This window comes from Enoplosus armatus, chromosome 14 (assembly GCF_043641665.1).
Source record: "Enoplosus armatus isolate fEnoArm2 chromosome 14, fEnoArm2.hap1, whole genome shotgun sequence".
Classification (NCBI taxonomy): domain Eukaryota; kingdom Metazoa; phylum Chordata; class Actinopteri; order Centrarchiformes; family Enoplosidae; genus Enoplosus; species Enoplosus armatus.
The window spans coordinates 22,319,800-22,391,888 of NC_092193.1; the positions used below are offsets into that span (position 1 = coordinate 22,319,800).

General features: G+C 45.6%; 2 protein-coding genes across 3 annotated transcripts in view; both read left to right on the forward strand.

The window, feature by feature from the left end:
* Positions 1-2,055: 2,055 nt before the first annotated feature.
* On the forward strand, positions 2,056-40,151 carry LOC139296873 (cadherin-6-like). 2 transcript variants are annotated; one of them, XM_070919433.1, is made up of 11 exons: positions 2,056-2,265; positions 12,327-12,621; positions 12,736-12,855; positions 15,564-15,737; positions 23,388-23,575; positions 25,265-25,515; positions 30,419-30,559; positions 31,569-31,713; positions 34,456-34,573; positions 35,643-35,894; positions 39,598-40,151. In XM_070919433.1, exons 1-11 carry the CDS (start codon positions 2,056-2,058, stop codon positions 40,149-40,151), a joined length of 2,448 nt encoding a protein of 815 aa, XP_070775534.1. The 2 variants fall into 2 exon arrangements, with proteins under 2 accessions (XP_070775534.1, XP_070775535.1); XM_070919434.1 differs by having other exon boundaries at positions 30,419-30,555; positions 31,592-31,713.
* Positions 40,152-65,603: 25,452 nt separating this feature from the next.
* Positions 65,604-72,089, forward strand: part of c14h5orf22 (chromosome 14 C5orf22 homolog) — an 8,596-nt gene continuing 2,110 nt past the window's right edge. The window contains exons 1-7 of the mRNA XM_070919181.1: positions 65,604-65,672; positions 66,496-66,641; positions 67,885-68,034; positions 68,178-68,311; positions 69,111-69,403; positions 70,578-70,640; positions 70,987-71,108. Of these exons, the coding sequence (XP_070775282.1) occupies positions 65,604-65,672; positions 66,496-66,641; positions 67,885-68,034; positions 68,178-68,311; positions 69,111-69,403; positions 70,578-70,640; positions 70,987-71,108 (977 nt within the window). The remainder of the gene's footprint in view (positions 65,673-66,495; positions 66,642-67,884; positions 68,035-68,177; positions 68,312-69,110; positions 69,404-70,577; positions 70,641-70,986; positions 71,109-72,089) is intronic.

Sequence of the window (72,089 nt, forward strand, 5' to 3'; positions counted from 1 at the left end):
TCATGAAGCACCGGAGTTACTTTGTAGACTGCCAGCAGAACTTATTACATGTTAGAATGATCAGTAACACGGGTAATTCAGTCATAAGGAGTCGCAGTAATCACAAATACCTTTTGGAGGGACTTATTAACTCCCAAAAAGATGCTCAAGATGCTCAATGAAAGAAAAACCGAACCCGTACGCCCAAATATTCGTGAAGCCTGATATCTACGGGTGGAAAACAGAAGACAGAACTGGCCCCCCGCCACTTACTGTCTGGTCTTTGGTGGTAAGAGGCACAGTCCTAGGGGCTCCTGACATAAGGGGTCAATGGGGGTCCCGCCACAGATACCTATGCAGTAGGTTTAGATTTAGACCAAATTATACATATATTTCACCCACTAACTGCGTTTCTTTCATTTACTTGGTGGTATAAAGTGTCAGTGGGTTAGGCGCACACTTAAAGCACTGGCAACTAATATTTCTCCATCTCATTAGCGACCGGGAATCATTTGGGATATCTGATGCCATAAAAACGGGGTGAAACGTCATGGCCGACAGTTGGGATTGACCGCGGTGTGCTCGCAATTGGGTCGAGAGTCGGTGATAATCCTGCCGTGGGTTCGTCCCAACAAGCGTGACCCCGTTACACGAAGTCCTTTGATCGTCAGTCGTCAATAAGGAAAATATCAATTAGCGCAGCTTTGAAGAAAAAGGCCTTAAAACTCTGAAGCTGATGAGGAGAGGTGGATGTGAAGGACAGCTTAAAGAAAGAGGTTTTTAGATTTCATAGAGACTGTGCAGAAAGGAGGTATTCAGTGTTACCTCCGTAGGCCTCAGCCTTCAGTAGTTGGTGATTGTACAGATTACATGCCACTTACCTTTTAATATTTCTAAACCTTGTCAGTATCTCCTTTCTGGTCTGTGCGATGCTCTGGCCCTGCCGCTGCTGCAGCCTCTCTGTCACAGCCTTTTTTTCGACGGATTTCCGCCTTTGTCGCGTTAATGTGAAGTGATCGTCGGCCTCTGTTGCTTTTGTTGAACATCTTTCTCCGTGCCTTACCCTTAGCCGGGGCGGGGGGGGGGGAGCGCTCGAGTGCATTTACGCGCCGTCCTCTTTATGCCGGGGCAGAAATACGTCTCTGTTTATGGGGAGGCGGGCGTTGAATGAATGGGAATATTCCGAGGCGAAAGATTCAGCTTTGGCTGCGAAACGTGTGCAGAAATTGTAATTGAGTTTATGAGATTTTGAGCACTCTCTGTGGAATCGTGTGAGAGTCTTTATAGGGCGGGTTCATCCACGGGCCGTTTGATTTACATCCACATCCAATATCTGCAGGACCTGTTGACATTCATTGACGGTGACCGGCAGGCGGGAAGCGACTGAAATTAATTAGTGGGTGAAAATAGTGTTTTTAACATCCGCCGGTTATATTATGCCTCAGGAACACTCACTAAACGAGCGTAGAGAGACGTTGAATTTGTTAATGTGCACTAAAACTACATGTGTACAGTGTCGCTGTCTGCCAACGGCGCATGCCAAGAATTTCAACACACGGTCAATGTTGACTAAGAAATGCAATACAGATCAAGTTTTTGGGAGAAGTCCTGTGAATCTTCATAAATCGGCAGAATGCGCATCGTCCGTCTCACGTCTCCACCTGTTATTAGTGCACTCCTCCTTTAAATTCACATGCATGAAGAAAACAAAGGGGTGCGTTTCACTGCTCAGAAAGGGTTAGTAAATCCACTGACCTGCCATTAGGACCACTGCGCTGCAACTGTAAATGGCGATAAAGGAGCCACAACTTGGTTCGATCAACAGTTTGAGAGCTCTGCACTCCTGCCCTCACAGTCCAGTCTTATAAAAACCGGACCTCAGTGTTGTACTCATGTCTGTTTCTCTGCTTCTTTTACAGCCCCTCCCCACCCCCCCACCCCCACCCCCAGTCAGTTGAAAACCCGAAGGACTATGACTGATAGACCCATCTCCCACTTCAAGGTGATTCAGCTGGGAAGATAAAAAAAAACATTTCGTGGCCTGTACGATCCCACACCACCTCTCAGGGAAAAAAAATGAGGACTATCTTTCCGGGCGTTGTCTGGCTCTGTCTCGGCCTGTCCTCCCTGGATGCTTTGTCTTTGAGCGGACAGAGGATAGGGACGGCAGACGAAGCGGCGGCCAGAGGTGAGAGGCTGCTCAGAAGAGTGAGACGAGGCTGGATGTGGAACCAGTTTTTCCTGCAGGAGGAGTACACGGGCAGCGACTACCAGTACATTGGCAAGGTAAGAGCCGGGCCACTGCTTCCCTGTTTCTGGTTACGCTGAACGCCCCACAATTAGCTGGAAAGACACTCCATCTAAAGCTAAAGATCGTCCCGGTTTCAACATTCAACACTGATTGGCCTGTACATGTGTCAATCGATGGAAGTGTCAAGGCTGTTGCTAGTCTTTCCATACATATGGTTCGGTGTAAATGAATTGGATTGTGTAGACGTAGCCTACATTCTGTATTGTGACCCGACCGCAATGGGATAAAAACACGTCCTTAATTAATGTGAAGACAAAGATAATATTGTGGAGGAATGTCAGAGCATGAACGTGACTTCTTTATGGCCTACATGTCACCGAAGTGGACGAAGTGTCCGGTGTGTCTTTAAGGGATGAAAAAAATAACATTTTGTCTGTTAGGGCATGATGTCTACCTTAGTTTGAGCAGTTTACGCTGCAGGGAACTCATATGTTAGGTCAGCAGGGCATGCAACAGGTCAAGCTGATAGTGAACTGTCAGAGCGCCCTCTGCTGGATCACTGCGACTCCAAGCGGCCTGCTGCGCTTACAGGCTGTAAATATTGAATTGGAGCAGGTCATTGCAGTTTTGATATGAACGTTTCCCCCCGATGTTTCTGAATAAAAAGTGGCCGCCCTAGCCGCAGGCTGTTTGTCGGCGTATTACTGCCCTCGTAATAAGGCGTTTCATGTTCATTTACTTTGTGCGGGCATATTGAGGTTACGCAGGGATTTTCCGTCTAACCGGCTGCACTGGCAACATCAAGAGGAGTTTCTCACTCGTAGGCCTATTAGTGGAGTTAGCACACAGTGCAGCGTGATGATAGTCGGAGCTGTGCTGTTTGATCAGTAGCCAGATGCCGGGAGGTGTATTGTGCCACTCTGTGTGAGGCCGGCTGTCTTGACAGCTACAAAACAAAGTTAACTTTGAAACAAACAAGAGTTTCGCCGTGATTGAGGTAAACACGGAGGGAAGGAAGAGGAGTCAGCAGACTTTTCCTCCCCTGCTGGGGCGCTGCTTCCACCGCGGGGGGTCTGCTGGGTGCTTCAGATATGCTTTAGCGACAACAATATGGTTGAGAGACAGATTAGTAGGGATGTGGGATGTGTATAGCAGAGGCAACAATATGGTTAGGCAAACATTAATACCGTGTCCTGATACCATGGAGTGCAGACATTTAAGAATCGTCTAATACAGAATATTTATCCAGCCCTGATCCAATTTATTAATATTCAGTTATACAGCTGCACAGCATGCATTGCCTTTCCAGGCAGTAAACAACAAATAACAAACAACCGTGGGCCTAAGCTGAGCTTGTCGTCTGGGAGCCAAACCCCAAAAGTACTCGGAATAGGAAGACAAACAAAAAAATAACGTAACATAAGGAGCTTTGAGGTGTGTGTGTGTGTGTGTGTGTGTGTGTGTGTGTGTGTGTGGCGCGTTCACGCCGCAACTAGAAGGGGTCAAAAACATGAGCAGCTAGCCCATCATAGAGTGGTCCACGCCATCGGGATAAATAACAATCCGTCCGATCCGTCTTGTGTCTCCTGACCCGTCACACTTCGGTTCCCAGGTCTCAGCGGTTTAAATAGGTAGAGTACGGTGTGATCATAGCCAACAGAAAAGACGAAGATGAAGTAGACTGGAATCATCCTTTAATTGCTGGCTGTCCTTAAGATTTTACCAGTGTATGTACACTAACGGCCCCCACCCACATTCAATGACAAAAAAAGGGGAAAATGTAGCCTACTTCTTTTGAAATATCTTTTATGTATATTTCATTACATTCATTGTATAAAAAACTGTACAATGAACCTAAACAGTGAACTTAACACCTGCAGGAAGTCTGTGTAAAACTAGCAACTTGTACAAAATTCCAAACAGACGTCAGCATTAGACGATCTTTCCTGATATTTTCAGGAACACAGTTCTATGTCCGTATTATGATTCCCTTTTAATTTCACTGTCATACATACGCTTTAATAGTCCAAGCTGCCTGGCTTTATAATAGATACAGATATAAACTTCTAAAATAACCCTTACATGTAGTCATCTTTTCATTTGATGGCCATCGAATGCATTTATGTGTATTGATGGATATTTTTGCTGTGTCCACTCCACATGTTTGTGGAAACCAACGGCGATAATAGCGGTAAAGAACGTTATCCTAAGCTGTCTTTCCTGCATTGTTTTACCGTACCATATATAAACAGCACATCCCAGTATTACATCCCTATATGCACATATGGTATAGTTGGTCATCGCCCAATCCCTAAGAAGATTACCCACCATGGCAAGCACTTTTTCCAAATCACTTACACAAAGATTACACAAAAACAACAACAGAAAAATCCATGTGAGTGTAACCCCACATCTCTGAATCTCACCGCCAGAGTTAGGCCCACTGCTGCAGGGCTTTTCAATAAAAGTTAGAAATAGCAACGAGAAGAAAAGGCCTTTCTGTGGTACCTAATAAATGTGCTACCACTGTCAGCATGAAGGTTGATTGTGAAAAACTGCAAGAGACAGCGGTGCAGTGGAGATATGGTAGCGGAGACGGCGATCTGGGGACACATAAGGACTCCGGAAAGCGTACTCTGCTCTGGAAAGGCACTGTGGTGAAATGTCTGCAAGTTTTCGCCAGCTCGCGTTAGGTGAAAGCACGGAGGTGTGTTGCAGCCCTGCCGACTGACAGATCGAATCAGACTGAACACTGCTGGAGAGAAAAGGCAGCGAGGATCAAAAGGAGACAGAGAGAGGGAGACGGGGAGAGAGAGGGGGAGAGAGGGAGGGAGGGGAAGCAAAGGAAATAGTAGGTTTTGTAATGTGACGAATATGCACGGAAGAAGGTGTTGTTGAAAGAAAACTTGAGAAGGGGAGGACAGGTAGAACAAAAGAACAACAGGAAAGCAAGGAGAGAACGAGAAGTCGACTGTGAGAAGACAAAGATGGGAGGGTCGGCGTAAAGAGAAAGTCTGCTGACAAGCCGAGTGAAAAGGTGAAACACTGCAGGTCGACTTGAGGAAGAAAAGCAAAGACATTTCCGTTGACAGCTAAGTAGAAACGGTAATATTCAGCGCCGCTTCCTCACCGCTGGACACTTGCTTGGAGCGGAATATATTATACAGAGATGATACAGTAAAGATGGACGTTATTTGATGTTTTTTCGGGTTGTTATGTCAGTGTTAAATAATGAATGGAAGAGGCTCGGTGCGATGTGCGGAGTGAATTGTTCACTTTGTGCAACGGCTGAAGAGCGGTTATGTGGAATGTCTGTAAAATGTCAGCATAACTTTAGATAGAGAGCAAGCTGTGGAGCGGGCAATATAGATGGAATACTCCATATACTACATATCGCTACATATATATGTAAATGTACATATCACGATACATCAATACATGGTGTTGTGATATTTATATATATATACATACTCTATGTATTTTTATACCACAATACGATGTGTCGTGATATTCATGTATGTATGTCTATATATATTCATTCATTCTGCACAATTACTTTAAATATCTGACAAAAAGGGGCGCTTCATCACATCGATGCAAAACATCCATTTAAAAATCCAATGTTGCCAAGAACCCGCCCTGCCAACGATCTCCCCCAGTGGACTAATGCACCCAAAGATGTTCTAGTAAAGGGACAGATATCTCCGTGTAAACAGCATGGCAAGAACTCTTGTTGGTGCTGCAGTTGTACAGTTACAGTATATCGACACCCTCTTAAAATAATGGCCTACCTCATTTTTTCAGGTTTTTCAGACAAAACACAAAAAACTGAACCAAATATTGAATATATGATATTTATTCATAATTTCACTCAGAAAAGGTTATGACAATAGATGACTATTGACACACTAATAACAATGTCTGTCAGTTATGTAACACAAGAGGAATAAAGGACTTAGTGAGATTTTCATTAAATAAAAACACAAAAGTGAAGAGGATCCTTTGTAATTTTTTAGTCATACACATCAGTTCTAGCTGTTAGATTACAATACGGTATTCAAGTCTTTCTTAATTAGATCATGTAATGTGGGAAAAATGAAACTGTAGATGGAAAGAGTTGACAGAAAGCCGATCACTTGTAACAGCCACAGATTCTGGAGCCTTTCCACTCTTTGCTAAATGCTAGCTTCATGGACTTATATTTACAGCCTAGCCTATATTACAGTAAACCTCATCACTTACCAACAGGGGACGAGCCCTGAATCATGGAAATCACTTCAGCGGCTCGGTAGATTTTCCTTCTTCTTGAAGCGGCCGCCATCTTGAAAAGCTTGTAAAAAGTCACATCGTCTTCTGATTTAGGCAAAATAAAACGGCCTAAGTCACACTCTTGACACTCAGGTCATTATACTACAGGGGTAGACTGGCATGATCTGTTCAACTGAGGATACCAGAGGTGGCCAGCATCACGAGGAGGTGACTTAGGCAAAAAATGACATAGGCCATTGTTTTAGGAAGGTGACGATATCTGGTATGTTGGATCGAGCAGGCCATTCTGATTAAAGCTGCCTGACCATGTTTGGTTCATGAAGGTATCACAGGCGTTTGACAAAATAATCCCAGCTCCCCTTTTTCTGAGGTCTTCAGCCATGTCACACGGCACAATGGAGGTGAGTGGAATTTCGGATGGTGCTTTAAAAAGCATTAAAAATTACATTTAAAAAAACTCTCAAGCAACGGCTCTTTCCAAAAACCTCGTCCCTGTTGCTCTGGAGAATAAATCAGGACATTTTTCAAAGGGACTATTTTCTACCAACATCGTAATCCATATGAAAACAGTTGACAGAGGGAGAGAGAGAGAGAGAATAAACCTGACATAGTTTCAGGAATGAGAACGTTTTTGGAGTATCCAAGTTACTTGTTACCCGGGTAAATAAAACCTGGTTTCATAAACCTGGAGAAGCCCTTATCCTGGCTTTGAGAAAACTGAATAGGCTACCTGCAGCATTCCAACATAAACTGGGACACGGAGCGTACTGGGGGCCCCACTTCCTGTCAACTCGATACTATCAAGTAAAAATAAAAAACCACAAACACTGTTATTGCCACACTTGTCTTCCATCCGCCGGTGATCAGATGGAGAGCTTAAAACCCAGGCGAGTCCGCGCAGCCAGGAACCAAGCGACTTGAGCTCCTCCTCAGGTGACGTTGATTTGAAATGACCTGAGATCTGCTGGATGCGGAGGAGACAAAGACACACCTGCACCACCACAGACAATCCGAAACATATTATTAGAATCATGTTTACGGAGATATTAATAACCCAGTTTTTGTTTTTTTTGTGCATCACCTGAACACCACGTCCTGAATCATGATCACCGGGAAACCAGGACAATACTGTGGATTTAAGCAACTGACTTTTTAAAATGGAATGCTTTTAGCGGAAGTAATTAAAATGCCACTCACCTCCACTGTATTGGGGGTGGTCATGTGGGTGAATTGACCCTTTAACTTTATAACAGTACAATACTTTGTGTGCTACCTTCGGTCCTTACTGGTCTTGAAAACGATAGCGCTGAATGCTCACGCAGTTTTCATGTGACGCTCGCTCTGCACGCGTGCTACATTATCGCTGCATCTGCTCAACAGTCTGTTCAATAATTCCTCCAGCTGACAGGCTCGGGGGGGGGGGGTGACAAAATAACATGAGTCTTCCTAACTAATCCCTCTCAAAGGTGGCTGGAAGGAAATGTGAAGGACTACAGACGCTGACGATTCTCTGCATGTTTGACTCCGCGACACGGGAAGCAGCAGCAGCGTCTGCTTGCGTCGCTGTTTGGCCCCGGTGACACAAATCATCCTGTTCACGCGCCAGAACCAGGCAGATGAAGTGCAACCCATCCCTGCAGACTGCTGATTTGCAATGTTGTCGTGTGTGTGTGTGTGTGTGTGTGTGCGGTTAAGTGGGGGGGTTATCAGCAGTGAACCAGGAAGACCCTGAGGAAAAAAAATAGCTTTTTGCAGCCTTTGAAAAGTGGTGCAAGTGTGGAAGAGTCTAATTATCCCCTCAGTCTCATCAGAGCTGTGCACAAAAAAAAAAAAAAAAAGTATTTAGAGTGGTTTAGTTGTTCCCAGAATCATCCGTCATCTACAGCAAGTCCAGCCTAACCAGAGACTAAAGGTTTATTAAAGGCATTATTCTCCACTGCAGGGATCATTTTAATTCAGTTTAGTGCGGCATTCCAGTATTTGTTCCACACGTGCAATTACTGTACTCCATTCACATGGTCACGGTTTGCTTTGAGGTCCCTTCCTGCAGCCGCACCCTCTCTGTCAGCCCCCCAGCTCTCTTCTCCACCAGATGCCCTCGGACTTTTTCCCCCGCCACACTTCCCCACTCACCTGCTCACCTGTTTTCACTTCCCTCATCAGCCCCGCAGTCGCCTGCACCTTCCCGCTCGTTCACCTGCCCACCTGTTCCCACTCCTTTGATCCCTGACGACTGATTGACTCTTTTTTTTTTGGTATGAGTGAAGCGATTCCACACACAACCTGCAACTATTGACGGATGATCCACAGCTACAGTATTTGCCAAGTCCCTGCGCACCTCCAGACCTGCAGAGCTGCAGTGTTTCGCTGGCTAGAATGTTGCAGAGCCTCTCGCTGAGGTGTGGTACAACCGAATGAGCTCGTTTTTCATCAAACCCACAGAAAATCATTGTAATTTTTAACCTCGGTGTAGCCAGCCCTAACCCCAGAAGCAGGTAGGAGGGTTATTTATTTATTGCTCTAGTGCTAAAAAGTGATGAAACCATTCTTATTTACAGTGCCTGGTTTTATCTTTAGATTTTGTTCTTTGTGAATCTGCAAATCTGAATCCTACACTTACATTCATTTTAGGTCACTCTGTTGGCTGATATACACCCCAAGTAGTGTTGGTGTGCATGCCAAAAGGTCATGTGTAGAAATAGTCTAGAAAATCTGCTCATGTTTGAAAGTCTTTTCCCGATTTTGAATCGGGTTATTTATGTTTTTGTTTGGTACAGACATCCACGGTCGCCTACCGCCTTAAGCAACCCCCTAATGTTAAATCTATCATCATCATCAGGTCAGATTTTTTTTATTTACCTGTGAAATGACAGTCGTACCATCACTTGCGTGATACCTTTACAACAGAAATACTTTACAGCCGGTATTCTGTCATTTCTATCAATAATAATCAACAATTAGATTGATTATTATGAGACAGCAACAGCAGCTACAGGTGCTGTTGGTTGCCTGATAGGAGGTACAGTTAGGTGCAGATGGACGACATGACAGCTCCCCGACAGTGAAGCCAAAAAACGTCTCAATCTCCCCCTCCCCTCGGTGGCTGGCTGCAGTATAGGTCTTAAGCCCGCGTTCAGATTGCTGGCTACAAACGGCAGGCACAGTGGCATTGTTTCCGAGCACGTCTTTTTGGGGCTCTGCTTTATAACTTTTGCTGCATTTTCCCCAAGTTTTCCTCTCTGTCTATGAGATGATGTATACCAAAGAACATCAGCACACAGGCCGGAGCAGCGGGGAGTCAGGGGAGTCTGACTGTTTTTAGGGTAAGGGTTACATATACAGTGAGAGACACTCTGCACTACAATGGGATGAAGTGCATGGCAACACCCTGTGCGCAGTTTCACACTACACCGTTGGCCAGGCAGGCTTGTACATCAGCCTGCATCTGTGCCATAATTCACAATAATCAACATGAGATTCAGAATCAGTTCAGGTTATCCGGCCATCATATAACATAAGGTAGATGGAAAACACTGTATGACATATCAGGTTTGGATGAGATGTTTGCAAGTACACTTTCCACAGGTAGTGGGAAGAGTAGCAGCTACAATGGCTCGCTCACACACACACACACACACGTATAATCAAAGGCTTCGCCCCAACACCTGGCCTGAAGGTGTAAAGCAGGGATGAAGGGATGAAAGGTGAACAGCGAGCCACTTGCGGTCAAGAGATACAGACAAAGACAAGAGGGGAAGAGGGAGCGAGTCGGGTTATTGCTGCAGGTATCAGTTAAAACAGCAGATCTCACTGCAGATCCGATAGATGTTTACTCCTTCAGGCGCAACACAAGCTCTGGCTTTCTGCGGCTCTCTCTCTCTCTCTCTCTCTCTCTCTCTCTCTCTCTCTCCATTTTCAGCCACAGCTTTTGCCTTCAGAAGATTCTTGCTTTGTTTCTCCGTCTTGAGCCCACCCCCGGCCCCTCTTTTGTGTTTCCGCCTTTGCTCTTCCTTGCCGCTGACTTACATAAGCCCGTCGCCATCGTCCGCTGGCCTGTCCGTCCTCTCTTATGCGCTGCCGTCCTCGTTCCATCAATAAGCCCTTTCCATACATAGATGTGAAGGAGGGAAGCTGTATCGGGAGAGTTTAAATTTAAACAAACTGAAATGAACCTGAGAGAAGGGCTCAAACACCATGTCTGTTTGGGCCTCGTGCTGCCTCGCTGGCACAGGAAAGTAAAGTGCACTGGCTCATTGCATCGATTCATTTCAGTCTGACACTTCTACAACACCCTGGATCACAATAGATATCGCCACTTCACCTCCATTAGTTCTGATGATTTGCAAAGGACTCGCAGTATCCCTTCAAAACACGCATTCAGACACCTGCAAAATTGGGAGGTACATTTGAACAGTCCCATTGTAGACCTCCTCTGTCTAGCCTTGACAGGGCCATGCTAGATTGTCTTCAAGGTCGTGTCCAGCTTTCCCTTTTTGTTTAAGACGATTAAATCTAAAGACTCCTTGAACAACGATAGATAGCAACTCAGATGTAGAAATGGCCCGAAGATGACTGGAAGACGGTTTGCCATTAAATGTGGCCTTGAGGGTGATTTGTGATGTTGGGCTGCAGAAATAAAATTGACCTGACGTTATTCCACTGCTTTTGGAGCTGCCCAACTGTATCGGATATTATCTCTATTGGGTTGCCTGTCTACCCTCGGGTATTTATCCTTGACTACTTCCGCCTGAGTCAAGGCTGCCAGGTGCAAATAAAGAGATCCACTTCCACTCACTTCCAGGCTAAACACTGTATTGCAACGGCCTGGGAAACCACTGAGGCACCTGCAGTTTAGACGGGGGTTTAAAAGTCTTTCCAGCTGCTTAGCCAGGATGAAATAGTGCATCTGTTCTTTTTCGAGGGCCGGATTAATCCACGTTTGGTCCTCTAGTGAGTATTCACTAGCAGCAACGGGACGGTGTGTGTGTGGGGGGGGGGGGGGGGGTTGAGTCAAAATGAACTGCAGTGTGTGTGTGTGTGTGTGTGTGTGAGTGGTAATGAAGGAGCATGTACACGAACTATACACGACGAAACGAAACAGAGCCGCGTGGAGATGCACATCCCTCAAACATTTTTGTTTTAATTTGTTAATTTGTTTGATTTGTTTTAATTTTTTGCACCTTTTATTAATGAAGCATGTATTACCTATGATGAAAATACACTCGTCTTTTTGTAGTGAGTCTCCCTGCATGTTGGGGGCCCATACAGACTATGGGGGGAGGGTGGGGGGATCCCTCAAGAATAAAGTCATAAATCATAAGATTTTGAGAATAAAGTCATTCTTTTAAGGGAGAAGAAGTCACAATTTAATAAAATAATACAACTACTATATATATATATATATATATATATATATATATATATAAAACAATCTACTTTATATGTACTTTATCTCTACTTTCTGGCTACTGATACATAAGGGACAGTTAATTAATAATGAATACAGTAAAGTCTAAGTAAATAAAGAACATTGTACTGCATCTCCCCAGCATTCACAATGAACATTTGGTGTTGAAAATGAAAACAAATTGGACAGCAAAACCTCTTTTCTCCGTCCATTACTGGGTGTGTTTGAATTGAATTTGAATTCTTTAGCTCTGTAAACAGAGGGACGACCGAGAGTGGCTTTATATATATAATAAAAGGCATGATCGGGTGTGTTACCCGACCTAAACAGTACGCCATAGTGAAAAAGTGGGCTGTATTTAAATGGAGTTGAACTATGGTATGTTGAAACTCTCTTATGTGCTCCCGCGTCCACCTGCAGCTCCAGTCGGACCAGGACTACGGCAATGGCTTGGTCAAGTACGTTCTGTCCGGCGAGGGGGCCGGCACCATCTTCGTCATTGACGAGAACAACGGCGACCTGCACGCCACGCGCCGCCTGGACCGCGAGGAGAAGGCCTTTTACATCCTCAGAGCCACGGTGGTCAACAAACGGACGGGCCAGAAGCTGGAGCCCGAGACCGAGTTCACCGTCAAACTCCACGACATCAACGACAACGAGCCTCAGTTCAGCAAAGAAGTGTACACCGGCAGCGTACCCGAGAGGTCCGATATCGGTAAGGGCAACTCTTGCTGGGCTTTCCGTGTAGCTTCAATCACGTTTCTTAATTTTTTCAGCCCAGATCTTTGGACATTTGTCAGCGATAGTCATGCCAACGTGTATCCCTCAGGCACGTCAGTCATCCAGCTGACAGCCACAGACGCTGACGACAGTATGTATGGGAACAGCGCCAAGCTGGTCTACAGCATCAGCCAGGGACACCCGTACTTCTCCGTGGACCCAAACACAGGTATGTTTGACAGAATCATCCTTTAAATCCCAGTCCCCTTGTCTTGGGCAGTGGTTATCACTCCCAGTTGGAACAGTGAGACGACTCGGTACCACATGCTGATGCAGAGGGACATAAACGTCAGTAGGTGTAGGTGTAAAGAAACAAAACTTACGGACGCGATTTATGAGTCTTTACGAGCCCTGAACAAATGAAATGTACTGCTGAGACTGGATTTTAGGATCCTAGTGGCCTGAGGGTAGAAGCTCTTCCTGAGCCTCTCGGTGCTGGCTTGGTGTATCTGGTACCTTCTACCCGACCGCGGCAGAGAGAAAAGGCCATTATCCGGGTGGTTGGGACTCCCTGTCTTGGTACATTTAGCATAAGGTTCATTTCCACAGCACCAGTTCCAGTGGCACAACATCAGAGTCACGTCATACTCACCACTCTCAGTTCTCATTCAATAATTACATCCAGTTTTTGGATAGTTGCTAAGTTACCATCAATGAAACTCAGCGCTCCCGGCTCTGAAGTTTCACATTAAAAGCTTTCTAGCTGGTCAAAGGAAATTACACCTTTCCTGGAAAGCTTTTAATGTGAAAAACCTGAACGTTTTATTGATGTAAAACTGAAATAATTCGTTTATGAAACTATTTCTGACAGTGAGAGCAGTAGAGTCTGTTGTACCAATGGAATTAGTGCAGTGGAAATGTACATTCAACTGAAATTGACCATTTGAGTTGGCACAGCACCAGTAATTTCGCCCCCCTTTTAAGATCAAGAATGTACTTCATTTGGGGTGCCTATCCCCATCTAGATGCACATAATTTTTTTCTTTTATTTATTTTTTTATCCAAAAAAGCAGTCGGATGCTAACCTAAAGTCAATACTTCCTGTAGCTGCTTCAAAGTAAGAGCTTAAAAGTGTTTCGCCAGAAAAAAACATTGCAATGGGAAATAGCAGCAGGAGGTGTGCATTAAAGCAGACTGACATTTTGGGAAATGTCAGGGTGTTTCCTTCAAGCTAGTCTTTGTGCTAAGCTATGCTAAAAAAAAAAATTAACAGATTAAACTGGTATGAGCCTGTCCATCTGAATCGGGTAAGACAATAAATGAGCATATCTGAAAATGAATATATAAACAAAGCATTGGACTTCTTTGTTGCTTTGCTAGCATGACAACAAATAGCATCAAAAGAGTGAATTAAAGCCACAACCTACATTAAGCAGGAGCTTATTACACTCAAATACTGGATGTCGTTCACAGTTGGATTGCTGACTTTACATTTCACTTTTCTTAATCAGCTCATCCGTGGAAGAAAGTGTCTTTACCGACGCCAGAATCGAATTTTTTGTAAACAGAGTGAATCAGTGCTCGTGAAACAGTGTCTCAGGTAGAAGAGGCTCTTTTTCGTTGCAGCTCCATATCTCATTTTAAGCCAAAGCCCCCCAAAGAAAAAAAAGAAATAAATTGTAATGAAAAGTTAATGCACTTTTTTGCACCTTCACCCTTCACATTTTTGTTCCTACCACACTGAAAGAAAAAAAAAAATGGGTTTGTTGTGAAAATCCGCTATCATAAAATAAAAACACAGCTCGGCTCAACCCTTTCCTGATCTTCTGTACTTTCCCTATAAATAAAAAAAGTTATCCATCCATTTAGATAATCAGCGCGGTAATCTCCCTCTCTCGGCTCATCTGTTTGTTTCTAACAAATAGAGGAGTCAGGGCCATGGCCAGATTACTGCTCGCGTGGATTAGGCAGTAATGATAGACCATGTTCTCTGGATGCTGAGAGGAAGTGGAATGTGGAGAACAACAAGAGGCAAAAAAAAATGGCAAACGTGCGGCTCAAGAACTCATGGCAATAAAAGGAGTAGTTTAAAAGCTTTCAAAGAGGCCGATACCAATCTCGTATCTGTGCATTAAAGTTGTAAATGCTTTTAAAGTTCAAATGCTTTTAATGTGAAACAGCAGCAGTGGGATGTTCTGTTTGCATTAGCAACAGCAGTAACAGCTCTGCTATGAAGTACAGAGCGCTAACAGTTAACAGTGAGGCTGATATCAATGAGAGGAAATGATGATGGGTTACATGCTGCATCGTCTCCTGTCAATCCCCTGCGTGCGAAGACAATCTGGATCCAGCGCGGGAATGGCGGACTCCGCCACCACCAATCAATAGAGAGGTCATTACTGTAAATACATTTTATGGCTATTTTCACACAAAAAAATGCAGAATAGTATCAAAAATCGTGTTTGATTTAATGAATGAATTCATTTAATATAGCTTAACTTTTTATTGGATAAGCCACCCAAATGCTATAAAAACCAGCCCAAATTAGCCGCGCAAAAGAACTTTCACCCACCCAATCAAATAAAAAGTAGCAGTAATTTGTAAAACAGATCCTTATGAGATGAAATACCATTTGTAGATGTGCCTGGTTTTATCTGCAGAAGATGTGTAACAAGCTGTGTAGTGATTGGAAAAAAAAAAAATATATCAGTATAACAGATTGTGGATGAGTTCTTCTCTCAACCACCCACAAAGGAAACAAGAGCACAATACACCTGTTTTACCAGAGAAAGTCAGCTGTGTCCCCCGTAGTCTCACCTTAAGAAATACATTTCAGTAGGAAACCTTTCGGAAGTTCTTTGATTGCTCAATGTTTACCTGAAGATGAGGACAAAGCAATGTGAAAAGAGACAAAAGGCATGTGTTGTTTTTGTCCAGGTTTGATCCGGACGGCCTTGGGTCCCGGTGACATGGACCGCGAGCAGAGGGAGCACTACCAGGTGGTGATTGAAGCTAAAGACATGGCCGGACAGCGAGGAGGGCTCACCGGGACCACCGTGGTTAACATCACCCTCACAGACGTCAACGACAACCCGCCCCGCTTCGTTCAGAGTAAGATGGCGGCCCTGAGTCACACCGTAATGACTTATGTTATGTTTTCGCAGACCTTGTTAAATATTATTAATTGTTGACTTTAAATGGAACAGCGCTGCAAAAAGGAAAAGGAATGGACAGAATGTGGAAACAAAAGTCACAGAATTACCGAAATGCCGCTGAGTTTATGTCCACAAATCAAATGTCCCCCTCAGGAATCAATAAGATGTTGCATTTAAATGGCAGCACATGCGTAATATGTACGTAAAATTATGGATATTACGAGGGCAGCACAATGTGCATACAGTAATGGAAAATCTTGGTCATTGAGTTGAGGAGCGACTGCTGGTTATAATTACATACAGTGCATGTGTCACTTACTGACTGCTTGTGAAAGTGGAGCAAACATTGCTAAGATAATGAGGGGGTTTCTCTTAGCTGATGCGATTGATTCCGGGACTTTTTCCGTTTCTCACGGCTGCAGAGAGTGTTTTAAAGTCATGAAATGGATCCGCTGCTTTGCTGTCATTTCAAACGCCCCAAAAAACATGACAAAGAAAGAGTCCTTTGCGAGTCTCTCAGCGGAGATGCAGAAGTTCAGGAAGCAAAGTTGGTCTTAAACGCCCCCTCATCTGTCCAGTCGTTTGTTGAGGACTGAAGTTATGCAGTGTAAGCAAGGGAAGCGCACTTGCCCTTGATGTAGATCTGTGGGGGTTAGGGTTACCGTCTTTCCAGACAGCGAGCGGTCGCCACCGCCGCCTCACATTGATTTCAGTGTAAACGCGGCGGTCAGCAGCAGCCCGGCCATTTGCCGTCGAGGCTGATGATGGTTCAACGCTTTCCGTGTGACCATGGCAACACACAGAAGCCGCACCGAGGGAAACAATGCAGAGGCTGATTCTGAGTCATGTATTTGAGTTCCTGAATTAGTGAAGAAGATCATCGTTATTGGAGCAAATTCTCCAGTCTGGACCAATAAACAATGTTTTTAATATAAGTTAGCCAAACTTGCTAAACGAATCATGTCATATGATGAGATTATAGGGGGTAGATAGTAGCAGCCTGTGGTGTATGGTACAGAGTCTGGAGGGATCAGGGAGCAGCTGTCTGAATGCACCTTTAGAGAGTCTCTGTGGTTTTCCTCATCCATGTCCATGAGCCAAAGACACAGCACAGGTAGGACACGCGTATCTCAAAGACTCCACGCACCACCATGTGGAGAAGCCAACAAACTGCTAAGTGGCAGGGGGAGAGGAAAGATGGGAGACTTGAGAATCCAAGAAACTAGTGGGGGCGAACCAAGGCAAACAAAGGTTGAGGTTAGGTATCCAAGCCGAGATGGTTGTGGTTTACGACCGAACGGTGGTCGAGGAATTGAAAGCCAGGGCCAGGAAGAGAGTCCGAGAATCCGAAGATGCAAAGATGTTCCAAGATGAAGATTACTATGGTTTAAGTTGAAGGTCAAAGGAAGAGGATCCAGAGGTGCTCCAGCAGTGAGAAGGGTTCGCAGGGTTCGGTATGAACTGAAATGTGTGCTCAGAGGCCAGAAATCGCTGCACTACAGCCATAGCAGTAGACTTAATGAAGTTAACTAACTCTATGACTCACCCTGTCCATCTCAGCAGGAGCGCAGCGTATTGATCCAATCAAAGTCCAGGACTATCTGCTGGAGAAACGAAACAGCGCTCCTCTGGAAAATGATTTCACCAGCTTTGTGCGTCCGTCCAGGGGAATTAGTCCGGGTAACATTCATTCTCCCCCCGAAAGCCTTCTAAATTCATTCAACTTAATTAATCCTTAATCACAGGAACGGTCTCACTGTAAACATGTGGGCTTTGTACCAAGAAGCACAAACTCTCTCCAGACCCCTGCTGTGGTGTGTGTTAGCTAGGGGGAGACGGGCTTTGATTGTGGATTGAACAACAGCACTGTCTTATTAATAATACATTCTCCAAATTTGGCTTGATATTGTAGTTTGGACTGGCACTGGTCGAGGGCTGCAAACATCCGGTTATTTTGATTATGTTTTTAATATCATTTTCTGATTAATCAGTTCATCTTCTATAAGATGTCAGGAAATGGCATTCAAAATGCCCCATAGCCCGAGGGGACCTCATCAAATTGCTCATTTTGACCAACAAAATGGCTCCATTCCAACTACCAAAATTGTTGTCGATTCACTTTCTAGCGACGAGTGAAACAATCGGGGCTGATCGCTTCATCGGCACTATGCTGTCGAACATTTGTGACCCCACGAAATATGAATTGGAAACATTCCGGTAGCTTCTTTATTCCAGGCGTTGACGTGACCTTCAACAGTGGCATATTTTATCCTATACAGGGGCTAACATGCGTTAAAGGATAATGTGAAGTGCAGGTAACTCAACATGGCCACCTCCAATCCTGAACGCAACGCTCACCTAGCCAGGGTATCCTGACGTTTAATCCCTGGTGAAAGTCCAAACTCCAAAAGCACTGGGTCCTACGTTTCCCATAATGCAACGTGATTGCATCTTTCTTCTGCGTGTAGTCTCCAAGCCTAAAGTGAGATAATGTTTTCAGACTTCCTAGCGCTCCCTCTTTACTTTATGCAACTGTTTCCAAAGGCTGAGGAGCGTTCCTCGTGACTAGTAAACCGAGCTTCTCGTGTAAAATTGGCGGAGTGTCCCTTTTAAAGTGACACGTACAGCGTCTTGGCGAATGAAACAGCTTTTGCCTTCCCCTCACCTGTGGAGACCAGAGAGAGCTTCAGGAGGGGCATGAATCTTGTGATTACTAATTTGATTCGCTGATTCCCATGGCAACAGATCCACCGTGGTCAGCTCTAATACAAGAATAAATGCAATTATGGATCCGGAACAGGGCATTCATTAAAACTGGTGTTCAGACTGAGAGCAGATTAGCCTGTCCAATTTTGCCATCTAATGTTCATGATTGGAACTTCCTGAATTTGGGGTTAATTATTGAACGGGGTATATGGCAAAACTCAAAACTGTGCTTTAAGATGAGCCACAGCTTATCCAAATGATATAGATGTAATGGGAGGGGGGGGGGCAATAATGGGCATATGTGTCATACCAGTTGACAGTGTTTTCTCCTAATAGTCTTTAAAAGGCCATTTCACCAAAAAAAACAACATGTTTTTCACTTACTGCACCTCTAGTGGTTTATAGCCGGGTAGATAGTTTTGGTTTCGGTTGGTTTGGTTGATCTGAATAATCCAGACCTTGCAGTAACACGTTGCAGTGGAACTACCTTTAGCTGAAGAAACAGTCCCTATGAAAACTGACAGCGTGTTCTTTGGATTATGCAGAGCAACAACAGCACAAAAAAAAAAAAGAGGAAAAAAAAGATGTTGCTGTTGAATTTTTGAAATGTCACTTGTTTTATCTCTGTGAGCCAAGACAGGATCAGAGCAGAGCAGGCAACTACCCCGGGGGCCTCAGACCCCTCTGGGGTTCCAAAGGTTGACTGTGTGGCAAGCGGTTTGTGGAAGTTTGACGAAGTGAAAACTTATTTGGGAATACACTCATACCGACACACAAGTTAACTTTAATTGGCAAGGACATTAAGGTTGCCTCTGCATTTCTTTAGTGTTTGAATACTACATTATTTCAGTCAATGTTATGCTTACATGGTGCATATTCGTATTCATATTCAAGGCCACTGAACACGCTCAGTTCCAGCTGGTGGCTGTGGATTAACTTCCTGTAACCGGACGGTATAACCGCACGCCTGCGACTCAGCTGTTCGTTTGCAGGCACCGGTGTCGAGATCTAGGTGAGGACAACATCAGTGAGGTTTAGCCTTCACGTTATCCTTTCCGGTCATGGAGCATAGGCTACAACTTGTCAGACATCATACCTCGCCTCACCTCACCGACGCACAGCGAACGCAGGGGCCGGTTCATAATTCCAGAAGGGGGGAGGCCCGGCTGGTTTCTGGATCTCTCGCCAAATTATAATCAAGCGATGTCCAGCTTGCTTTCTGCTCTATGACTGATGGATACTTAAAAAGCAACAGAATACACAATGCGAGTGAGGACGCGTGATCCGAGGCTCAGTGACACCTGCTAATGGTGAGATTACAAGATTACAAGATGGTCTTTAACGTGCTCGGAAAAAGAAAAAGAAAAAAGTAAACGTTGCAAAGCGATTGTTCTTCGTTGTCAAGGCGACGGCATTTAATTTGCTGTTACCGTGATTCAGCTAGCGCAGCAGTTACATCTGTCAGAACTGTACTGAATGGCGCAGCTCAGTTTGATTCAGTGCTGATCTCAATTTAGCAGAGACTGCACATTGTAACCGTCGAAGTTTGAACGCAGCAACAGCTGGTGCAGCTTTTCATCAAGAGGCTGTATCGTAGCATTCGTGTGTGTGTGTGTGTGTGTGTGTGTGTGTGTGTGTGTGTGTGTGTGTGTGTGTCCATCAGCAGTGTTCCAGTGCCCGTGGCAACGTAAAAGAAGCGAGTAAATTGCTGCTCTGTTGGCCTCGATCACATCAGCCACTCTCTCGTCTAATCCTCATGAATTGACATGGAGGCAGAAATCCTTCCCCTCCGTTCTCCGGCTCTCCGGCTTTCTGCGTCCATCTTTTCATCTTCTAATAGTGTTTTGTTTTTTTCTCCCCCCCCCCCCCCAACTCTCCCTCTCCATCTCTGCCTCGTTCAATCACAGTCACTGCGCCCAGCATTAGCACCCATTCACCCGCTGTCTCCTTTTCCAATGCAGGGTGCAAAAAAAACGAGATCACCCGATGATCTGCTGAACAGATTGCACGTGGCGTCATCCTTCTGTTTAACTCAGCACACACACACACACACATTTTCTCCCCCAAAAACCTTGTCCTCGCTCAGAAAAAAAAAAAAAAAAGCAGAACTCATAAAAGTAGAACGTGCGGTCAAACAAACAAGCACCTTTGTCTGCACATGTCAATTCGTTTCCCCCAATCAGAGCCGTCCGCGTCAGAGCCACGAGGCAACACAACCTCCAACCGGCCGGAAAAGAAGACTGAGCGGAGGTGAAATCTGCCCCTGCTCCCTTTACCTCTGGGCTCGCCGGACGTGGTTCCCGTCAGGCTCCCACTTGTATTAGCATCTGCTGGCCACCGGACAACATAACGTCAAGCCAACCGAATCAAAGCGTCGAACATGCTTGCTGGTTGGCCACCTGTTTACGCCACTCCAGCGTCTAAACTTTGGCATACTTGACCTCATAAATTCACCCTGGAAAGCGTTCAATTCAGAATTGACCAACAGTCCCAGCAGACCAAAATGTTTTATATTATATTTATTTAGCTTTAATTGGATTCCAATGATTTTATTTAATTTTTATGTTGTTTGGATTGGTCTGGCTTGGCGAGCTACATCACGTGCAGTTCTTTCGGCTTGGCTCGTTGGTTTCTCTTTGTATGTTCGTGTGTGTGTGTGTGTGTGTGTGTGTGTGTGTGTGTTTTGCGAAGGGAGCGAAATTGATCCTTTGTTAAATAAGATAGTGGCTGATGGCAGCTGCAGCTGTTGCAGTGTGTTTCTTCCCCCTCCAGATAATATGTGCGCACTGTGTATACACATGATCGCATCCTTTATATCTCTCTCTCTCTCTGTGGCTGCGCACGCACACACACACACACACACACACACACACACACACACACACACACACACACACACATAAATATACCAAAACAGTGGCAGGTTGAGCACTGTCTAGCTGTCACGGTGTGCGACGCCTGCTGTGTCGCAGCAGCATATAATTACTCACTCAAGTGGTTTATACACACCACTAGATCTCTGAGATGGCGCACGCACGCACGCACACACACACACACACACACACACACACGTCCTGAGTAAAAGGGAAGTATCCTGATATGAGACTGCCTCAGGTTCATATAGCAGAGTGACATCTCATTTGCATTCATTTAGTCGTGTTTGCGCGCTTGGACTGCCCCCCCCCCCCCCCCACACACACACACACACACACACACACACACCCCGGCCCGTGTTGGTTTCACACCGAGGAGGAAGACTCGCCATCGTCTCCGCAACAAAAAACAAAACGAATGATAAAACACAGCGTTAGCACTTATTCCAGAGAACAAAAGGATACATCACGCTCACAAAGAAATACATTGAGATGCTTTTTTTTTTTTTTGTTTGTCTTTTGATGATAGTCAGCAGTCTGACGCAGAGACGGTGTTCCAGCGCCTGGCTTCCATCAGCATTTACACAACTTCTTGAGGGAGGGGGGCGGGGGCGAGAACGCTTCTTTTGTTCTTGCTGTCCTATCTGTGTAACCCTCTAAAGTTAGTCAGTCAAGTCTCTACTTACCGACTCAGGTGCTGATGTTCTGGTTTTTGTGTTAAGTCAGATTGTAGTCGTGCAGCTCTTAAATCCCGGTAACAATCTCAAAGGGCCTCGCAGGGCCGTGTTAGACAAGAAGCACAAACATCTTTAAGTGAACAAAGCAAACCCCCCCCCCCCCCCAAAAAAAAGGAAAACCTCGAGATGGATTACATGAGACAAAACCTCCCTCCAGGGTTAAAAAAGCAGCAATGAGCAAATGACAAGGTGGTGGATCATTGACACAATTAGACGTGGCAAGAGAATGAAGCCGCAGCGCAGCGGCCTTCAGGATGGTCTTACAAAGATTTGGGACTGTGGTCGGTGAATTTCTCTGTGATGCGTTTTTATGTCTTTTGTGCCCCCTTACAATGGATTTAATCGCCGAAATACATAGGGACGTCAACGTACACAGGTTTCTCGGAATCATTAAAGCCACTGTGTGTAGGGATGTGAGTGCTTCACTTTAGCGCCATCTGCTGATTGAATCAAGAACGACGCTGCGGTCGGCAGTCATGCATGCTTCCAGGATGCAGTTCGGGCTTTTAAAGTACCCGGTGGACCTTTTTGCGGGTGCCTGTTTTGTTTTTAATCGTGACGCAATACGCATTCCTGCCATTGGTTCCGTGCTATTCCGCTTACGTGCAGGTGGCGGTAGCGAGCCGAGACACGCGGCAAAGAAAAAGGCCGCAAGCTATGGATGCAACACAGCTACACAGTGCACCTTTAAAGTTGCAGAAATGGATAAAAGCCGGCTGGCAAAAATAAAGCAACCGCCCTGCTTCCAAACAACGCAGAACTGTTTTTGTCTTTCATCACCACGGTCACAAGATTGCAGAGGGATCCACCAGGGATGTGCGCTTGTGTGTATTTGATCGGCCAATGCTGCACCTTGCCGAATGTCGTCACGTCACGGGTTGCAGCAAAAGTTCATCATCTTTTTTTGTGTTGCCAAAGCCCTCAGCCCTGGAACCCCCACCCACCCACCCGCCGCCTCGCTGCACAGATAAACCGCATTTTTGCAGTGTGGCCTTATCTTTGAGGAATTAACGCAGGCCATGAAAATAACGCAATCTAGCAGGTGGCCTGGCCCAGATGGTTCCCAACCAATTTTGGGGGGGGGATTAGTTGGTACGCAATGCAGCACTGTCTTTTTTTTTTTTTTTTTTTTTACTTCTGCTGAGGGTGCTGAAGTCAGACATTTGCAGCTCCACTTTTGCAACAAAGTGCAAAAAAAATGGTTCCACACATTACTTGCATAAAAGTGGCGCCGGCCGTACAGCCAGGTGCCTGACTGACATGACCTGTTTCCCTGTGTGTGTTTTTCAGGTATTTACCAGTTCCGGGTTCCCGAGTCGTCCAAGTCCGGCACTCCAGTTGGGAGAATTAAAGCCAGCGACAGAGACATCGGGAAGAACGCCGAGATGTACTTCACCATTGTGAGCGGAGACGGCATAGACATGTTCGACATCTCCACCGACAAAGAGACCCAGGAGGGGGTCATCACCGTCAGCAAGGTGAGAGTTAGGAGGAGAATCACATGTATCAAACTATTTGCGAAGCGCTAATGTGACAGCCAGATTTACAAACGAGAATAATGGAAAAAATATATATATAATATAATGATATAATATGAAAGCAAGTGAAATAGCAGCAGAATAAACTCCACTCGTATAGTCAAAATGCACCTATTGTAAATATTGTGGGATCTGTTGCTCTCCTAATGCCCATGCTCCAACGAGGCTGGCTTTTAATTATCTTGATATTTCTCTCACGGCATTGGCTCAATCAAATTAATTCTAAAGCAGTGACTCAGCAGATCCCACACTCTCGGCTCATAAGGACCCTGCCCACGTACTCTGTTTTACTCGTACCGTTAAATATGCAAAGCCTGTGCATGCTTGACAGATGAAAGAAACCAAATTAAAATTATTCATCTTTACCTCCACAACCCCCAGTCCAAGCCTTTCGCAGCACGAACTAATACGCAGGACTGGAACTTTTTCTGCTGCCGGATTTCAGAAATGAATCACGGCGTCCTCGCCGAGCGCGCGCGTGTTTACCGATGCGCAATCCCAATTGATATTTAGAACTTTGTTCTTTGTTCCCCCTGCTGACACGACCCAAGGAAGTCTGCGGGCTTCAACAAAGAGGTAATGGTTGTCTGTCAGCTGGGTACGAGATAAAGACAATATTCAGGATTCCTTCAAGGAAGTAAATCTGACGCTTTGTTCTTGTTGGGAAAAGAAAAAAAGACAACAACAGCCACCATTATCATTTCTCATCAGATTGAATCAGTCTGCTTTATGTCACATTTTTTATAAACGGTAGATCTTCCTCTGTAACAGCATGTTCCGTTCTTTTGGTTCCTTTATCATTCAGACAGTCGGTAGCCCTGAAACAATAAAAGGGATGTGTCCGTACGTTCCATGAATCCCCTGCCCTTGAAGCTCAACTTTGCAGTTATCAAGTCAGATTATATGTGAAATCAAATAATTCCCTTGCTGGATTACGTGTAAATGGGGTGTTCTGCACAGGATCAAGCCTGCTGCTACACACGAAATAGTACGTAAACCTACACAGACTCTCTTTGTGTTTGGGCTCGTCGGTCCCGTCTTTTCTTTTAATATGTAATGCAAAATGATATAAATGCAATTCAGTCTGAATTTTAGGCTAGTCTAACTCCTTATTTAACTTGTTTTGTCATAATACTACAAAAATTCTTCTTACAATCAATCAATTGGTATTGTATGTCCCATATAACAGATCCAAAATGACCACTCGTCACCACAAAACGTATCCAAATTTGTATTTGCTGGCTAAATCTCAATAATGGGTCACCAACGTATGAAGCTGCTCTAATCAGTCATTTATTATTCTGCTGCGTTATTTTGGTTTCCAGCCCACAAGGTCTGGTCAACCTCATTTCCAGCAGCAGGAAGTTCAGTTGCAAAAAGGTCTGACCTCCTTGCACACTGCCCACTCGGCCCCAAATAAATGGTACTAGCGCTTTTATCCAAAGTGCTTTACAATTTGCAACTCATTCACGCACTCGCACACATGGCAGGGAGCTACCGTGCAAGGCGCCGTCCTGACCGTCGGGAGCAATTTGGGGTTTCAGCGCCGCTGCCCAAGGACGACATGTGGACAGGAGGAGCTGGGGATTGAACCAGAGATTTAGTTTTTTTTCCTCTTTGCCCCTGCAGCCTTTGGATTACGAGAAGAAGCCGTCTTACACAGTGGAGATCCAGGTCCAGAACACCCAGGTGGATCCTCGCTTCATGTCTGCGGGCTCCAAAGACGTGGCCACGGTTCGGATCGGCGTGGAGGACGTGGACGAGCCGCCGCTGTTCGACAAGGCCAGCTATCTGATGGAGGTGAAGGAGGACGCCGCGGTGGGCGTGGGCGTGGGCTCGGTCAGCGCCATGGACCCAGATGGAGCTCGCAGCATGGTCAAGTAAGGCAGTCTAATTTGTATCATTTTTATGAACTAATAAGGCAAGAAAATGAACCGATGAATCCCTAGAATCCTAAACTACTAGATTAGATGTCAAAGATAGCTCCAGTCTCACTGGACTTTCAGTTCATTTCCTACATTCCCTTGACTGTAGATTAGATTCACAGTGTTCTTTATCATTTTATGAGGTATTTGCTGATGTTCCCATGTCCAAGTGAGCAATGGTTTTAGCAAATTGCGTAAAATCCAACTTTAGTTTCCATTTATGGACTACAGCTTCTGTCAACTATATTTTGGGTTTGGGGTTTTCTGGTGGATTGACATGTATTATCTAGATTACCACCAACTCACTCTTTTTCTTTTTTTTTTTCAATTATATAGAAATATGATAAAATAAGAAACCAGAAACCTGAGCCAGAATAAACCCTAAGTGCAGAAATGTCCTGCTGACTTCCGGATTTAGAGAAATCGGGACAAATACAGTGAATCCGTGGTGTGCCACTTAACGGGGATGTGACAGCCTGCGTTAACCTATGTTAGCTTTCTAATGAATGTCCCCTTCATGTCTACAAATAAGGGCATGTCTTGTATTGTACCTTGAGCTACCAAGCAAACATCCACAGAGGAAGCATCAGCATCAGTTTGCAGGCTAAATATCTCAGCGAGTAGCACATGAAACGGCCTAAAAGTTTACCAGCAAATGTCAGCATTAGCCAGTTTGGGTGCTAAATGGTCCTCAGTCTTCAGTACCACCAAAGATCCTCTATAACAGAAGATGGCGCATTGCAAGCTGCGACAATGGTATGAAATCGTATACACTTCCTGTCTCCGCCACCTGATTTTGCAGCTCGTTTTATCCGTCTTATAATACCCCCCACCCTCCAAAATTCAGTATCAGAATCGGTCGTAATCTGTGCTCGTTCACGTTCACTTCTCAGACTTAGGACCTGCCGTTAGTCTCCTAAAGGGGGCGGGGCAGTGGCGATACCCACCTGACACGGAAACAGGAAATGACTCTGAGTTGAGCCGTCTCTAAAAAAAAAAAAAAAAACGAGCAATCACTTAGACATTATTTTTGATGCCAGTCGGAGCTCAAAGCAATCCCTCCTCATATCAGACTGAAAACGGGAAGCCTGTTCCTGCTATTTCAGAAACCCCAGCAAGACTACGTTGCAGTTGGATGAAGTTCGACTTCAAATGGGCGTCGACTCTCTAAAGTGCTTGCGAGGAGTTCTGATAAAGAGTCTGTAAAAGGGGGGAAGCAGAGCAGAGGAGGAATTTGAAGTGGGTTAAAAGATAGGTGGTGTCGTGATCACTGTTAAGATTAGAAACCAAGCCGTCTGCGGACTATACAGCTGTGTGTGAAAAACTGCTGAGTACAACGCGCAACCGAAACCTGCACCTACGGGCTATATTTAAACCCTACCGCAGCGCTGTTCATTATTGATGCCTGGCATTAGGGTGGTTTGAGCTCTGTTGCTCTCCCGTTAGTCCAATAATCAGACGGCATCAGTGCATCCAGGGAAGTTTCGGATGTTTACAAAATAAAAGCGCCTGAAGCCCTCTGTAATTTGCTGTGCTGCGGTGGGTATTGATTAGGAGGCGCAAGGATAGGTCGAAACTTTCCTGATCTTGGAAAGCCATTTTATTTCGTCACTGCCCAAACAAAAAAAAAAACGAAGGAGCAGGTCCGCGGCGAACGACTTGATATGAAGCCTAGAAAATGGTGCATTTGTAAACACAGAGAGCCGTGGGATTGAACTGAAAATGGACGGAGGAGTGTGTTATAAACTCACAGGAGGTGAGCTGTGTGGCAGGCGGGACGGAGCCCTCATTTCTCTCCATTTAAAGCAGGCAAACTGATGAGAAACATATTCCAATTAAAACAAGCACGGAACCATGGAGTTCTCTTAAAATGATATGTCATGAGGGGGCACACACACACACACACACACACACACTCACTCCAATTATCCCTGTGTTTGTGCCTTTGTGTATGTGACTGTATCATCTATTCACATTGTGTCAGTGAACTATTATTTTACCGTTGAGTGCTTTCTAATTATGATGGAGCCTGGATGTACTGAGGCAGTGTTTTCCTCTCGATTCGTATATCTCTCTGCGGAAAAAACAATAATTAAGATTGAACGGTACATAATTAACAGCTGATGGCGGTTTGATGTTATATTTTGGAGTGTATAGTGAGGCCAGCCTTGACGCAGACAGTGTTCACGTACAGTGCAATGTGCGGCTCCTGTTCATAGAGCAATTTGCATCCACTTTGACAGGCAGGCGGGCAAAAAAAAGACAAAAGGCGAAGGCATCTCAGTTCTATTATCTATGGAGTGCTGTGAAGCCGCGAATAGCTGCTGAATGCAGCAACTAGTTCAAAAATAGAGAAGGCTCTGTGAGCAGTCCGCAGACAGTGGGAAGATATTTTCAAGTAGCTGTGATGTTTTGAACAGACTACAGTAAGATTGAACGGGGCGAGGGGGGGGCACAATGCAGTAGCTTCCAGTGCGGCAAAGTCTGCCCCCCCCCCCTCCCCAACCTTACAGATCACAGTTTGTACGGAATCGTTTGGTTAAGAATTCACTTAGGAGGTCGAAGGAGGAGACGATTTTGGTCCTCACGTAATTTTGTGAGTGTGTCTGAGGGGAACTTGCTTTGGTGGTTTGCATGTGGGGAGGTGAGCCCTGGCATTGCAATGGTTGAATGGCAAGAAAAAGCCTCATAAAATAGTAAACGGCGAATGTAGACTATGTGATTTTACAACTTTTAAGACTTTTCTGGCTGGAAGTTGAACAACTTGTGTGAACTCACCTTCGCGTCCATTGGCACCACTTGGAGCAACACCTCGCGTTCACTCGGAACACACCCTAAAGGAATCTCATGCATCTCATGTACGAAGCCGGAGTCAGGACATTGGTTAGCCTAGCTAGCTTAGCATAAAAGCAGAACACAGGGGGAAACAGTGAGCATTACTGTTTATTTGCAGGTTAAACAAACTTGCTTGGTAGGTGTACTTGTTGAACTTGGCTAGGCTAGGCTACATCCTGACTTCAACTCTATACTATAATTTGTTTTGGGTGCCAGATTCTGGTTTTAGGGAAGACGTGGGTTAATGTAATGTAATGTTTTCTTACTGTGGCACACGGTACTTATTATGTTATTTATCCTCCATGGAAGCATTTAAGAGATAAGATAATCCTTTATTAATCCCTCAGCGGGGAAATTTGCATTGTTACAGCAGCATACAGGATAGTGCAATAACAAGAGACATAAATAGAAAATCAAGATATGATAAATAAAAACAATAAAGAATAAAGCTACTAAAACTAAGAAACAACTATAATTTACAAATTCACAGAACGAAAGAAATAAAGGTGAAGGGATTGTACTGCATTGCATCATTCGTTATGCATTCAGAAATATGTGTATTGTCCATTCCGGTGTGTGTGTGTGTGTGTGTGTGTGTGGTCTACTGGGAGCAGGTCTGATTGTAGAGCCTGACAGCAGCCGGGGGGGAAAGACCTGCGGTACCTCTCCTTCACACACCGCGGGTGAAGCAGCCTGTCACTGAAGGCGCTGCCCAGTGCTGCCAGAGTGTCCTGCATGGGGTGGGACATGTTCTCCCTCAGGGATGATAGCTTAGCCGTCATGCGCCTTTCTCTGAGTCTAGGGGGGGGGCATCCCAGAGCTGGCCTTCCTAATCAGTCTGTCCAGTTTCTTCCTGTCGGCAGCTGATATGCACTCCAAAAGACCTGAGTCTCCTGAGCAGATAGTCTGCTCTGGCCCTTCTTGTACAGTGCAGTTGTGTTGTCAGTCCAGTCCAGTTCATTGTTCAGGTGAACACCCAGGTACTTGTCAGATTTCACCATCTCAATGTCCATTCCCTGGATGTTCACTGGTGTGGGAGGGGTGCGTTTGCACCGGCGGAAGTCCACCACCATCTCTTTGGTATTCCCCACGTATACGTGGAGGCGGTTCCGCCGGCACCAGTCCACAAAGTCCTGGGTCAGTTCTCTGTATTCCCTGTCGCCCCCATCTGTGTTGAGGCCGACAATTGCGGAGTCATCAGAGAACTTCTGCGGGTAGCAGTTGGCTGAGTTGTGTGTCTGCCGTGTAGAGGGTGAAGAGGAAGGGAGCCAGGACCACTCCCTGCGGGGCCCCCATGCTGCAGACAACCATGTCGGACTCACAGTCCTGTATCCGCACATACTGTGGTCGGTTGGTGAGGTAGTCCAGAGTCCATGCTGTGAGGTGCTGGTCCACCCCTTTGCGCTCCACCTTGTCCCTCAGAAGCGTGGGCTGTATGGTGTTAAAGGCACTGGAGAAATCAAAGAACATGATTCTCCCAGTGCCTTTTCCAGGTGAGTGAGTGATCTGTGGAGGATGCCCGGTTCAAACTGTAGCGGGTCCATGGTCAGGCTCGCCAGGGGGCAGAGGTGGACAAGGACCAGCCTCTCCAGGGTCTTCATCAGGTGCGATGTCAGTGCCACCGGCCTGTAGCTGTTGAAGTCCTTTCTGTAACTAATAGGGTTTCGCTTGGATGATTAAAAAAAAAAAAACCCAAAAAAACATTGTGCTCTTGTTTCATCTGGCCAGAAGGCGAGTGGCACATTTTACACCACACAAGATCTCGTGGGAAGCAACAAAACAGCCTCACTCAGCAGTTCGGGCCCAGAGTAATGCAAAGTTTATGAGCTCATATTGCGCCTTCAATAGCTTTAAAGGCTTTAAACATGTCTACAATGACTCCACGGCTCTCCTCCATCACAGACTGAGAGAAATCAATTATTCTCCCCCTTGCGGTGACTCCCTGTATGGCTGCATAGATACAAGGGTAACTGTGGTTCTTCCCTCCCACTGGCTTAACTTCTTGCTGTCTGACCTATTACAGGTACTCCATCGACCGCCGGACTGACATGGACCGCCTGTTCAACGTGCATCCGGGGAACGGATCGGTGTTCCTCCTCAAGAGCCTGGACAGAGAGGAGACTGCCTGGCATAATATTTCAATCATCGCCACCGAATTCAGTAAGTGCAGCGGGGGTTGGGGGGGGGGGGGCGGGGCGGGGGGTGTAGTGTAGTGATGTATTGATGCAGAGGAGAGAATGTATGGAGCCAGATAAAATCACAGTTACTGATCATGGAGGGAATTCAATGGCCAGTAGTATAGTGTCAGGACCGGCTGGGAAACAGTGAAAGGTCAGTTCTTTTAAAACCACGTCGATACTTTCAGTCCAGGTTCTGAGATATCTGCCTCTAAGTCTGCAGGTTGTCTGAATAGCTGGGACCCTGTTTTGCGAAATCATTTTCAATGACACGAGGAGCAGAAACAAAATTCATTATCAGTCATCTACATTGTATTGGGATGGAGGCACATATTTCGAACGTGGATATCTCATAACCTTACAACACCAACGACATACTTCATGTACGTACAAACACCACCAGCAGTAGTGTTTTGGCTGTCTGCCGTTAATTATTTACCGATTGTCAGGTTTGACTTATTTCTGGCTACAAAGTTCCAAAATCGAAGTCGGCTAATGATTCATGCACACATTGAAACGGTCTGCTTTAACTGTTTAGACGCTTTCTTTGGCTGAGAAACCGAATGCGCCGAACACTAGGCTAAAACAGTAAAAGAAAAGGTTAATAGACATGTACATAAATGTGTCACTAACTAGGTGTGGCTACGAGCATGACCCATCAGTACCAGTATTATACAAACAAGTGTGAATATGGAGCTTCATTGGTTTCCTGGCTTGACCAGAGGCATGCTGTGAAGGTTCCAGGACTCTATAAACCAACGACTTGGATACAGGCTAAAAACACTTTGTGTATTCCATCTTAAAAAAATGGATTTTGTTTTCTTTCACATTCTCATATTTCATCTTTTTTTTACGTTTATGCGCGAGGTCAGAGGTTAAAGACACCATGTGTGACCAGGAGTACAAGGCTCAGTGGTAGCTCTCAGTAGACTGGTTGGGGTCGCGCCAGATAGCTTACAGCGTGCTAAGTTCTCCCCCCGGCATGAAGTCTTTAAGTCTCTTCTGCGTTTGCCCTCCAGATAATCCCCGCCAGAGCAGCCACGTTCAGATCTACATCCGCCTGCTGGACATCAACGACAACGCCCCCACCTTCGCCACCGTCTACGAAACCTTCGTCTGTGAGAGGACGAAGGCTGGTCAGGTACTACACCTTTATCACTTCATGTGGATATTACACTGTATAGCTTAGATATATAGGCAGGAGGAGTGGTGAATGTATCTTTTAATCAAGTCACTATCTACTGAGGTACGGTGTACGTTGTCCTTCCAATCAAATTTAATCAGGATTGAGAAGCGTCAGGATTGGCTGTCCAACCAAGCCTGCGGCTGGGGTTCTGTTGTAAATCCGCGCATCGAGGCCCTTTTAAAATCCATTTCGGTGTTTATCTTTTAAAATTTGCATTTTGTCGGCAGGAAACTTGGACACAGTTCCCTTTTGCTGGGTGGTAATTAATAGCTCATTGCAAATGTTCACAGCCCGCTACAACATTAATAATAAGTGTTGATTGGATGAGTGTGACACATCGAAATAACAGCTGGAGCCCACTAACTTTAGCACGTCTTATTCTTCATGACGTACTTGCTTCAGAACACCGGAGCCGATTCGGGAACTAGTGATAAATATGATATGACTTGCGTGAAGGTGTAGCTGGAAGATTCTGACTCAGTGAGATTGTCGTTTTAGGTATTTTTGTGACATTTGATGGATATAGGCGAACATGTCTCCCGTCTTTATATGACACGTATAAGATTTTTTACTTCAGAAACACACAAGTGCGTCACTTACTATATGAAAAGTCTACACGACTCAGGAACACTTTGTTTTTCCTGGTTTGGAGGGATTTTTAGGCTTTTTTTCGAATGGAGAGCTGCCTTGTATTTCCTGCTGTTTTGTGCCACCCGCCCAATGAACCAGTGAAAATATTGACATAGATCATTTTTAATTAGCTTCCCCTCAAGCCTCCCAATTGCCTTGGCTTCGCTGTCCAATGGGGAACAGCTTTGACTTTGTCAGACCTCTGTAACATTGGATATTTTGTCAGTCAAAGCTGTGAATTTGAATGCTTTAAACAGCACTTAGTGTGATTGTACTCTGCTGTAATACCTCTTGATATGATTCGTCACATACTGTATGGGATGCAACTAATGTGATTAAAGCACACAAGCTTATACGTGCGCACATGTATACACACACACACACACACACACACTCCTGCAGCTGTGAAGCTGATTGGCTGCGCTCCTGGACACCACTCGGTTTCTTCTTTTGTGGTGGCTGACAAGCTAATCTGTCAAGGACGCTGACAGGAGCTTTCACATGGGGGAATATTGAAAATAGGGGTTTTACACACACACACACACACACACAAACATATCATGCATCTGATATCATGCAACAATTGATTGAATAAAAACACAAATCTGTATGTGTAATCTCACATGCACACACACACACGTAACAGGTTAAATATAACAACAAAACACAATTAGGTACAGCCACGCTATGCTGATCCCACACACACACACACACACACACACATCGTCTTGACATTCTTCAGTACGGTGGCTTGCCGCCGTTGGTCTCCTCACATCCCTGTCATCCCGCCATCCTTTTTCATCCCTTAATTCCTCTGCCCTTTCATCTGTCCATCAGTGTTAATCATCGGTATTTGTTTGCTGGATATCCTCCGCTGCTTCCCTCCGGCAGCGGATTTGTTCGGCGTCTGTGTGTGCGCGCGCATGTGTATGTGTTATTGGCACAACTATTTCTTAAAGCCGTTAATCTCTCAGCTAGTGTCTCCCATTCAATTAAACAAGACTGTGGTTATAAAGTAAAAATAAATATATATATATATAGAGAGAGAGAGAGAAAGAGAGAGAGTCCCCAGCTGAGAAACGACAGGAACATACAGTCACCAGAGGCCCCTGCAGTGCATTCATATGTATTTATTTCTATGGCAAAGCTACATTCATTCATTTATTTATTTATTTATTTTTATTTTTTTGACCTTAAGGTATTATGACAGTAGTTTAAACAGTTTTTGGCCCTGTTTTTGGTCTCCGCCAACTCATGAGAAAAGGTGTCTGTCTCTTTAGCTGCTAAATGCTAGTCGCTAACTTCATCTGTCTGCTATTCGGTGCTAAGAAATTAAAAACAAAAAGAAAACATATGGAGGATACAGTCTAACCTACTCAAAAACACTTTTTGATGATTATTCTTGTTGTTAAAACATATTTTAATTTCCTGGAACAAAGATATCAAAATATCTCATTGTTTTGGTATCGGCACAGAAACGTGTCAACCCTGGTGACTGAAGCCCATATTCCACACTGAAGTCAGGGTTTCCGAATTTTTCCCTTCATACAAAGATCTCACCCACGGCAGACTTGAAAGCTAGTTGTAGCTTTGTAGGGTGCCTCTGCACGGAGAACAGCAGCTGTGCTCAGCCTGAGTTCAGTCGGCTACAATGGATCCCAGTGGTGACAAATTTACACTGTGGGGGACAATAAAAAAACACACCAGAGAAACTTCAACTACAATATGTATCAGAAACCTGTATATAGTAAGTTAAGTATCAAATGTTTCAGTAAACCCAGCTTTAGTGTTTAGTGTGGTTTTTCGGTGTAATATATTATCTCATGAGTTGCGTTGTTGACAGAGATATCAATGGCTTATTTAGCGCAGGCGGCAGTGATCCTGATAATATCCGAGCTGTTCTGTTGGCACCTTCACAGCGCAGACGGTGAGGACGGCAGTGTGTGCTGCCGCTGCGAAAGGAACCTTTAACCCCGCCATTCTTTTTTCCCCACTCATTCGCTGCTCTTAATTCACTTAACTCCACCGGGAGGTTATCGCGTTAATGGCGTTTGGTGTCTCCGACAGCGGATCCAGACAGTGAGTGCAGTCGATGCCGACGAGCCGTCAGCGGGACACAAGTTCTTCTTCAGCCTGGCCCCCGAGGGGACCCACCGCAGCAACTTCACCGTCCGAGACAATGGAGGTGGGTGACACTTGACATTTGACACAAGTGCCTTAAAGGTCCCATATCGTGCTCATTTCCAGCTCTGTGTTTTTATTCTGGGACTCCACTAGAGCAGCTCTGCATGATTCACAGTTGAAAAAAGTCCTTATGTATCTTCTCCTGGCCCTTCATGCAGCCCCTCAGTCCCCCCCTCTGTCTGAAACAAGCCGTTTGAGACAAACTGTGGGTGGTGCTGTGCCTGGGGCAGATGACCTGCTGGGGGCGGTGACTGTATAGTTGTGACATCACAACCTTACGGAAGTCCTGACGGCTTGTTTAAAGGCACAGCGTCTGAATACGGGCTGTGTGGACTGAGCGTTTTGATGCTTTCACAGTATTTATACAGCACCCAGACCTGCTTTATAATCAAACAAGACACGGACATCTCACTCTCTACAATATGGGACCTTTAATATTAATCACTTAAATGATATGGAACAGGCATTAAACAATAAACCAATGCAGCAGCGTTGTTTACAGTTGATTCTGCCAGTCTATAGTGGCCGTTGCCACTGTAGTTCTTTGCCTTTTTCTAGTATAAATAAAAAGTGGGGGTGCACATCCCTCTTTCAAGACCTATAAAAAAGCAGAAATCAATTCTCGAGGGTGTGGAGACTTCTGTTTCCTTCTTGCCGATCGCTACAGATGCTGGAAATCCAGGTAGTACATACCGTGTCTGGCTGTGATCCTGTATTCACTGAACCAGCGTACAAGCAATCTACCCCGTCACCCAGCCCTGCTTGATAGTTCCAAGATTCGTCCCCGTGCTTTGTCTCCTCAGTGATATATTCAATTTCAATTCAATTTTATTTATATAGCGCCAAATCACAACAAAGTCATCTCATGACACTTAACAAAATAGAGCAGGTCTAGACCGACTCTTTATAATGTTATTACAGAGACCCAACAGTTCCATACAGTATATAGAATGAGTTGACTTCATTTTCCTGTTTTTTATTCACACCTCTGCTGTGAGGCAAAGTGTCAGAAGCGCCGCGCGCTGCAGGAGTGCTACGGCGACATTCTAACTGAACTCTCTTCTACTCAGACAACACTGCCGGCATCCTGACGCGCCGCGCTAGCTACAGCCGCCTTCACCAGAGCATCTACCTGGTGCCCGTGGTGATCACCGACGGCGACTACCCCATGCAGAGCAGCACGGGCACCCTCACCGTGAGGGTGTGCACCTGTGACCGCGAAGGCAACATGGAGCTGTGTAACGCGGAGGCCCTGAGCAGCTCTCCTGGTCTCAGCACCGGCGCGCTCATCGCCATCCTCCTGTGTGCCATCATACTGCTGAGTAAGTATTGGAAAATGCAAAAAACGTTGTGTGAGTTGTGTGCAATGTCCACCACAGTGTTCAGTCCCACCAATATAGTAGGTCGGCAGAAAAATAATGGGCATCTGAGTCATTTTCAGTAGTTTTCAAGCAAAAATAGTAAGAAATTGCCAAACCTTCCCCCGGAGGATCAGAGGGTCGACTGCTTTTCATCGTCATACTTCACCGTCAACGGGACAGTTCATCTCAGGGTATCAGCCAATACCGTGTAGCGATCCGATACCAGTACACTCCTCTTTTATTTTCAAAATGAAAACGTTTCTACCTCCCTGCATGGGTCTCATTGGAATCATTTTTATGTAACACCACAAACTGAGTGAGTTGGCAGCCCACCGTGACTGAATGAGTGCAAGTGATGCAGGAGCAGAAACACAACATTTCGTGGTGACAATGGGAAAAGAAACTGTAGCTAATGTGGATCAGTTACATCGTGACCGATTCGCTTAATAAGGACGGTATCAGCGCAGATTGTTGCATATCCTTATCGTCCTCGGCGGGTGCAGTTTGCTCAGTTGTCTCAGAAAGAGAATTATGTCATGGTTGCATTATGACATTTTTCTGTGCCATTTTGAAAGAAAAAAAAATCCCTAGTTATGAGCCACAGGTCAAAATAAAACAAAAGCTGTTGTGTATAATCATAGGGCTTGCCTTCAAATGTCAAATGTTTTTTTATCGTGAAGCAACCTCATGTCACATGCAACATATAACAATGTAATATAACATGTGCAAAATACATAAAAATACAAATTAAATACAACTACAACCGAATCTTAAAGGGGACCTATTATGCTTTTCCTTATTTTCTGTCATAATATAATCATATAATGTTACAATGTCGGATATTCACACTAAACGTTGCCAAAGTTGCCAAATAATGAGGTAAAGGTATGTCAAAGTAATCCCTGTGAGCCAAAAGCTCAGGCTGCAGACTGCTCTGAACGCTCCGATTCAGTTTTTTCAACCGCCGGGTCTATCTGATGTCAGACAGGCACGGATGTCCTTATATGGTCTGCTCCAGGCACAGACCAGATGTCAGCGTTGCTTAGTAATGTTAGGTTCACAGTTTGCCTTTGGAAATTCTTCCAAAGACTTCTGGAACTTGGCCGGCCAACCAGAAGAAAGTGGGCTTTTAGGGAGGGGGGGGGGGGGCTTAAAGAGAAGGCTTGGGTGAACTGAGGGGGCTGCATGAAGGGCCAGGAGAAGATAAATCATGACTTTTTTGAACTGTGAATCATGCAGAGCTGCTCTAGTGGAGTCCCACAATGAAAATATAGAGCTGGAAGTGAGCAGAATAGGTCCCCTTTAACACAACCCTTCAAAACCGAACATAGGAAATAATCAAAATAAATAATAATGACAAAATAAAAAGCGTTCGAGCCTCCCTAGCCTCCGAATGTAAAAGTAATGATTGCCACATTCAAAAATATCTGTCCCAGCCTGCTTTCGTGTAGTTTGCAAGATGTCGGTCCAAACAGAGCCAAGAAAGAGTCACTTAAAATTGTGCAGATTGGTTTGGTAAGAAATTTAAGATTTGAAGACATTCGTCCAAGCCTTATGTTTGAAGAATTGAAGGAAATACATCCATCTGTTGTGCTGTGGGGACCAGAACTTCAATACCAGTATTCTTTCTATTCATAAATCATCTTTTTATACTCTTTAACCATGAAAGTGCTGGTCCCCCTCTACACAAAGACCGTTGCTCACTGGCTTGTGCACAATGCGACAAAACAACAAGGTCCGACATCAACTTTTCGGTGCCGCATTTAATAAACAAATAACACAATGATGAGGCCAAAAGAGCTGCCTCTCAACATTTTTAAAGGAACAGTTATTAAAGCCAATATAACAAACATATAAAGGTAATCTAAACAAAATATAGAAAAACAAATCGATGATTTTGCTTTTGAAATTAAAATAGGCAGGGTGGGTGCGCACAACATGTAGCGCGCAGCGTGCTTTCCCGCTCGCTGCGATTGAAAACAATGTTGGCCCAGAGCTCCGGTCTGCCGCCCGCTCATCACTTCCAAAGCACACACAAATGAATGCATCTCATCTGCCACCGCATCCCCACTTATCCTCTTATTCATGCAGCGGACACAGTCCACCGGGCTGCTGGGAAATACATATTTATGCCTTCCAAGGTGGAGTCGTCGCAAGGCTTCGCGGCTACGACTTCGGGGGGCGGGGGGGGGGGGGGGGGGGGGGCTGAGAGAGCCGGGATCATTTCCATCCAGTAGTTATTAACGGCAGACTGTTTTACAGACAAGACCAAACGCACGTGTTTTGCGTTTCACGTGTCGCGTCGAAGCAGCCGCGGCAGCTGCACGCTCGAGAACGCTGAAGGCGAGCATGAAAACTGCAGGAGGGGGGAGGAGGAAGTGGGCGATGACCAGTTCACCGTACAGCAGTTGGAGATTGAGAATTCTCTCTCTCTCTCTCTCTCTCTCCCTGGGGAGTCAGACGACACTGAAACGTTTTAGAGGAACCTCTAGTCACCAGCTCTATTCTACTGTACAATCAGCAGCTATAACCAAATCACACACGTTTGCACTGTACGGTGGCAGTAATCACAGCTGAGTATGTAAAGCTGTCGCAGCGCAGCACGTCTTTCATTACAACACTACAAAGAGTTCCCGGGACGCCCCCCCACATTGTTTCCATTTTTGAGATTTACATGAAACGTATTAAATGTCTGATATTAGAGAGTTTTAAAAGCACGCAGCAATGCTAAACTGGAGCAGCGATTATCAGTACCAATGTTGTTCCCACCGACGGCCCCCGTCATGGATGTTTTTTTTTTTTTCGTTTTTATTTGGATGTAAGGAAATAGAGATGTGGATATATATAATAGCCAGCAGTTTCCACTGCAGTGCAGCAGCCTGTGGCTCATGTTCAGCTGCAACAGTTCACTCAAGTGCTCGCGACCCGGAATGAACACCGGAGAAGAAGAAATTACAGCAGGGAGTGCAGACAGGGCACCGCCTTTAAGGAAGCGCGTGGTGCGACTTGTGTATTTGTACCAAAAAGCAGAGCCAAGCGGTGACGCCTGCCCCCAGCACGGCTCCTTTAGAAAAAAGCCCAATTACATTTAACATGGTGATGAAAACGCAGCCCGGAGCTGCAGTATTTCAGTAGCGCTAATATGCATGTGAATGTATTCATCATTGCTCCACCCATCGCATTACTATTTTATTTTGGTTTCTCCTCTGCGTTTGTTATCTTCCACCAGACATCTCTGCCCCCCCCCCCCCCCCCCCCCCCCCGCACATACTGTACTTCATCCATACTAATGTCTCCCCTTCTGTATGTCTATATCTTATCTCCGTATTTACCTTCGCTCTTCCTCTCAGCGTCCGTCCATCTCCCCTTCACATCACAGCTCAGCCTCTCCTGCTCCTTCGCCACCCCCCTCCCCGACCTCGACTTCCGCCTCTGCTCTGTGCTCTTTCCTTGATTTCAATTCAACCTGGCCTGCATGAGCTTAGCCAATCAAATGTTCTGCATGATCACCTACGGCTGAGCCCCCCCTCTCTCCGAAAACTCAGAAGGCCGCAGTAGAGTTCCACGTGTCGTGTCCATGTTTTACCCGCACCCTTTTGGGTGATGGGTGCCGCTCACTGTGAAATTGTCTGATCCCACGTCTCCCGGCTGTTGTCTCCCGCAGTGATCGTGGTCCTGTTCACGGCGCTGAAACGCCAGAGAAAGCAGGAGCCCCTCATCATCTCCAAGGAGGACGTCCGGGACAACGTGGTGAGCTACAACGACGAGGGCGGAGGGGAGGAGGACACCCAGGCCTTCGACATCGGAGCGCTGCGACACCCGGACGCCGCCGCCGCCGCCTTGGAGGAGTCCGCCAAACAAAGGCGCGACATCATCCCCACCGACACCCTGCTGTACCCGCCGCACCGCCGCCCGGCCCCGGCCGCCGCCGCCGGTCTCATCATGGCGCCGGTCAGCGTGGCGTCGCGGGACAACAGGGACGTGCGCGAGTTCATCAATCAGAGAGTGCTGGAGAACGACTGCAACCCGACGGCGCCGCCGTACGACTCGCTGGCCACCTACGCCTACGAGGGAGCGGGCTCGGTGGCGGAGTCGCTGAGCTCGCTGGGCTCGGCGTCATCCGAGGCTGAGCAGGACTACCACTACCTGAGTGACTGGGGGCCCAGGTTCAGGAAACTAGCTGACCTGTACGGGGCGGAGGACAGTGACTTCTCCTAACAAAGACACCACGCACTCACTTCCATTTCAGGAGACGGGCCCGGGGAAGGATTTTGACCAACGCAGAGCCGGGGACAGCAAACCAGCACAAACTCAGCGTTAGGGCTTGTGAACGTCGCTGACGAGCTTTAAGAAAACGACACGCACTCCGACACGATGAACCGAACAGACGCTGATTCCATATAATGGGATGTTTACGAACGCCACCTGATCCTTGACCTGACTTCCCCCCCACAGGAATCCGGGGGGGAAAAAAAGTCATTTTCAAAAGGGGAACTGCAGTCTCAAATATCTGACTGCGGGAACTAAATTATGTCGGAACGCGAACAACGGTGGAGCCCAAAATCCCTTCAATTCCGCCACTTGTGACCCTCTTCAAAAGGCTCATTTCAGGCCTGAATGGACTTTTGAATCACAATCGGGCAGTGTTTTGTATTGAGAATTTGACTTTTAATACTTTCAGGCTGTGCTTTAATCTCTTCCCTCGGTTACCAAATAACCATTTCGCAGAGTGTTTCTTGTGGCTTTACATGTGCCATTCAAGGCAAAGTGAGGAGGCAAGCGTTGGGGGGGGGGGGGGGGGGGGGGCAGGTCAGTCAACAAAAGCCCAGTGTAGTTATTTCAGGACTGGATCACAAACACTTACCTCTGCAGATATGAAGTGAAGAGTGCGGGGAAGACGAGTTGTTGTTTTTTCTTCTTCTTCTTCTTTTTCGACTAAGTGCCCTTCTGCTGCCCTTCGAGCTGAACTGCGGACGCCGGTAGGTTGGCTGAGACTGGAGGGGGGGGGGGCTAATGACTCTTACGTGATTTGCTTTTTTGTCCGTTTTTTTTTTTTTTGGTTTGTTTGTTGTTGTTTTTTTTTTTGCTGTCTTGTACAAAAGGACCATTCCAGAGGAGCTCAGCCCTCAGCTTGAAAAATCGCCTTCTTCGGGACACAGAGTAAAAATGACTAAATGCACTGATTTCTCTTACACAGGATTTTCTTTTTTTCTTGGGGGCGGGGGGGTGGGCAGGGACTTTTTTTTTGTGCTGCACACAAAAAGAAGATATATGTTCATGGCATCATTTCTAGATTTCTAGCTCTTGATTACGTGTATATTGTGTCAGAAACGTGGTTGAACTGAGTTATATTGGAAGTACGCTAAGTTCTATAAATCTTTCGTTTCCTTTTTTCTATAACAAAACACCACTTCAGATATACAGTTGTTGAACAGTGTTGAATACAGTATTTTCATTGAGAATGAGGGATGTGGGGAGGCCTCCCCTCCCCAGTGGAGCTGTCACTTTTTGTGAATGTTGAAGCGCCCCGAGCCAAAAGGTTGCGGTTTTTAGTCAAATAATAAAGGATCAAAAGACTACATGCAACATGGGGGGTGGGGGGGGGTGGTATTAGAGTCAACAGTCATCAGGCAGAAGATTGATACCATTCTCATATTTGTAAGGTAAGGCTTAGCTTAGCATAAAGACTGAAAAGGGGGAAACAGCTAGACTGGGCATGTGTCATTACTACATTATTACATCAGTACTCAGTCGTCATTAGTGACCAACGCAATCGCTGCAGCTGCAACGCGGTCACATTATCACATCCATAAACCCAAAAGTCAGGAGGCAGCGGAGGGCCCCGCACATGAACGGAGCCGCGTCAATTTTTTTACGACGCAGCATTAGCTCGGGATTTGGCTCGGCGGGCCGCGTTCCAATTCATTTGGACAAAAGCCGCGTTGGGGCTCATTTGTTCAGACAAAAAAGTGGCAGCCCTGCTTTCACAGCCCGATTGTGCCGTTGCTCGAATGTCTTTCAATGGCTGGCGACCTCGTTTGTCAGCTGCGTATTATTTCCTGCTCGTACCTGTTTTCTGCGATGTACCTGCACGGTTGGGGGGAATCGGATCCAAACGGTATCCTGGCACAGATTTTACTCGCTGCTTTGTCTTTGAGACGAGAAAAAAACAAAACAAAAAAAAAAAAAATAACCCAAAACAAACAGCTTCCCTTATGTACTGGTTTCTTCACTTTGTTTTGTTCAGCCCCGCCCTCGTGTCCCGCTCAGAGACGGAGGCTTTTGTTGTTAAATGTTGTATTGAAGCGACGCTGGAAGGCAGCATATTGGTCTTCTGCCTCGACGTCACAGCGGTTACAGAAGCAAAATGTCGCAATCAGCGCAATGCTGAAAACAGCATTGGCTTCCAGGTGAGGGACGAAACTACGGAGTGGAAATCAGGCCGTGATTCAGAGCGTCTTCCTGGTTTGACGTCAGGAGTTTGTGCCGTGTGTGCTTCGGCCTTCCCAGTAAGCGGCGGTTTGTTCCAGTTGTGTTTCGTGACCGTGGTCTGCTCCGGAGGCTTAAAACAAAACTGTCCACATATTTTTCATTATATTGTGATTCATTCTTTTTGTACCGAATATTTATAGGACACAAACGATGATATTCTTGGAGGGGGGGAGGTGGGGGTGGGGGTGGGGGAAAAAAGTACAGTCCAGCTTCACTATTTTTTAATGTCACTTTGGAGGTGTGAAACTCTGCTGTGGGCAGTCTACCGTCCGTATATGATGTATTATCAAGTTGTTTAATTTTACCAAAATAAACTTTTACAGTGAAAGTGTTGGGGGGGGGGTTTTTTGTTACATCCGTCTCTTCTGCTGACGTCACCCATTAAAAGCACCTGCCCTGAAAGAAAACAGCTCAACTGTCGAAAAAGTGAATTCTTAAAAATAGAGGGAGAAGTGTCCGCCGGATTCAAGTCCGACGTGTTGCGCAATTGCAATTCATGCGGCCCCGCCTTCCACCCAATGCATGCTGGGACAGACCCCAACCCCATGACCCTGAATGAGGAGACCAGGGCTCTAAAAGCTATACGACGCTTTGAGAAGCGAGGTGTTTTCCGATTCTTCTGGTTTGGAGAGGATCTGCGACCGATTGTGATGTCCAACAAATAAGACGTACTGTCCCACCTCCGGGTCTCAGAATCCACCCCAGCGGACGCTCGAGAGCTGCCAGAACAAGTCGCACAAAGTGGCAGACTGTGTGCGTTCTTTTGTTTGAGACCTTGAACAGTCGGGACATTTTGAAAAAGTGAAAGTAGGAAAACGCACAGGTGTAAATAATAAAATGAATGACGGCGGGATTCCACTTGGGTTTCAGGGTCCTGGTGCTGTGCGTGCTGGCTCACTGTCACGCCATCCTTAATGTCACGCTTGGGAGTTTCCTCCTGTGACAGGTCGAAATGTCTGCTGTGAACAAGGACTGTCAAAAACGTTTCCTTTTCTTTGTTCAAGTTTAATTGGCGTTCCACACTTACATTAAGCATTAAGTTACAGCACAGTAGCCAGTGTGCACCATATACTATTAATGTATGGGACTGGAACACAGCATCCGGCCCTATATATATATGCTCTTTTTATATGTGTTTTACTCATTTGTCATAGAGGCTCAAACCAGGCAGCGTCAGCAATGGCAATTTTGGATACACGCACCCCCCCCCCCCAAAAGCTCAGCTCGCATCCTATAGAATCGTACGGTAATGCAAATCCTGCATCTCTTTATAGGGGAGTCAAAATGTAGTTTTAGGAACGTTCTATTTTTAGTGGACCTTGTGCTTACATGGTGCAAATTCTCAAGTAGAATTTTATCTTTTATGACCCATAAAAAAAAAAAACGCACAGTAAATCCTATTTGGACGGAGGGCTGATTTGAAACCTTAAACCCGGTTCTGCTCCGACCGCTTTCACCATCTGTCAGCAGTTGACGGACAGGAGGAGACTGTGAGAGGTGCATCAGTCACTTCAGTCCAAGTTTCAGTGTGTGTGTGTGTGTGTGTGTGTGTGCGTGCATTAGTGATGACAGCCATAACTTTAACCATGCCACGAGCACCCTGCGTGCCTCCATTAGTGCTTCAGATTTTTTTTTTTTTTTTTTCCCCCCAACCCTCACTGTTAATCTTTGATGGGACTGTCATGTAAAGAGATAAAATATGACTGTCAAACTCACTAACCCCACAAAGAGCACCACACACACACACACACACACACACACACACACACACACACACACACACACACACAGATTCACTCCGAAATGCATGACCATTCATTCTTCAGGTCACGGATGGAACAAGGTGCTGAGCTGCTCCACTGGGAATACTCTGCTCTGTGTGTGTGTGTGTGTGTGTGTGTGTGTGTGTGTGTGTGTGTGTGTGTGTCCTGCAGGGCTGGGCTTTTCCCTCCGCCACGGGCACAGCACACATTGTCACCTTGCATTGGAGAAACAAGCCCGACCAAACGGACTTGTTAGGGTCATTCAAGTTATTGCTGTGTGTGTGTGTGTGTGTGTGTGTGTGTGTGTGTGTGTGTGTGTGTGTGTGTGTGTGTGTGTGTGTCAACGACGTTCTTTGTGAATAAAGATTCAAACAGGTAACGTTTGACCGTTAACACAGCACATGTCGCTCTGTTGTTCAATTTGAATACCTGGAATCATTTCATCACACTGAGGGGCTGCATGAAGGGCCAGGAGGGGGGGGGGGGGGGGACTGAGGGGCTGCATGAAGGGCCAGGAGAAGATACATAAGGACTTTTTTTCAACTGTGAATCATGCAGAGCTGCTCTAGTGGAGTCCCAGAATAAAAACACAGAGCTGGAAACGAGCATCATACAGGGCCTTTAAATGATACTTTACTCTTTGGGGGTTTTTTTGGTGTGCAGCATGAAGGGACTGCAGCCTGCGTTCTGTTGTACGGCCCTGTGTTGAGCCCTTGAACCTTTGCATACATACATGCATTTGTAAGACAACAGAGACTAATCACAGCGGGGTTTTTTTTTACCACCAAAATGGAGACTGACCTGAAAGTGCAATTGTTATTCATCAGATACCTCCTAATTAATCACACATTGTGTTATAATATTTCCCAACGATTAAAGGATTATCCCCGTGCTATGCTTATTAACCTCCAAACACGCCTTAGATTTATTGATTTATTTATTTATTTATTTTTAATGAATCTCCTCCCTCCCGCGTTGTCTTAATGAGGAGCGCGCTTAAAGACGCGCTCTGAATGATCAAAGTCAATTCGAGCTTTTCCGAAGCCGCACGTGAGGCTCCTTGAACCTTGCGCGGACCTCCAGGTTTGGTGGTGCTCTTGTGGTGCAGCAGCTCCGTCTTCACAGTGTAAATGGACTTCACTTGTGTGGCGCTTTTCAACCTTAATGGCTCCCAAAGCGATACACATGCAAAGGTGCTGGCCTCCATCGGGAGCAACTTGGGGTTCAGTGTCTTGCTCAAGGACACTTCGACATGGCCGGGGGGGGGGGGGACTGTGTATGCACCGACATGTAGGTGTAGAAACTTGTACAGTGCGTGACCGGCATCAGACCCTTAACACAGGTTAACGATTATGCAAAGACAGCGGGCGAACTGAATTTACGCGTCTTAATGCAGCGTATAAGACCGCAGATCATCACCCAATCACATCTCATCTGCACAATCAAGCTTCTTGCTCAGGCAGAAGGGTCCGAAATCCGCCCGGACTGACGGCTCTCTAGGAAGTGGGAGAGCAGAAGGGGGGGGGCGGTCAGGTGCAAGAAGTGGTGTTTTTGTTTTCAGGTGTGCTGAAATTCTTAATGGACTCCGGTAAAGATGCCAAGAGAGCAGGAGATTTTTTTTTTCAGTTCAGTGTGAAGCAGAGGAACAGAGAACAGAACAAGAGGAGCATCTGTTACCAGCAACAACAAAAAAGAAATAGGAAGGTTTGCCAGCTCAGATCAAGAAGAACCTGTTCAACTGCGCTGTTTTAATGTGGAATCATAATGAATGAACCTGAAACGCGTCAGTCTATTAAGTGATTTAGTGAAACCAAAATATTTGAACCTGCTGCTAAAATTTGATCTCCGTGGATTTGTGTTTTCACAACTATTATAAAGGTCTGACTTGATAGTTGCGTTTGAGTGAAGTTATGTGGCATGTTTGCCTTCGGTTAAAGACTTGCTGGATTTGGATTTTGGCAAAGCCTGACATCCAAATGGCCCAGTCCCTCTCCTTCTGGCTGTTGAGATAAGAAACAGGAAGCAGATGATTTTAAACATTTTTACTTCAGAGCAGACTCACTGGATCTCGCTCTCTTTGCTGAGATTCCTTCTTGAATCGGATGCACCGCAGACTTTGGCTGAGGGGAGCGGTTTGTAGGTTTTCATGCCCCATCCACGTGTCGAAGTGTCCCTGAACAAAGCAAGTAAGAACCCCAAGTGGCTCCCGATGGAGGCCAGCGCCTTGCATGGTAGCTCAGTCCCCAATGGATCTGTAAAGTGCTACATAAGTGAAGACCATTTACCATTTACATACAGCCCCCCCCCACCACCACCACCACCCCTACAGGCAGCCGATAGCCTGTATGTAGCCTAAGAGGTGACATTTCCATTCCATTCCATCTTCTGTAACCGCTTATCCTTTGCAGGGTCACGGTGCTCCTCCCTGCTTAAAAAGGTTACTGAAGGATGGGGAGAGTCACGGAAACAATGGCATGGTGACCCCTCTGTGGCAGGCAGGTGGGTGGGTGTACAAGTCCCAAATCACAGATTTGCTTCACGGGGCTTTAGGCATGAAGGACGCAGTCGTTTCCTTATGTGTGTTAGATCCCCTCGCTTTAGAAAGAAGTCGACGAAAGGATTCGAAGCGGTTTCCATCCCTTGCCTGCAGGACGCAGCAGAGAGAGTCCAATAAAGCTTCTAATCAGTTGTCACCGCGTCCATCTCGCGTCGCTCCCCCTCGCCCAGCTAATAACACACCGCTGTGCTCCGTTCCGGTCATCCCATTGATTGAGACCCACTGGATGCGCATGGCCATTTTGTTTTGGGGTTTTTTTTCTCTCCCTGGCAAAAAGGCACCCCTCTAACTCGATCAATACGCCGCTCGCTAGCTAAGTCCACCCACATAATTTTCTCCCTTCAGCCGGCGCAACATCAAAGACGAGACCTTTTCCACTGTAAAACAGAATGCTAAATGGGATTATTTCTGTGCCCTCTGTGTTCAAATCAAAAGGCGAACACACGCACACACACACACACACACACACACACTACATACATACAGTGATGCAGAGCAGATCAGTCCGTCTTTGTTTCCTGTGCTCATGCATAAGCCCGCAATCTGATTCTGACGCGGCGAAGCCAGATCTAAGGTTTGTAATGGGATGAGATGTATCTATATATGCCTAAAAAAGCCGGTGCGACACACGCGATGCTTTTATTTGGCGGTATACTGTTTCACACGCTCCTGCTGAATTTGGGATTTGGGATGTACTGTAAATTTCCTGTATTTGTCTTTGTCTGACTAAAGCCCTGAAACGTCGGGGAAAAAAAGTGCATTCGCAAGAATAGACCCTGGTATTGAAACACAATACCAAAAACGCTTGGATCACAAATACACAATGGCACGCAAATATAAAACGCCAAAGCGTTTAGCGACTGAAGAGCCAGATACGTTTTCTCAGGAGTTGGTGGAGACACCGAAAACAGAGCTTAAAAGGAGAGTCAATGTTGGACTTGCATTCAAGAGGTGGACCCGAACCCGACTCCGAATGAGTGCTTGTGTTGCTCTTCTTTTCTTTTGTATTCCGAGTAGTTTGAGCGGGCTTTGGTTGCATGCAGGCAAACACGCTGGAACCCCTAGAGATCAGCGTCTTTCTTTTTTTATTATTATTTATCTGCATTAAAATCGCCATCAGTGTAACCAGTGGCCGGTGCGTGGGAGAGGGAGCCTTGGCCCCCTGGAGGCTAAATCACCGTCAGACGACGTAGTCAACGGGTTCCCGAGAACTAATAATAATGGAGCTTTAAATTACACTGAATAGATATTTGTTCCTTTAGATTTCTCACATCTGGACTCCATTCTCTAAGGACCCGTAATATAACGGCCTGGATTTGGTTCAACCCAGGTTCATTACAAAAATCAATAGACGATCAATCATTTTGGGGGGGGTTCTAAAAGCACATTTGTCAAACAAAAATGAAAATTAAAAAAGAAATGCACTTGAAGGCCCCAAGCATTGAAGTAGAAACAAGGAAAAACAAGTCACTTGATTCAAGTCAGCCAGGTCCGGACTTGAGAGACAACTAATGGTATCTGCTTTTAGATTTCCCAGCGGAGGACACACAGTTCTCTGGTGTGTGTGTGTGTGTGTGTGTGTGTGAGAGACGGCCTCCGAGGCTAGTGGCCTCCCGTCTTCCTGCACTTCTCTGAATTCTTCATTACACTCCCGGTGCTGCCGTTTAAATTATAGATTCTAGCTGTTCGAGCAACTCTCTCTCCACAGCTGCACGTCCAACACTGTCCACCCGCTCCTGTGGAGCGTGGGAGTCCTGACCGCAGAGGATGTGTCCTGGCGCAAAGCAGTACGTGGCGTGCGACGGGGACAAAAGCCCAAAGTGCCGGAGAGCTTGTTGCCTGATTATGCGCGAAGTCCGTGACATCCCCCTGATGATGGCGCACATTTGACATCTGAAGTCTTTGTCCGTAGTTTCTTTTCTTACCAGTAAAGACGTAGCCCTCCACACCTCCACGCCGCGCGTCTCCTGCCGGTTCCGTCGGCTAGCTGGAGAAAAAGCCCATCCTCCCGGTCCCAGCCAAAACTTACACACAAGGGGAGGCAGAGGTGCGGCCCGCGTAGTAAGTGGGCAATGGATGAACCCACTACCCAATAGCCTCAGAGAGCTACACCTACGCTCATAGAATCTGGAGCTACGGTATGCAGCGAATGTTCGCTCCTGTTCATTTTGAAAGAGCAACGGCCGATGGGGAAGCTCCAACGCTCGGCCGACCAGCGGTGTGACTTCATCACCCGCTCGCTCAGTAAGTCGCAGACAGACTTCGGCATCTTTTGGGGCTGGCCCCCTGCTTTGCGGACTTCAGCCCAAATCATTTAACAGTATAACCTTGTTTCTACATCCACGGTATCGCCTAATCCTACTTAGCTAGATGTTCGGCTGACTGCCGCACAAACAGTTGGCTAATTGGTCAGTTGGTCTGTAACAGTTGGTCAGTTACAGTTGACTAATGTACGTGAACTTGCCGCCGTAGGAACAGCGGTTTACATAACCTTCCAAACGGGCCACAACTTCTGTTCATGTCTTTTTTTTTTAGAACTTGTCTTGAGACAAAAACTGTGGACACCACTTGCTCATCCTCCTCTTACATTACCAGTGGTGCTGTTTGCTAAGGAGAGGAGTAGCAGTGCAGCACACGGTGAGGGGGGGGGGTTCTTTCTTGTTTTGATGCGATACAAGAGGAAATTGTGACTTTGAAATCCATATGTTTAGGAAATAACCAATTCTGAAAAGCAACCTAAAACAAAACCATTAACCGCAACGCATTCAATTTGAGTTCTCCATTAAAGTAATCGATTCATTTAATTTAACATCATGGAAGGATGCTCCATCTGACAGCTTATTGCGCCAACAAGAAATCCATTTAATATCCATTCATGTTTTTAATTTCCTCCGTCCTCTCCTCTTTTGATGAACAACTAGCGCTTTCTTTTATCTGGCCTTATCCCTCCAGGGTCTCATTCGTGGAGACCGTTCTGTAGTAAAAAGGAAGACTGGAAGCGAAAGACACTGGTTTGTCCTTGTTTCTATGAATGGAAAAAGAGTTGTATGATATGAAAGCAAAATGCACACAATAGTGGGTAGTGCCAATCTGTTTGCAGATTCATGCGGTTCATGAGGTTGTAGTTAACTCCACATCCTTACGCTGAACTCTTGGGTATTGAATCAGTGTTACAGGCTGAATCAGTAGCTATTTGCGTTGACACTCTCCTTGCAGGCTGTCAGCTCAGTCGTCACGTACAGAGTGTTGCTTTGTGGTTAAAAGCTTGCTGAAAGACCGCAAAGGCTACAGAAATCCTGATGCGATAACTCAGATAAGTGGTCGCTGAGCTTTTAACAATGCTTAAAAGGTCTAGTTTGTACCGAACCAGCAACTGAAGGCCGAGCTTAGGCCGTTGTGTTTCTTGCTGGATTGTCTAACAGCATCTGAAACCTTAAGGCCCCATTTACACCTTGCAGTAACATGCAATCTGGACACCCTCTTCTGGGCGAGGACAAACACATGTTAATGCCGGGTGTAAATGCACGCAGAGCGATCGTGGTCGGACCGCGATCGGATTAGCCTGTCCGCATCCTGGAGGAAGTCCGGCTCGCGTTGTGATTGGATCTCAGCAGGTGTAAATGCAATCCGTACCGTGTGACCACATTCCCAAGAATAAAATCCGTAGAGCGGTGAACCAACTCCGTCTCTTCCTGCTAGCTCAGGCTGCTCAGCAAAAGTCACAAGTAGCAGCAGTAGCTAGCAAGTCTTCCCGGGGGCGGCTAGTCTGGCTCTGTTCCATAGACTGTAAAAGAGAAGTGGACGTAGCCACCGTGGCGTCACCCATTGGTTTGCCGACTCCTGTTTCGAAGCCTCAAGTTTGGCATATTGGCCGTCGCCATCTTGGTTCTTTGGAACCGGAGGTGCCAATATTTGGACCAGAGGGTGGAGCTGGGGATCTGAGCACCCGGAGGACAATATGCACGGCAAAACCGACTGCACCTGGCTCCTGGCTACGTTGTGCCAAGTCTTTTGTGAATGTAAGTGAAAAAAATGAGCAGCCGACTCCTTGAGTGTCTTTTAGTACAACCGAAGGCCTCTATCCTTGTGAATCAGAAGGTAGCCACGCCCTGATTCAAAATGAATGGCCCCGTCCACGGCACTGCTTTCCTTGACCTGAAACGCACCGAGTCTGCCAGCCCCATCCAACTAATGAGCATACTGAGATAAAGATCATAGCGTGGGCGCAGTCGAGATGATTACAGCGCTTACTGATGACGGGTGCGATAATGTTATCCAGACACTGATTGCATGTAAATACCAGGTGCAAATGGGGCCTGAGAGTGCAGAGGTGTGAGTGCAGGCAGGGGTTTGAATGTCTCGAGAATGCCGTTTCGAGAAGACGCTCATTGCCGAGAGACGGGGGAAGGCAGTGGGATACAGCCAAGAGGAGGCTGCGGCAGCCTACGACAACTGCAAGCGTGGCCATTTGGAACAGATATAAACAACTTTTGCCTTTTGACGTGCGCGACAACATTGGATATCGTAGTTTGTCTGAAACATGTTGAGGCCTTTAATGTCACAGTATTATGAGCAATGATGCGATCCCTTACCTTAAAGCGCTCTTTAAGATAGATTCACAGCTCGTGTCCGCTGCCCCCAAGTGGCCAGCAATCAGTTACCGCAGCTTTAAAAAAAAATTAAAACGTGACGACAAACCTTTTAACTGAACAAAACTACACAAATCAGCAGTTCATACGTACATACAACACGTGATTCATAATTTCCACATAGAGACGTAGAGATGAAGACGGAGCATACCCTTTTTTTTCTGCTGTATTTACCATGACGTCATCACCTGCTTCCTCTGTCAAGTAAGACTAAATCCTGCCCATTTTTTTCCCCACTCTATTTACAACTCCAAAGACACCAGAAAAGGACAACGTGGCACCGTGTTAGGTCATGCAAGGACAACTGGATAAGGCGACACGGAAGGTTGAGAAGTTGTGGACACGGTTGATAAGGCCCACTTTCTAGAGAGTTGTCTGTCAGCACTGAAGCCACTGCCAAAGCATAGGCAAATAAGAAATGTCTCTCTCCCGGGTGCTTGTTTTTGTGTTTCGCAGCCGCTGAATAGGTTTTCTTTTTCCCCTTCAGTCCTTGGTCCCCTAAGATCTGTGACAGCCTGTAGTCTGGCGAGGACTGCTGCTCTCTGATCCACTGGCTAAACACGTTCACACATCCAATGTGCTGTGTTCACAGCTGCTCTGGTGTAGCCACATAGAAAATTGGCTCAGATCAGCCAGGCCTGAAAAAGGGGTTCAGGAGTTGAGACGTGTCCAAAAAAAACCGCAGGTCTCCTCGAGGCAGCCTGTCGCCACCCGGGCCAAGCTTTTATTGATTCGTGGCATTATCTTTTTTCGTGCCTCACTTGACATCTGTGGGGCGTGGTCGAGTGTGAAACACGAGAGAGAAAAAAAAAACACACACACACATTCGGACACACACACACACGCAATGCACACTGACACTTAAAGAGGACGCACAACATCGCCCTTCTAGAATAAGACACACACACACACACAACCTCAAGTTAGTCTCTGCGTTGCACAATGTCCTGACTTTCTTATTGGCATAACAGAGCACATATGTCCACACACACACACACACACACACACTTATGTGCACATAAACACATGCGCACAACACCAGCCCACCCACTCACACTTATCCGAGGCCGTTGTGCCAGCCCTGTGTGGGCTGTGCAGCCTGAAGCCGTGTGTGCATCCTCAGGCTCCTCAGCCTCTCGCTCCGACCGCCGCATCCTCCCAAAAACGCTGCGAACCACAAGCGTCAATTCTAAAAAAAAAAAAACAATTGGGAGGTTTTTGCATTAACGAATGTCACCTGAAAAATTGTTTCCTGGGTGTTTTTTTTTTTTTTGAATGGTATTTCTGCATGAGTAAGATTCACTCAGCTGCCCAGGACATTCAGTCCTCTACTGTAGCCCATTGAGCGGCAGCAGCAGGCCACCACAACAACACCTTATATGCCGGGAGTCTTTAAGAGAGAGAGAGAGAGAGAGAGGTAAAGTGTGTTTCCTCTGGTTGTAGAGGGAAAGTGCGAGAGTTGCTGTTTGCAGTATTTGGGACGTTTGATTTGGCTTGATGCCTTGCGTGATGATGATGATGATGACGATCCCTCTGTGCAGCAGTATGAACTGCGTCGGGACAGATCAATCATTAGCATAACTGACGGCTGTTTTGCTTAAGTTGATTTATTTCAGTTGATTTGAAATCCAACAAGTGTCCGTCACTCTACGGAGCGACGCAGACCATCTGAGCGCGCTCGTGCGACGAGAGTTCAGGAATTGTGTTTGCACCCAGGTATGAGGAAATTAGCGAAATGCAGATCGGAGTCCTGCAAACCTGGACAAAGCTCAGTACTGGAACCAACCTGTCGCCCGCAGCCATCCTTTAAATCAATCCCAGACCCGTAGCCGGTGAAGGCAAAAGCTGAGGTGCCGAGGTACTGTGGAGTCAGGGGGAAGAAATAAACAGCTACGTACTGATAGGTGCCGACTGCAAAGGCAAAATGGCCGTGTCAGGTTCACTTGTGTTCCCACCCGCTCAGACCCTCCCGTTAGTCGAAGTGCACACTCCTCTCTAAAAGCTTGCGTAATGTACACACCGCTCCCACAGCTTCATTACTATTGAAGTCTTCTGACGCATCAGCTGGATTTAACAGTAATTGATTTGTGTGCTTTTCTACCCACTGGTGAGCCGCCATTTCTGTCTGTTGGTCACTAGGTGGCAGTGTGGCTACGTAGTAAATTAATAACCAGCATATTTTATGTATACAAATGTAGCGGCATGACTACTCGTCAAGAGAACGTGTGCCAAGTCATATTAGCTAAATTACTGACTAAATAATCCAAAGATCTTGCTGTTACTTTGTCATCTTGACAAGATTTACCGTATATTTTTTGGGTGGGAAAGTCCGAGTGTCTTGTCTGGCAAGTATCGGATAGGAACTTTTACTACTGAGAAGTCAGTTTGCAGATCCGGAGGGGTCTCAGCAAAAAGGTTTATTCAACAATCAAAAGTGAAGCTCAGCGGTGGTGACGTTGAAGTCATGCGACCGTGTTGTAGTTCCTTTATAGCCTAACGTTAGCTTTTTACTTCTGGTGATTCCATTTACGCTTCAAAAATCCTAAAAGTGGTTATCTCGCTGAACAAAACGTGTAAGCATCATAAACTTTTTGTTTTGCCACAGAGCTTATTTTCTGCAATAATCCAGAATCCCGTGGAACAATCCCCATTGGCTTTTAGTCGAGGTGAACCCGGGGCGACGCTAACTTCCGGGTTTGGCCTACAAAAGTATGTCAGCAGCACTCCATTGGGCATTTTTGTAATGGGGCAAACAGTTATTTATTAATAGTTTCATAATCAGCAGTGTCTTCCAATATTAAAGTTTTCAATAATGCAGTAGGTTCAGGGGACACACAGTTCAGGTTTAGGCTAACACTTAGCTTAATAGCTACAGCTAACCAACAGTCAAGTTTTTGTGAGAAAAAAAAAAAAACCCATTAACAGCCACAGACATATCCTCAGTTGAGCAATCTCTGCCAGTTCATAACCATACTGTTTTTGTGAGGCTGTAGCTATACAGATAAGCCTGATTTCTAACGGCTTCCTAGCAGACCTAGAAAATGTCACATTTTAAGTCCCAGCAGATCCCTCAACCACAGGAACCAGATCAGGACCGCCGTTCTGCAGAATACAATCACATTTGGATTCATAAATCCTGAATGACTGAACGGCATATACATTGACTTGCTATTGTGCCGACTTATTACATAAAGCTTGAGGAGAGCTTGATACTCTACCAACTTCCATGCTTAAAAATGTCCTCAGGTCTATTGGTCCATACCTGGTCTCTATCATAAATAGCTGCCTGAAATCCGGTTGTGCCCCGGCTTATTTTTGAACATGCAGTTGTTCAGCTTCTTCTGGGAAAAAAAAAAAAAAAAAAACTAACCTTGATTCATCCCTCACCCTAAACAATAGGCATATATATCTAAGCTGCCTTTTATCTAGAAAATAATTAGAGGAAGTTGTTGCCAAAGAGCTCGCTGCTGTCTCGACTTCACACAACATTTTAGATAAATTTCCGATCTGGTCTCCGTCAGAAGCACTCAGCCGAAACAGCTCTCCTCAGAGTCTCCAATGACATAATGATGTCCTCTGATGTGGGTGAACGCTCTGTTGTTGTGGTGGTGGTGCTGCTGCTGCTGCTGCTGGATCTTAGCGCAGCTTTTGATACTGCAGATCACAGCACCCTGACTGAAAGGCTCAGGCAGTGGGTGGGTGTCTCTGGGAGCGCCCTGGACCGGTTCTCCTCCTCATCTCTCAGATAGGAGTTTTTCTGTGCCGTTTCGGTCCCGACATGTCTGAAACTGCTGCTCTTTCCTGTGGTGTGCCTCAGGGTGCTGTCCTGTGTCCTATATTATTTGCTTTGTATACGCTTCTCCTAGGTCATATTATTAGCCAATTTGAAAGTATTTCACATCACTGTCATTAAGACTGAGGTCCTTATTATTGCTTCAGATAGCATAGCTTCCACGGTTGCTCCGAGTATTGGGTCCCTTTCTTGAGCTGTGCAGTCTAATCTTAGAAACCTTGGTGTAATATTGGATCAGGTACAACCTCCTCCTACCCATCCACCCCCAGCCCCCAGTCATTGCTGCCGCCCACTACCCAAACTGAATGAATTACTGTGCACTACTATAGAATCAAGATTCCGTTCATTAGTTGCAAACGGATGCGTTCAGTTCACCGCTCACAAAAAAACCCCCCAAAACCCCGGACCGTCTACAAATGGCCCAGAACGCTGCTGCAAGGCCGCTGACCGCGTCCAGCCGGACGACTCATACCGCATCCCGTCTTATCCTCTTTACATTGACTTCCCATCAAGTTTTCAGGATTCATTTTAAGGTTCTTGTTTTCACATATAGAGCCCTGCATGGTCAGGCACCAGTGGACATCTCTGGCATGCCCCATCCTTACACCACGAGGAGGTCACTTAGGTCTTCTGACCAGGGCTTACAGGTTGTCGACTGAAAACAAACAAAACAAAAGATGATTGTTTCTTTCTTTCTACTGTTTCTATGGTCTTATTTTTAACAATTCTATTATTGTGAAGCACTTATCTGAACTGCCAGAAGGAACAGAATTCTAATGTAAAAGTGATGGAAGAACCTTAGCCTTCACATCATCACAGGGGAATTCCCCCAAATGATTCGATGATCCAGTTCCCTTTCTTCCTTTTATTGTTGTCAAATTCAAGAAGACTAATTGATCACAAATTCCATCAGTCATTTAATGGGGAAAAGCCACTTTGTCCCAGATGCTTTGTTGTTCCGGAAAGTCTTGCATAGGCGGGGTCTCACAAGTGCCAAGTGGATCAGAGAATCCTCTGATTGTATTCAAAGCCTCCTGTTAACACCAAGCCATCACCCCTGCTTTCTTGCATGTCCTCCCAAATCTGAGCATTCTCCCCGCAATGATCTATGTGCACTGCTGTGCCAAATTGTCTAACAGGTGCGAAATGAGTCTTTCACAGTTTCAGCGAAGAAACGTCAAAAACAGCCTGTAACCATCCGTTGCACCATCAACGTTGACCCACATTCGGTATCCTGGCCAGAATGTAATAAAAAAAAAAAAAAGAACTACAATTCCCAAAACACGGTGATGTAAACAGAAAGTTGTTGAGATGTGCATGCCGGTTGGCTTTGCTCCGACATCACGCACACGTGGGCAACGATAACCTCACGAGATGGAGGCGGCTGCAGGTTGTAGAGCCAGACTGCAAGACCCAGGGCATGATGGGAAATGCCTGGCTGTCGCTCGGCTCAAAGAGCCGATTGGATCTTTATATTTGACCGCAAACACCACGTTTTGAAGAAAATCCTAATTTTTGTGTAATTGTGATATTTAACGCTAGATTGTGGGCAATTAGTCCCATGTTGTGCAATGAAGGTTTTAAACTGTTAACAAAACATATCTTGTGTGGTTGTTCACAATAAAGGTTATTTATATAGGACTTATTAAATTGAGTAATGACAAAATGCTTTACATACACAGACTTAAATGACTGTGCCTTTACATACTTTTTCTATGTCGGTTATACTTATTCAATTTTCAGTTCAATTCAATTGTATTTATATAGCGTCATCTCGCGACACTTTACATGTAGAGCAGGTCTAGACCGTTTCCCACCATGAGCAAGCACTATGGCGACAGTGGCAAGGAAAAACCTCGAGCAGGACCAGACTCTAGGTGGGCGGTCAATGTACGACTTCCAAGTGCTAAAATCTGCCCAGTCTTTCTCTGATTCTCCCCTCAGTTATTACGGTGGCATCGTGACACAAATAAATAGTTGTGATGATGACAAACTTAGACCAATGTGAACCTCAAAACCTCGAACCTAAAAAGCATCATCAATTCATTTGTTTTTCTGTCTGTTGCGTTTGTGAGATTAAATATGAGTCAAACCCGAACGTGGTCCGCAGACTACAGGTAGCCTGAAGAAAACGTAAAAAAAAACGCAACGATTCTCGGGTTAATTCTGGAGTTGCGGTCCTAAGCGGACTGACATGACATTAAAGGATCGACTGAATCAAAATCGCATCGTGCCTGTGTTTTCAGATTTGACCAAATGACAGTACCTAACTTCCTGTTGTGTTTTTTAGAACACCGGCGTGCACCCGTCCCTGCCCTGTCCTCCAGCTGGCAGCATACTATGGTCTGCATATTCAACGCTAGGTTCTGAGGACCAACATTTAGATTCAGACTGATATCAAGTTCACTTTCGGTACTGGATGTTTAGGGTCATAGATTTAAATGTACTCTTGGAGTTAGAACCTGAAATTCCGACGTTTTTGGCGTTTGCCTGCATTCTACCGTACGGAAGGATACAACAGGAATGTTTGTATTTTAATGAAAAGCATTTGTGCTACGAAAAAAAAAATGTAACCTCCGCTGTGCTGCCTAGTGTTGCCTCAGTGCTTGATTGTATTTGAATGAATTGGATGAACATGTACAAACAAACAAACTGTGTCGTATTTGAGATGTGAGACACTCACTGGAGCAAATCCTCTTCTTTGTCTGAAAGACAATATATCCTGGTATGTCTCTCTAACCAGAGGTGACAGCTCAAACGTTGCACCAGCACACAAAAAGTGAATCAGTCAAGGACTCCATTGAAATCAGTTCCTTTGAACTCTGATGCCTGATGTTATTTTGCAAGGGGGGGAAAAAAATGATTCAGGAATTTCCAAATCTGTCGCTCTATTCACTTCCAATCTAATGCAATCAGCAAAGCCAAGCATATCCATGCTTTCATCCTTTTGATCAGAAGGAAAAACAATTTATACTTTTTCATTTCAGAGGCAGTGTGAAATGAAAGCAGAATAAAGGCGAGTCAGTAGAAAGGGCACAAGACAGAGAGAGATGGGAAACGGTGGGGTGTTAGCGGATGGATGAAAAGCGCTGAGCAAATTTCATTAAAGTGATCCATCATAAACGTGCCCAGCACACACACACACACACACATACACAGAATTACATGCCTCAAAGAGCCACTCCGTAGCTCCTAGAAGCTGATAACTTAGTCAGGTTTTCCTGTAGAGTATAATTGAATTTAGTCCGCAGATTAAACATAAACTTCAGACCTAGAAAGGTAGTGTAGGTATCACCATGTATATACTGTACCTCATCTAAAGCAAAGCATGTATGGTGAAAGGGCTCCCATGTAAACAAACAATAGTAACTTAGAACTCAGAGGAAGGGGAGTTGAAGGGTTCGGCCAAATGAAGGCTGGGGAAGGCCATGGGCCGACCGTGCAACGTTCAGTAGTGTTAAACTAAACTAACAAAAATAGAACCTGAAAGCAGGACCAGCAACCTGAAGCCCGAAGTCAAAAGGGGGAAGAGGAGAAGACGAGAGGACGAGAGAACGCCAGCAGGGAGGGTGCTCATGGCAATATGGGACAGACTGAAGTTTTAGAACCGTCCTAGATGTCCTTTATTTCCACCGCGTATCGCTGTCTACGTGTTGTTCTTCGACGCTGACTGTCTCCTGTCCTTCCAGACTCTGGTATGCCTTACCTATCCAGTCCTGCTGAGTGTCGAGCTCCCATTGACCGCCCGACCTTCTAACCTGCATCCCATTTAAAATGGTAGTCAAGCTTATTATAGTTATTGTTATTATTATTATCATATTCCGACCACCCAGCCAGTTGCGTCTTATTCATGATCTGATATTTTGCAGGTCGGGGATTCAAATTCAATCTACCAACGACACACATGGCTCTCAGGGTTCCTTGATGTCCTCCCCATGTAAATTGAGCGTAAAGCTCGCATAGTCTAGACAGTGATTTGATCCTTTGAAGACGTTGGATATGGTTTTGGTGAAAGAAATTGCGCTTGTTACTTGAAACTTGTGAACAGCGATACAGCAGGATTCCCTGTGGCTGAGAGAAAGCTGATGGCTACTCCTTCTCTGCTCAGACAAAAGTCTTGATTTATTCCAGTTCCACTGTGCTTTCGAAAGGGACACTTCACCCGCAGGATGCCCGTGGCCCCCGCTAGTTGATCTAGAGAAGCATCCGGACGCACCTGGAAAGAGAGGGACCGTTCCTTCCCACCTCCAACCTTGCTGGAGCATGTTGACTGCCTTCAATAGACCCTTGAAAGGTTGTTGGCCAACTCCGGTCATCAAAACAGCACCAACATAAGAGCTTCCTCAAGGCAGGGTTTACTTGTTGGTGGACCCGTTGCTCTTCAGTCAAGTGTATGCCAGCTGTCACACCTGCACTTCCCAGACCACGCCTGGGTATTAATGTGTTAACAGTAACTTCCTTCATCAGAGGATTGTATAGCCTCAGGGACGATATACTGTACGTCCTCCACCTCCACCAAGCGTGCCAGTGGAGGTGAATACATATCAAAGTGCCAAAGCAAACAAAGGGCTATAACAAAGAGGTATATCAAGGTATATCGAGGTCTGACTGATCGTCTTGGCAAATGAAAGACTTGACTCGTGGCTGAAATGAGAAAAACAATTAGACACAAAACGGTATCTTGTCCCGGGGGTCAATCGGGCTCCAGAAAACTACAGAGCACCACAGCTGCCGCCATCAAAGAGGGGAAGTACGTCACTGAGGCACTGGACTCATTTGTCCAAGGTTTTTGACACATAATTGTGTAGGTGTCAAAGAAATCTCTGTGAACTGCCGGTTCAACAATTAATCCATACAAAAAAGAAATCACTTTATTGTATGAAAGGACTTTGATCAAAGGTTCGCCAGATTAGGTTGAGTCGAGTGTCGGTCGTAATCACTATAAAATCATCTTGCCAAAGTTGCATTTTACAATGGAGTTATCCTGCACCAGAAAAGGAGACCTGTATTAAATAGCACAGCCAATGCGAAACAAACATGCAATGGGCACGGGACATTCTGGCTTCATTTTTGTACAGTGGGAGGAAGTGGAGGCGGCCATCTTTACATACAGTCTGTGATATATATATATATATATATATATATATAGTGATAGAGTGATTAACAGTGGGTCCCAGGATTGTGCGAGAGATGCTGGATTTGAAACGCCATAACCGGCAAAGAAAAGTACGCAATTAATTAAGATAAGAGCTGACACCTTCGGGCCTAAAGGCTGAGGATCAGTGCCGTACACCAGATGGAGACCTGCACTCCCATCTGGTGCAAGAACAAACAAGTCCGAGCACCTTGCCAAAGTGGTGTCCAAAAGCTTTGCAAAATATTTGAGGACTTTCATTCCAGCCATTTTGGTGGACACTGTGGATGCACTGTTACTTGCCTGGCATGAAGAGCTCGCCAGCGGGTGAGTCGGCGTCTTCGAAAATAATGAGGTGGAATGCACACTCAGGTTCAGTAGAGCACAGAGGAGTGTGGATGTAGAAGGCCTGTCTGTGGGTGCATCACTGAGTAACGTTCTGCAGCTCTCCTGGGCAAGTATATGTTGACAATGCCTGCTGATACTGTATGCACAAAGACCTACAATTAGTTTTCACCCTGGGGATTCATTGGCACTATTCATATTCGCCATCATTTTGAAATGATGCTTGCCTGTTTTGGATTGTTCAGGGTCCAAGTATAATCCGATAGAGGTAAAGGGAATCTAGGTAAACGGAGCCTCTTGAACTTGTTGGGATGGACTTGATGGGTGAACTCGCTCAAACGGGTCGTGGCAAACCCGTACCAAATGCTATTAAGCTGCAGGGTGCTAACGGCATGATTGGGATTCCTGTCCCACATACATCTCCCTGGCAGGCGGCAGCATGTCCTCCTCCAGCGCCACCTCTCCCAGAGCAGTAGCGGTGTTGTGGCCCCCGAATGCCGCCTGCCAAGGCAAAGAACGGAGAAACTCGGATTACGGCACACGCAGAGGGCGCGTGACTTCGTTCTCTGCTCAGGACACCATCACTCAACAGCTGTTTGCTGCTATATTAATATCCAAAATCTCATGTGTAGAACCTTTAAACAAGCGCCGCTGTAAGATCAATCTTTGTGCCAGTAGGCTGACGATAAATGATACCATATTATGTTCCATGCTGGGGGGTGGGGGGCTTTTCTCACTATGTTACAGTCTATAATTCCTAGAACCAGACGCCATCAAGGGATCTAAGTCAATAGGTCTGTGCAAACTTTTTGATAGGTCCTGAAAAATATTGCTCCAATAATTTGCTACCCTGAAGCCGGTGGAAGCCCACAGCGTTCACGTGAAGGATCCATTTGTGGAAATACGTTACGGAGCGTATCTTAGATACTGCAGGAGGCCATCTCCTTAACCCAGGTCGCCCTTGCCAAGCTGATTTCAAGTGGTCCATAGCTGTTGTACGTGTAGACAGTTTCTCATATATATTTGACGTATCTCCTTTATGGTGAGGATATTATGTGTATAAAGCTGTGAATTCCTTTTCCAAACCCAAGTGTCAAATTGTTAAAAGAGGGTGCAAACGAATCATTTTCAACGAGAGGGGGAGAACCATCCTGGCCCGGATCGTTGAGTGTGATGCATGAGACGCCACCGGATTGTCTGACGACTCAGAGCGTACACAGTGTGGGAGCAACATGCCCTTTCACCGTTCAGCCATAATGGACGTTGTTTGTGTAGCCAGTAGGCCAATCGCCTTCATATTACCAGCCAATAATAAAGCTGAAAATGTCGGACAGCTCCTTTCATATAGTTATCCTGGGGCAGATGCACGGTGATAACAGCTGTTAACCAAGCAGCCAAGGTGGTATTTATGGACATGATATCCTAAAAGAAAGATTCTAGAAACTAGAAAATTCAAATTTTGTACAGACACGATTGGGGGGAAAAAAAGGTGGTCCATGGCTTGTATGAGCAAATGTTAGCTTTTATAAATTGACTTCTTACACCTACATTAGGTTATTATATCCCGCATTACTAGCAGGTCAGGACCCCGAATAAAAATCTCATTTGGACTGTGAAAGCTCCCGCAAACATCAAATGGGCTCACAAGGTCGGATTTATACCAAGGACGTCCTGGCGTCATAATATGTGAGGCATTATCCCACGAGGACACTTGGGAGACCATTCACAATTCAGAAAGGATTAAATATATGACAACACGACTTGGTGGCCCTGCAAATGAGCCATAAGGCCAGGGTACCCCTCTTCCCTGTGACAGAACGGACACAGAATAAGATGTTTATTGTTTGTTTTAGTGAGCGTGCCATTGGAAACACTTCTTAACTCCTGCCAAGGATTATATAAGTCTATGTGACGAAGCTGGCCATACTTCCTCAGACGGAGTTTTGGGGCATGGGGGCCCTCCACACCCCCCCCTTGTCCAGCCCCCTTTTTCAGTCCCTATTACTTATTACCAATAATACAAATACAAAATATTCAAGGACAGCGTCTAAGGAAAGCTGTGTCGATGTGTGTTTCTGGACTGTGACTGCATGAAAACACTGAAAATACTTTACCAATGGAGGTCCGCAACCGAAACTGATAATTACAAGGACATCATAGGGGGTGCCAAAACCACAGCAATCCTCCAGGGCGTCCTCACAGAAGGGAGGTACTCTGTGCTGCTGTTTCATATCAGATTTTGGATCGCTGGTTTGACAATATAAGCACTTTGAGGAACAATATAAAAAGGAAAATGATGAAAAAATAAATAAAGTAAGGCGCATCTCATCGTGATGGGCAGAAATAGATACAAGATAATGACTAAATGTGACTTCCTCCATTTGGGAGTTACATTCAGGAACGTATTGTAAATCTCTAGTTTCTCCAAGTTTGAGACGCTGCATCACCCCCCCCCCCCCCCCTTAGCCACTGAGTCCACCTTGGTTTTCAGTTTTTATCTTTTTGCACAATTTTAAAACAGACTCAAAACTGACACAGATAACAAATGATATGCAGTGCAGGGAGAGGCAGAAAACTTAGTGGGCTCACGTGAAATAATGTCGAAATTTCGCACTTACAGAGAACACAAAAAGGAACATGCAGAATAATATGGCTGCATAAACCTGATTAACTAATAATCCGCTGGCCCAGTCCCCGTCCAGACACGAAACTGGATCCGCACCAGCGTTGGCCCGTCGTGCCAAAGGACACTGTGGCCACCAGAACTGCTGATTGACCCCCAATCAGTCCCGAATTACATCTTCAGCGCAACATTCTGTGAAGTAGCAAGAAGTCAACCAGAAGTTACCAGAAGTTACAGACCAAAACGTGGCTGGACGCTCTGCTCTACGACCTCTTTGCCTCGACCCTGTGAAGGAAGTGGTTGAGTGTTCGGAACAATGCAATGTCCTCCTGCTGCGTGTCTGTCCGTCTTCTCCTGTCTCCTCGCCCTCTCTTCCACCCCTCCACCCCTCTGCCTCCATCAGGTATGCTGCGTCCCTCCTCCGTCTGCGTTGCTACCTCCACTCGCCGGGCCCCCTCTCTCCCGTGGGCCGCGGTCCAAACCAAAAGGAGGAGAGATCAAAGCCTTCCGTTGCTCTCAGAGGCCACCGAGATCAAAGGATGGATATATAAGTAGACTCTCCCCCTCTCTCTCTCTCTCTCACACACACACACACACACACACACACACATCGCACATCTATACAGGAGCACTGGTCCAACTGATAGTGTTGGTCTAAGATGATAAAAAAAAGAAAAATGTTTTCAGCTGTTTTCCAAGCTGATCAGATAAGTATTTTCTTTTTCGTTTTCTCTTTCTTTCTTTCTTTCTTTTCTTTTTTGTTGTCCTGGTTTGGACTGACCAATTCCCCTGGCTCGACAGTCCCTGAGCCTGGTGGCTCGGGACCAGATGCTGTGTCACATGCCATTTCCCCAACGAGGTCCATGGATGGCAAGCTTCGCTCCTGGTGACGCGCCCCTGCAGTTTCCACCACCCTCTGCAGAGCCGTATGGTTGAGGGCGGTGCAACTGCCAGAACAGGCGGCGAAGCAGCCGCTCAGGATACTCTCGGTGCTGCACCTGTGGAAGTTGCAGACGGGTGTGTATGCTCTGATATGCTAACTTCTTCATTTCTTTCCTCTGCTGTGAAATGAAATCACATTCTCTATTACAGTAATAAATTATACATTGAATTACAGTAAGCGTGGCATTCATCGTAGATCACACATCTATGTCATGAAGGTTGTCACATAAAGATGCTGTGGCTGACGTGTGCGTTCATTCGGAGTCGTGTTTGTGTCCATTTGTCTCCCCGGCCTCTGAGAGCAGGTGATGCACACTCATCTACAATAACTCTTAGGACTTGCACGCTTGCAAGGACGGTTGTCTGACTCACCTACTGTGCAGCCTGTTAACGCACCGCTGCGTTGCCTTATGTGGTAGTATAATATGTGGGGTGTAAAAACCAAGACAATGAATTAAACGACTAAAATGCTCCATAGAGCTGAGGGGAACTGCAGATTTGGTTTACAATTCGCTGCAAGCACAGTGGTTACAAGTGACAACTAAAACAACTGCATTAGATGCACCTGTTAACATCTAATGCAATCCAATGCGACAGCTCAGTCATAGATTCTCCCTTTACAACCATGAGAGGGATAAGAAGGCAGATCTTCTCTACTGGTCAATAGTAATAGTAAGGGGGGGGGGGGCTTTCTGGATGGGGTATGTAAGAATATCATAAAAGCGGTTAAATAAGAGTACCATGCTTGTATGCTTATGTTTAAAATGATCAATGTCCAGTATTACAGACATATGTAGAGGCTGATGATTTGCTCCCATACTCAATCTAACCTCCAGTATTGGAAAAATTAAAAAAAAAAAAAAATGTGATCACAATAATAGCAATAGAGTAATAATGAGGGATTCAGAATGTATCTGGTAGGGTTTAGTGACTTACATATTTCATATTTGTATGGTTGCTGTTCTCTAAGTCTCTAAACTGAACATTTCCTCATATGTAATGTTTAATGAACCCAAGTTTTACAGTTTAACGTCTCCACTTTTCGTTCTGTTTTATTGCCGACTTTACGTAGCGCTGGGAACCTTTGTTTTTTGAACGTGACTCTCGTTTCTATCCGGACTTTAAAAACAATGCGGGGCGTCATTTCCGGTGCGTCGGGATTTAACTCATGCCAGGCGGTTTAATGGCTGTCAGCTGTGCTCTGCTAGGTGTGCTGTTTCAAACTATTTCTGGCGAAACGTGAGCAAAATGAGAGGGAGGTGTTATAACGTGACATTAATTAGCGAAAGTCGAGTTTAATAATACCTTTATCGGACGTAATATATATATATTTATATATACATATTTATAAAAACAGTTATTCACTATTAAAATGAGTGCTGTGCCGCTGAAGAGGTTCTACACGGAGCTGCCAGTGTGGATAGTTGAAGACCACCACGACGTAAGCCCGGTTTCTGTGTGAATACAGCTTATTATTCCACTGTAACATTGCCTTGTCTCTCGACTTCCACTTAGGATCAACAAAATGACTGCCTATATATATATTATGATAGCTATATAGCTAGCTATGGCTGATTAATGCCCCATGGCTTATTACTGATTGGGAAACGCAGCCAATAGCAATGAGTCTTAAGAGGAGAGAACGTGCTCCCATACGCACTGAAAACTTCAATTTAAAGCTACAGTAATCAATATTATTGAATTCAAATTTTGGTTGAAATAACTCATTTTGACCATTTCATGTCAGTAGCAATGTTTAAATGAAGGGCTCCTTTTTAAAAAAAAAAAAAAAAAAAAATTTAATTAATTAAAAAGTGTCTGTAACGACCCGCCCCCTTTGTGTTTAGTCTTTTTAAAAACTGGACCAGGTCTGAATCAAACAACCAATCAGGGTAATCAGGGGTTGTGATCTGATCCAGAAGGTGGAACCCCTCCCCCGGGATCAATAAAGTATTTCTGATTCTGATTCTGATTCTTCTGTAGAACGCCCTTGTTTGTACTGAGTCGATGTGATTGGCCAGTTACGGGCCAGTTAACCCTGATTGGTTGTTTGATTCAGATTGGGTCCAGTTTCTTTTAAAAGACTAAATACAAAGGGGGGGCAGTTTCTTTTAAAGGAGCCCATCAATTAGGTATTGTCTGTGTAAGATTCTGTGCTTCCAATGAACGACGACCAAATAGCTTGAATATTGTACGAGTTGTTGAAATACGTAAGAATGAATCAAAAGAGCTTCAAATTGCTTGTTTTGCTGTATCTTTGCTAGGTGGTGTGTCATATTTATCGCGCCATTGCATCGAGACACCTCCCGCTGAAGAACATAAAGATGGTTCATTTAGACTCCCATCCTGATCTGCTCATCCCTGTCAACATGTCTGCTGACACTGTCTTTGATAAGGAGAAACTTTTCAGGTGGGTTTTGTTTCAAACAGACGGTATCCTACGACCCAGATTGAGTCCCTCCAAGCTTTTCCTTCAGGCTGGTTCAGAGGGCTGGGACAGCCAAATCAGGAAGCTGCGGCTTGTTTATGTAGACCCACGTTTACGCACCATAGTGAGACGTCCATGTCTTGTTTGATTATAAAGCAGGTCTGGGTGCTGTATAAATACTGTGAAAGTATCAAAACGCTCAGTCCACGGAGAAATGAAACGCAGCCCGTATTCAGACACTGTGCCTTTAAACGAGCCATCGGGACTTCCGTAAGGTTGTGATGTCACAACTATACAGTCACCACACTCAGCCACACCCCCCCAACAGGTCATCTGCTCCAGGCACAGCACCACCCACCAAGTACAGGGACGCTCATCCACCCGCTCAGTCTGTCTGAGGTATTGGAGCGCTCTGCTCAGGAACTACTCTTCAAGTGTTTGGAGGTTGTTCAGTTTGTCTCAAACGGCTTGTTTCAGACAGAGGGGGGGGGGGGGCTGAGGGGCTGCATGAAGGGCCAGGAGAAGATAAATACTGTGAATCATGCAGAGCTGCTCTAGTGGAGTCCCAGAATGAAAAGATAGAGCTGGAAATGAGCATCATATGGGACCTTTAAGGTCGCAGCTGAAGCTGCTTCACAATAAAAGCCTTAAAAGGCCAATGGAACGCTTTAAAGCTGGATCTACTTTCTACAGAAGAAACGTCTCTATGAAACCATTGACAGTATGTTCTGTAAATCCAGACACTGTGTCTAGACAGATATATTGCTGTTTAACTTTCCAAATGTTTTTTTTTCAATGCTGGGGTCACCAACAAAATAAAGTCTACCGAAACGGACATTATGAATCTCCGAGTGAGCTCATCGAAATCATGTTGGTACATTTCGGCAAATGAATTCCTCCGGACAGACTGTCCTTTTTTCAGGTTACCATTTTAATGCAGCGGAAAGTACAAGCAGCCAATCAAGCGGTTTCAATTGATGTAATTGACCTAAATGTGTTGTTGGCTTTGCAATATTACTTATTTAGTTCTTAACCACTGAATATGTGCAATAAATGTTCATATTTTCTCAGCGTCATTATCCATGACTTTCAGTTTAGTGTTCGGTGCAGAAGGTTAATATGAGGGATTATATATAACATATAATTATGTTTCATGTTGTCTAAAAGTCAGGCTGTTACATAGTGTCGGACTCCGCCAATCGCTGTAATGTGTTTTGTTTTTCAGTGAGCTGAGTATAGAAAACTGGATCATGCCCATGGTGTATGCCGGCCACGTGTCCTGTGTGGCCTGGCTGCATCCATACTGGGCCCAGCAGATCCGAGAGGGAGAGCACAGGATGGCTGTAGGAAAGGACTCATCCACCACCACTATCAGGTGGGACGCACAGTAAAACCGAGCCACGCTTCTTTGGGTTACCCTCTGTCGCTTTATTAAGTGTGTGTCTTTGCTTAAAGGTCTTAATAGGCCATATATAATCCTTTCCCTCCCTCTGTTTCTGCCCCCCCCCTTCTCTGCAGGGTGACCAGCACGGACAACTACTTCCTCAGTGACGGCCTGTATGTTACTGAGGAGCAGCTGGAGAACTCTAAACCCCTCAGGCTCAACGTGGTCAAAGTCAATCCAGTCCAACCGAGTCCCAGGTCCCTTACAGGTGTGCACAGGGACTGGGCCTCAGTGGGTTGAGCTGTGTCGGAGGTTATACTTTTATGAGGGACACGAGGATGCGCGCGCACAGGCACACGGCAACGCATTACACTTTCCTGTTGCCGGTTTCAGGTTGCCAACCGGTCTGAGTTTAGTCAGTGAAGCGATGACAAACGCCCAAGTGACGCCTTCAGACAGCTGGACTGTCAGTCCAAACAGTCCAACGCTCAGAGACACTCAGTTTCCAGTGATATAAAGCGGACAGATCCCCACACTGGCAGAGAGAGTGTGTTGGGATTTTCGATTGAAAACGGACTTGACTTGATGACTCGGGTATTAAGATTGTGACTAATCGATTAACCAACCAAGCATTTCATCTCTAATTTCTGCGTCTCAGAGCAAAATAAAAACTATACTTCTCACTATGAGGGATGGGTTCACCACATGGACACACAGTTGTGGTGATTATGTGTGCTCATGTTGCGAGGCTACTGTCAATCGAATCTGACCGAACCACATCCACACAGTGCCGAGGAAGACGAGTCTTAAAAACTCCTAATGAAATCTAAGGGTGTTGCTTATTTAGTCGTGAATATCTAATGTGATCAAGGGAAACGTTTCATTTCTATTTCATAGTATAATGTAACCCGACAATCCAGATTCATCTTTAACAAATGTAGTTCTTGGATTGGATTATTTTATCCAGGTGTTCGCGGCGTATTCACCGACATATAATACCTTTTTTATTTTTTTATAACTTTATCATTGACTTACACTGTTTCGTGCTCCTCTGCCCGCCACTTCAGACAAGACAACAGGACAGAACACAGAGAGGTGGCTTGCCAAGAGACCCCGCACGGACCATGCTGAGGCTGGGGAAGCCAGCTGCTCCGAGCCCCTCTCGAGGCGCACTGACGCGCTGCAGCCAGCAGAGGGCGGCAATTGGACAGGCTCGGGAGACGGCGGCGATGCGGAAGGATCCACCGGTTATGTCGTTAAGGGAGTGACCGCGTTCCTGAGCGAGACAGAGCCATACATCCTGGACATTGATTTGGATTTCTTCTCATGTAAGAACCCCTTCAAGGAATTATACACACAGGTACGTCCCGTTGTTCTGCAGCAGCTTCTTTACACAGATGTGATTGCTTTTACGCTTATTGAAAACCACAAACCATGTATTTAATCAAACATTTGCAAGCCAACTTACTTCAGTTATTGCCCTTGATCGGCACCACCTTCAAACAGTGAGAAATTTGAACTTCCTGAAAAACAGGACATGACCGTGAGACTAGAGTCTGGAATGATTCAACAGGAAAAAGGTAAAGACTCCATGGGGCTTTAAATGAGGTGGGGGGGGTCCTCGATTCCAATAGAAACAAAAGGCTCGCTACCACAAACGTTAGAAATGCAGACATTGTGGAAGATGTGAGAAGTTATTGGTGTTTTCTGGTGCTCGGTTGGTTTACGTCAGTGCTTCGGGCACTGATTAAAAGGCTGGTGTTCTGATCTCCAAGCTCATCCTCCATACACGCTGAAGTGTCCTTGAGCAAGACAGTTACCGTATAATACAGGTCATCCATTGTACCCACAGTTTATATCATCATAAGACCACTGATTGGGCCCGTACAGATATGAAACCGATAAGTATGATAATACTGATGATGCCGTTTTTAGGCTTTAACCTCTAATTTACCTCTTGGGTCAACTTTATTTATGTTGTGAAAAATGTCATGTATGAATGTGTCGCTACATTTCCCATCGGTGAGGCGAGCACGTGACCCCAGAGCTAAGATGCCACTTGACAAGTAGCAATAGGCCGTATGGAATAGCCTGAATGACTGAATGAACCCCTCTAGAAGGAATGGAGGATTCATGTTTGTGTGTTAATTGTGTGTAAGTAAAGACCCCGAACTGTCAAAATAACAGAAATATGTCGTCATGATGCCACTTGGGCAGAAACAGCGTGAGAATCAGCATTGTTCCACAGTGAAGCTTCTAAGCTTAACAGCCGACAGGCAATTTACATGGTACAAAACTAAAGCTAAAAAAGTGCTATTATCGTTCTGGTTGGTCTTTTAGTAAGTTTTTATTAGTGAACATAACCATATTATGCCAAAATTCACAGTTTTACTCAACACTGGATCCAGTCTTTGGCCATTTAGCTATTAGAAAAACACTAGTACAATGAAAGGCTCCCTCTGTAGCTTAAATGCAACCTAGTAAAAAGCGTTTCTTTGAATTGAACCTCAGCCCCATGTTGTCTCTGTGTCAAGGAAGAGTACGCCATCCTTAAGGAGCTCTACAACTTTAGAGGACCCGGCCCCGACGCCAGTCAGGTCAGCCCACTTTGTTTCATAAACGTCTTTTCAACCAGTTCTTGCCTCATTTGGGGCAAGTGAGTGATGTAATACCACAAGAGCATGTATAAACAGTGAATTTTTCAGATTTGTTTTACACTGTTGTGGTAAAGCATGAGGTTACTGAGTTAGAAAACCCCATTAAGTGGAGTCGTAAATAGTTCAACTATCTGTAGGAGCACAGGTAGTGTTGTGTTCTTTGATTGTGTACATTTGCAGTGTTTTAGGAGGTCATGCCACGATGACAGTACAGAAGAATATCTAGAATATTTGTAGCTGCTCACTCTGTTTTGAAATGATTAACGTTAGATGTGTGTGTGTCCAGGAGGAGCTGGACGAGTGTGTGGATCGCCGCGTACGTCAGTTGGAGGACCTGGAGGCAGCGTTCGCCGATCTGCTGGAGGACGACGGGGAGGAGACGGTGACGCGCTGGGCCAGCAACCCTGGGTGAAGTTTCACGCCACTGCGACAGTATAGAGAACTACACGACATGCTGCCTTAGCATTAGCATTGGGGGATAGTGCTCAACCTGTGTAAAAGTTTCCGGTCCACCAGGTCAGCCAAAACACAAGTAAAGACGGAACAAATAACAGCAGTCGGTCTGTCACAGCGAAGTGTCTCGGAAAGCAACAACCGGGTGCGCTAGCATGTACAATACCAGGGATGCGTCGGAAATCACTCCCCATCTACTGCGCAGCACTCTTATGTTTACCCGCCGCCATTTTATTTGAGTGTCGAAATCAGATTTGTTTCAGATTTATGCTCTATGTGGTTCCCTCAAAGTTCGCACAATGCAGTGTGGCACATTTTAGAGATGCGACAATGACTGACAGCCAAAAGAACTGATCAGTAAGCACCTGAAATCTCAATTTAATGCTTGAATGCGCGATTTCAGACACAGTCCGGGGCTCTGGAACTGGCTAAACTACTAACTCTTGATATTACTAAGTACACCTGTCTTATGTCCTGCTATATGTCAAAATGTTTTGTTGTGAAAGAAATTGTGAAAGAGGGTCAATAAAAGGTGGAACTTATCCGGCTCTAAAAGCTGCAACCATACCAAAAGCATGCACACACCCACACAGTCCTGGGAGGAGGTCTAACCCATCAAACTAAGTGGGAACACCTGTGTTGGCAGACTGTGTGCATGTGTGCGTGTGCGTGTGCGTGTGTGTGCGTGTGTGTGTGTGTGTGTGTGTGTGTGTGTGTGTGTGTGTGTGTGTGTGTGTGGTCTATGGCTATAGCCGAACCCGCCTACTATGCTAGCAGTACGTACTGATTTGGCCAAAGCATGCAGTATGCAAACAAAAGCTAAATATGCAGTATGTCACAAACACCCGGATGTCGTACTGATTCATAAAGAATCTCCAGTGCGCATCGGACCGGTCCACCTCGCATACTGTGCCCCACAATGCAAAGCGCTGGCGG

Coding starts and splice junctions, on each gene's coding strand:
- LOC139296873 (XM_070919433.1), top strand. CDS start 2,056: ATGAGGACTATCTTTCCGGGCGTTGTCTGGCTCTGTCTCGGCCTGTCC. Junction 2,266..12,326: donor ACTACCAGTACATTGGCAAG/GTAAGAGCCGGG, acceptor GTCCACCTGCAG/CTCCAGTCGGACCAGGACTA. Junction 12,856..15,563: donor CTCCGTGGACCCAAACACAG/GTATGTTTGACA, acceptor GTTTTTGTCCAG/GTTTGATCCGGACGGCCTTG.